This window comes from Gobio gobio, assembly GCF_949357685.1.
Source record: "Gobio gobio genome assembly, chromosome: 2".
Lineage (NCBI taxonomy): Eukaryota > Metazoa > Chordata > Actinopteri > Cypriniformes > Gobionidae > Gobio > Gobio gobio.
The window spans coordinates 32,013,773-32,085,861 of record NC_137098.1 but is presented as its reverse complement, the minus strand read 5'-3'; the positions used below and the strand labels follow the sequence as shown (position 1 = coordinate 32,085,861).

General features: G+C 38.8%; 1 protein-coding gene across 1 annotated transcript; it reads right to left on the bottom strand.

The window, feature by feature from the left end:
* Window positions 1-39,321: 39,321 nt before the first annotated feature.
* Window positions 39,322-70,494, bottom strand: hsd17b12b (hydroxysteroid (17-beta) dehydrogenase 12b). The gene is made up of 11 exons (XM_079810883.1): window positions 70,171-70,494; window positions 54,759-54,805; window positions 54,098-54,173; window positions 46,758-46,865; window positions 46,391-46,455; window positions 46,233-46,277; window positions 45,410-45,444; window positions 44,578-44,659; window positions 44,234-44,299; window positions 42,573-42,722; window positions 39,322-40,469 (listed from the first exon to the last, which is right to left on the bottom strand). The coding sequence occupies exons 1-11, from the start codon at window positions 70,322-70,324 to the stop codon at window positions 40,362-40,364; spliced, it is 936 nt and encodes a 311-aa protein (XP_079667009.1). The 5' UTR covers window positions 70,325-70,494; the 3' UTR covers window positions 39,322-40,361.
* Window positions 70,495-72,089: the final 1,595 nt, after the last annotated feature.

The window sequence follows — 72,089 nt, the reverse complement described above, 5'->3', positions numbered from 1 at the left end:
ATGAAAAACAGAGAATGGACATGTATCACTTACCAGCCCGATAGGACCCTATATCATTTTATGCCTGAATAATATGCATTGAGCTTATTTTCTTTTGCTTTTGTGTGAAATAAGCAAGAATTAATTCAATAGGACATGAATCCAATAGGGCAGACGTTGTATCCATTGTGCAGTGTTTATGTGTACAGATGTCCCTTTTCCATATTAGCTTAATAGAAGAAGGGAAAGGGTACTGTAACGTATTATCTGTGTTCAGTGGAGTGCAGGGTGGAATGAGTCTCTTACTCAGCAGAAAATCCAGGTCACAAATGATAAACAGCACCCAAGTCTTCCGTCATCAATAAGACTATGCAGTTTGGGAAGGAAGGAACAGTTCGCATTTATGACCTGTCAGCTGCTAGAATTGCTCTCATATACAAATTGGGTTCTTTGTGTTTTGAAAGATAGAGAATATGTAAAGACATGGTGAGGTGACAAAAAAAAGGTGACTGAAATGGCATGTGCCATACAGTACAGTATAAAAACAGAGACCAATGCTAGATGGAAATGAGGGGGCTGGCAATTATGCGGGGAATCAGTATGATAAAGCAATTATCTTGGAATTGTTTGGAACTGAATACAACCACTGGACTGTTTCCCTGCCTGTAATTAAATTCGTTTTCATGCTTTCCGTGCTAATCTGCATTAGAATAAATAACACATGCACTGTAGACATATTCAATTTCGGTTAGAACTGACTGGAATATTTGAGGGCCACTCCAATGCACAGACCAATATCTTTAGATGTCACACCCCAGAGCTATTTTGAAAGGCTGAGTAAAACGAGATATTCAGTGCTTATCCAATGGCTGCATGTCTGTGAGGAAGAGATGCGATTAGAAAATTGGTTATACTTTAAAATTCAAACTAGTAGCCTTGCCTTGAGTGCTGTTTTGAATGCGCATGTGTTTTATGGAATTAGTTAAATGTACTCGTATGACTTAAAAGTTACATACAGTTGCCCCCTACATGCAAAATGAGGATTTGAAAATTGTAGACATTGCTGTCTTATCTTATGTAATAATTTGGCACACTTTATCAAATGTATTGTCACACACACAAAAACTAAAGCAGGCCCTGTATAGTATGAATCTTGGAAGATTTCATGCTTTGAAAACCCAGCGACGCCAGATACAATCAGTATTTCAATGCCTCTACAGCAAATGTCAAAATCTTGAACAGCAGCAATCCTCAGGCAAACATATCGTCAGGCTCGGATGCCCAAATAAGCATTTCATCAACTCAATCTGTTTGCCATTGACTAAAGACAACTCATTTCATGACAAGAAAAACAATTTCACTTGATATTGACACTTAATTCATGCTCCACATGACATTATAGTACGTTTCCAAGACTCGTAGGATGGTAAATAACAGCTCTTGCTGTAACAACCAACTGTCACTACTACAAGGATTTGCGAAAGCTTTTGTTTGGCAGAAATGACCATAAAAGATTGTTCCTCTATTACACACAACATGTGAGGAAAATGTCTAACTGCTAGGTCATATTTTGAGGGACAGAATAATGGATTCCATCTGCTTCTTGTCACCTTGGCATCTGTCTGCTCAACATGATTTTAAATATTTAAATATGTTTAACAGCATCACATTAATTTAACACAGTTAATTTGACAACGTAACAGTTTCATTCTGTGATTTATACAGACTAGTTGAACTATTGTGACAGCAAACACACAAATCAATACAAAGTGAAACACAGCACCATAACATCCACAGTGGCTCCGCTTCTGGCGATTTCAAATCCTCAGGAGATCAGAAAGGATTTGTACATTTCTAAAGTTGACTTGTATAAAAGGGTTCAATATGTTGTAATCGAGTTGCATGTATACACCTCACATGAGCACCTTTGAATACGAATGAGATCACCATGGTCCACTACACACCCTGTAGATGCTCCCTCCCTCTTCGTTTTGTAAAAGCCCTATTTATACTGTGCTTCCACCCATTGCAGAATGATGCCCCTGAGTTTCTAATAACAGGCAGTAACAACGGTGACAGGTAAGATCACAACTGATGCAAAAACGGCAAATAAAGGAGCATATTCTGCATGTGCACTTAAACTTGCTTTGAAAACAAGAAAACTTAATTTTATTTTATCGTGATCGTGCTAATGGTAAACCTGAGCAACTGCTGTTTATTTGCTCTCCCGCAGTACTGTGCCAGTGAAGATGTGGGTCTTTTCCCTCGGACAGAGGAAAGTCATTCGGAAAGATGTGACAGTTTAATGGAATTGTGCACGGTTAGCGCTGGGAGAGACAGCAATAGTGCCCTGAGATGAGCAGAGAAACCCCAAGGGTATCACTGTAGCTGCCACTCTTCTGCCTGTTACCAGCCTGATGAAACCTCGAGCTGAGGACATACACAGATTTTGACCATGCAAAGAACTCTGAGCTGATCGCAAAGTAAGCTGACTGGCATTTTATGAAGGTTTGCAGAGGTTTGAGTCATTATTTTGCCATGTAATTTTGCCATGTAAAGCTACTATCACGACCCCAATCACACATGAGCATGCAGGTCTTTAGCATCTATACACTCTCACCGTCTTTCTCAGGTACGCTGGTCCAACACAGAATCCTTAAAGGTCCCAAGACATGAAAATTTCACTTTATGATGTTTTTTAACATTAATATGAGTTCCCCTAGCCTGTCTATGGTCCCCCAGTGGCTAGAAATGGAGATAGGTGTAAACCAAGCACTGGGTATCCTGCTCTGCCTTTGAGAAAATGAAAGCTCAGATGGGCCAATCTGGAATCTTCCCTATATGTCGTCATACAGGGAAAGCTTACCACCCCTTTCTCTGCTTTGCCCGCACTGAGAATTTGGAGAAAATGGATTTAATTTTTTTTTTACATTTAATTCAGTCGCAATGTCAGCACAGGCTTTACAAACAGACTTTTACCATATGGATTCGACATATTGTCAAATGTCAACTCAATGCTCATCACTGCAGCCTTTCATGTGATGGGAAAAGATCTAAAAATAATGCTATAAATCAACACTTTCACGATTCGTTCATCTCGACAGCTGTAATGGTTAAAAAAAAACGTAGTAAAAGTATTGGAAAGGGGTTCCACATGTAATACGCATTTCATATGCAAAGATGTCAGCCAATCCCAAAAGTAGGCGTTTACACTGAAGTCTCGCAGCAGACACACCCCTTCAAACAGAGCATTCAAGCCAGAGGGCTAAAATCGGAATACAACCCCAAATCAGAAAAAGTTGGGACAGTATGGAAAACGCAAATAAAAAAATAAATAAGTGATTTCTAAATTTACTTTGACTTGTATTTCATTGCAGACAATATGACCACAAAATATTTCATGTTTTGTCTGGTCAACTTCATGTCATTTGTAAATATGCATCCTTTCCTGTCATTCAGACCTGCAACACATTTAAAAAAAAGTTGGGACAGTAAAGCATTTACCACTTTGTAATGTTGCCATTCCTTTTCACAACACTTAAAAGACGTTTAGGGACTGAAGACACCAAGTGATGAAGTGTTTCAGGTGTAATTTTGTCCCATTCTTCCTGCAAACAAGTCTTAAGGTGGGCAACAGTACGGGGTCTTCGTTGTCGCATTTTGCGCTTCAAAATGCGCCACACATTCTCTATTGGAGACAGGTCGGGACTGCAGGCAGGCCAGTCAAGTACCCGTACCCTCTTCCTCCGCAGCCAGGACTTTGTAATGTGTGCAGAATGTGGTTTTGCATTGTCTTGTTGAAATATGCATGGACGTCCCTGGAAAAGATGTCTTCTTGAAGGCAGCATATTATGCTCCAAAATCTCTATGTACTTTTCAGCATTGATGGTGCCTTCACAGAAGTGCAAGTTACCTTTGCCAAGGGCACTGACACAACCCCATACCATGACAGACCCTGGATTTTGGAGTTGTTACTGGTAACAGTCTGGATGATCCTTTTCTTCTTTGGTCCGGAGCACACGGCGTCCATTCCTCCCAAAAAATACCTGAAATACTGATTCATCTGACCACAGTACACGTTTCCACTGTGTGATGGTCCATCCCAGATGCCTCCGAGCCCAGAGAAGTCGACGCCATCTTTGCTCCTAAAGGATCAGACCTTTCTTGGATGCTGCTTTTGTACCAAATCATAATTACAATCACCTGTTGACATCACCTGTTTCAAATCACATAATTATTTAACCATTTTACCTCATTACTAGCCCTAAATTGCTCCTGTCCCAACTTTTTTTGAAATGTGTTGCAGGTCTGAATGACAGGAAAGAATGCATATTTACAAATGACATGAAGTTGACCAGACAAAACATGAAATATTTTGTGTTCATATTGTCTGCAATGAAATACAAGTCAAAGTAAATTTAGAAATTACTTCTTTTTTTTAATTTGCATTTTCCATACTGTCCCAACTTTTTCTGATTTGGGGTTGTAGAAAAAGGCCTTTTATTTCTAAATTATGACATTTTATGATGTAAAAATTATACGAACAATATAAGTATATCTCAGGAAACATTATAAAAAATAATTAAAAAAATCCACGTCATGGGACCTTTAATACTAACTCAGAGTATTAAAGTCTCACCCCGAGGGTGGCTCTATAGTCTTCCAACACTATCACTGTCTCTGCTGTGGTCTTTTGAGCGTAGAATCTTTAGTACTTCTATTCCTCAGCTGTGCAACATATATACCTGACATGACTCCAAAGTTGCTCTTTGCAGAAACAGAAAAACAGAACAGAAAAATACATGTATATTTAAACTTTACAGATGAGATGAAAATCAATGTCACTCAAGTTTCCTTCACTGTGATTTGTTCTGGTGATTGGTTCGTAACGATCTAAGGTAAGTATACGACTGTTCTATTTGTGTTAAGCACCTACATTGTCTTTTACCTGGACATCCTTAGTCTGCGTATTTCTGTAGTTTCATGTTAAATATCCCTTTGACCACTTCTGAGGTCATTATATAAAATATTTCTATCACACTAACTTCACCTAACTACTATAGTTACTGTTATTGTTACTATAAAACTATTCAATTCACAACACAATAACTGCGTTAAAACAATGGTATTTTGGGCAGAAATTATGGTTGCCATTGTAAAATTCTGTTTAGGGTTTACAAAGAAACAGTTTTATTGCAAGTCAATCTGGTTCCAGTTTGATGGCCCATGAAAGAATAATGATTTCTTCAAGAATGTGTCTATATTGCAATTAATTTTTATCCTAAATATCCTAAAGAGCAAAGAAGTTAACTTACAGTATAGTGTAGCTTATTATACGGTTCTGTAATTGTGGCTCCCCGGTCAGAGTCCTGGACAGAGAAAGTTTAAAAACCCCTGGATTAGAGGATCCGAAACTAACTGTTCTGAAAAAGCAGTTTACAGCTAGCTAAGCAGCCTTATAGAGAATAACATGGACATTAACTGTTTCCTTTGTGTAATCCCCTGAAACGTCTGTCTTTAACTGTTCAATGCTATTTAATATGAGCAACAGAGGTAAAAGCTTATGATGCCTAATCCTGTAAAAGCTTGTAAGCCTTCATGCTTTTTTCTCTGCTTTTTACAACAAACAGGTGGCAGGACCTTGTGCTCCAATGAGATCAATTAGGTCCAACCTTTTCACCAAATAGGAGTACCATAATAAATACAGAAGCAGAATTGCAAAAAGGCATTGTTTAAAAGGCAACAAAAAGAGATTGGGGCCAATTACCAGGCGTCCCAATGATGTCCCTGGTAAATAAAAAAATATAAAAAAATTGACAGGGATTGGTTGTGTCGAGTAAATGATAATAAACTGGAATTACAGTTTGAAAACCTAACTCAGCATATTAGTCTCCTTTGAAACTTGGCTGAGGTACAGGTTTCAGTCCAATTAAAACTTTGACCGTTTGGTTTTTAATTACATCAGCAAATAGAGACTGACATTTGGGATCAGTCCTGGATTTGAAATCATTTTGGGGTAAATTAACAAAACCCTACTATACGCATAAACAAGAAGAACAGCAACGTTTTTCCTCTGTGATTAATTACGCCCCTATTTCATGAAGTATTTCCCATCACATCAGCTCATGCAAATTCTCCCTTAGTTCCATTCCCTATGTTGCAAAGACATTTCTTTTAAATTAAGTTCATATTCACTTCTTTTTGTTGGGTTTTAATAGCTCAGTGAGATCGGTCAACCACATTTAGGGCCCAAGGCAATGGCCTTGCTTGAACTGTGGGTGTTAAATTGTGCTGTCGAGAGAAATCACAAACATTACAGCCTTATGCTGAGAGGCAGAAGGGGTGATTTGGAAGACTAATGCTGGTGTCAAAAGAGCTTTTGTTATTGCCATTGCTCAGTATTGATATTGATGTACCCTGCACAGCCTCCATTGGGTTCTAGAAAAAGGGCGCCGGTGGGCACTCTAATGATTGCAGCTCTGCATGGACAGTAGTGCAGAAACAGACATATGTGTGATGGCAAGATACAGTATGGGGTGATTTCTTTGGCCCCGTATCAATCAACTACGACACGTGGTGACAGTTTAGTGAAACTATCACTTACAGGCTCATTGGCTACAATAAAACTACATTCCGGAATAGGAGAATAGGATTTTTTTCCGTATACATGGGTTTCATAACTTTTTGCAACTTTGACATAGTCATCGTACTGGATTGAATCAACATTGAACTTATTTGAGCTGAATAATGACACTATTGTCTTCTGTAGAGCTGCTTTACAGCAACATTTAAATCTTATAGCTGATGAAGTTTGCATCACTGAGTGTTTATTTCTGTGAAGCTGTTTTGAAAGTCTGTATTGTATAAAGCTCTATAGAAATAAAGGTGACTAGATTACTGCATAAATCTTATACATTTGTTCAAATGTAGAATGGATGAGAAAGCAAACCAATCAAATGAGAACAAAAAAAATTCAGGACTGGACTGTAGAGGCTGTAAACAGAATGTCATAGATAAACGGGTAGAAAATCTTTTACATTTGTTTTATTTGCCAGATGAATTTGAATTCATTTGAATAAGTAATCAAACATTTCATTATTAGGCATTAATAAGCGATGCTTGCTTTTTTGAAATTCTGTTTTTATGCCCTAATCTGTATCCTCCTTGTGTTTGTCTCTGACCTCCTAACAATACTGCACTTGTTGCCATAGAAACATAATTTTCATCTCACTCACGGGCCATGCAATATAACTTCACAAACTGCACCCACATCCACTCTCACAATGACACAGTATACGGACTGAGGCTCATTCTTACATAATGGCACTCACATATAACAGTGCTAGATGTAAAACATTACTATACAGTCTTGTTAAAATGATTGTATTTCTGACCGTTACTGGGCTTGGAGGGAAAGAGAGAGCGAGATTGTGTTGGGCTCAAAATGAAGTGCAGTGGGCTCAAAAGGGTAGAACAGAACAGTCGGAGATGTAGGCTAAAAGGCAGATGGATGGGTGACTAAGGAACTGCCAGATAAAGCATGTGTGTGTGTGTGTTGGGGGTTAGTTGTTTGCATAGGGCTCAGAATTTGGCATGTTAACAAACATTTTGAGAAAACAGTAAAATCTGCAGTTAGCTATCCTTCATTAGACAATCATCATAACTTGTTATATTTTAGACAATTGTGTCCTTAATATTTCATATTTAACATTTTATTTTATAAAAGCAATAAACACTGAACTGAAGTTTGTGCATCGTTTGTGCCTAACAATGTCCTTTAGCATGACTGTGTTGAAAATAGTACAAGCTCTCGTAACTTATTGCTTAATTGTGTTCATGTGAACATAATGTTGAATGAACTTTCATCTACGTATTTAAGAAGAAAAGCCATATTTGCTACAATTGTGAGAATGATCATATAGGTACCTTTTTTAATTAAAATGCTTCAATGGGTGGTGATGAGGAATGGCATAACAATAATTTTAAACAAGTAAATTTGATTAGCACAATCACTTCATTCACAAAGCGTTAAAAACATCTATGTGTCTATAACCCAACCCACCTACTGTTACAACCCACAAAGTGATTTGATATGCTGTTCAATTACTTTAAAACTCCTAAAAACATAATAATTTATTTCGTTTTATAAATGCAAGCTTCGTAAAGAACTGTATAGACGTATAAATATATTGAATATATTGTAGAAATCTTTGTATTTATCTATGCCCACATATAGTGCCCTCTAAAATTTTGGAAATGTCCTAGCTCCTACAGCAAGTTTTTAAAGTGAGGTTTGGGACAATATCTGTAATATGTATGTTGTTTTGGTTTAGTTTCTTTGGGTCTCATTCACTAATAATTGCGTGGATTCTTTCGTATTTGTACGCACAGGAGAACTTGCGTGCGTCTCAATCAGCTCCCTAGTTCAGTACCTAGTTCTCACCTTTAAGAACAAATTAATGTGCGTACAAACATTTTGTGAATCAGGCGGAGATTTTTCGTGAGAAGGGGCGCGTCTCAATCAGCTCCCTAGTTCAGTAGTCAGGGCACAGATCAGGGAGTCAGCATATTGACTTATGTCCTTATCAGTGCCCTGACTACTGAACTAGATGTGTTTCTGTCACTAAAGCTACTGAAATTAGCCGCAGTGAAACAGCCAATCAGAGCAGAACTCAACATTAATATTCATGACCCTTCCAAATAAGGTAAAAACAGACCATTTCATTCTAGGGACAATTTCTAGGGTTGTACATGGACCTGTAAAACCGGACAATTTTTGCCCTTAAATAAGTCACATACCCTCTAAGTAGATATCAGAGAACAATTTAAAATATTGTTTCAACTCATTCTAGGGCAGCTTTAACCTCGTTCTGATGTTAGTGAATTTGTAGTATTCTAAATGAGCGGCCGCGTGCACAAGGTTAGTCATATGCATAAAACACACCCAAACCATCTCCATATAAGGGCTTTCCGCAAATGCTTTCCTTACAGCCTTTCGTCACTCTCGTCAAACTTGCCGCTGTTTGCAGACGCGTTCTTGCCCGGATCCTCGAGCAATGCCAAGTGTGTCATTCTCACCAGTTCTCACAATAAACACTTTTTATAAAGACCCAGATTACAGAGCTGTCATTAGCCAGCTGTATATAAGCGTATATCTAAACTGCGTTATTCAGAGAAACCTCGCAGCTGAAGCTATAACGCAGCTTTTCTTACTCTTTAACTGTATTTGATCAAAGGTTTTTAAGATGAAATTAAATGTTATTATTTAATAGTTCTACCAGAAAGACTCGGGAGATAGAATGATGAATGAAGCATACATTTATTGACAGCCCAGCAAGCATAATAAGTTTTGGCATAGGCCCCGTCCATAGTTTATAATCTGAGGGTAGCGGATCAGCATATTCCTGCCTGAAGATGAAGGCAGGGGCGCAGCCGACCCCCCTTTTGAGGTATGGACGGAACCATCCTGGTGGTGGTGGGGAGGGTGGAGGTTGTTGTCGCATCGGCATCTGCGAACTCAAACGTGTGTAAGTACGACCTTTATACAGAAAATATGAAGACGTGATTGGATAGAGATGAAGTTAATAAGTGACGAAGTGATTAAGTCTTCCTGGCAGAACTTAAGCTGAAGCTTCCATTTTCATTATATAATTTTATATATGGATTATATAATACAATTAATGCAATATACTTTAATGTAATTATAGTCATGTTAGGATGAAATATAACTTCTTAACACGATTATAAAGCCATACGTAAGTTCTTTTTGCATATGTGTGGTTTCAGTTTTTCCTAGGCTATATTTTTTCATAAATTTAGAAAAAAAATTATTACGAAATCTTTGGTGAATTGCGATTTGTTTTTAAAATTGTTCGTACACATTTCACGTACAAATTTGTGTGTACGCATGCTTGAGACCCATTATGTTTTGGTTCCGTTTTCCCTGTTCTGGTTTGCCTGTGTTCACTAGTTAGTTTCCTTGCTTGTTGATTAAGTTTCCTTTTGTTCCTTTGTGATCACGCGCTTACTACAGCCAACACTGCGCCTGACAATATCATCATAAGTCTTTATAATTTATTGGCTTAAATGCATTAAATTAGGCCTACCTTGCAATTATAATTGAAGACTGGCAATAATGACATGACTCTTCCCTTACCCAACAAAAATATATGAGAATATACTGAAAAATATGTTGCAGTATATAAATACATTTTTAATTGCATAATTTGATACAAAATTTGATTGCTATCGCCCGTGACACCAGTATTTTCCTTATGTTCTGATTTATATATATCTTATACACTATATTGCCAAAAGTATTGGGACACCCCTCCAATCATTGAATACAGGTGTTCCAGTTAGATTAGCTTATGGAATGGCACTTCATGGAATATGTTTCCATGGTCGAGCAGCTCATCCAAGCCTTACATCACAAGTTCAATGCAAAGCGTCGGATGCAGTGGCGTAAAGCACGCCGCCACTGGACTCTAGAGCAGTGGAGACATGTTCTCTGGAGTGACGAATCACGCTTCTGTCTGGCAATCCGATGGACAAGTCTGGATTTGGCAGTTGTCAGGAGAACTGTACTTGCCTGACTTTATTGTGCCAAGTGTAATGTTTGGTGGAGGGGGATTATGGTGTGGGGTTGTTTTTCAGGGGTTGGGCTTGGCCCCTTAGTTCCAGTGAAAGGAACTCTTAATGCTTCAGCATACCAAGACATTTTGGACAATTTCATGCTCCTAACTTTGGGGGAATAGTTTGGGGATGGCCCCTTCCTGTTCCAACATGACTGCCCACCAGTGCACAAAGCAAGGTCCATAAAGACATGGATGAGCAAGTTTGGTGTGGAGGAACTTGACTGGCCTGACCTCAACCTGATAGAACACCTTTGGGATTAATTAAAGCGGAGACCCCAGCACACCTTCAGGGGTCTAGTGGACTAGACTGGTCAGCTGTTTTGGCAGCAAAAGGGGGACCAACACAATATTAGGAAGGTGGTCATAATGTTATACCTGATCAGTTTATGTTTTCATAGTTTGTGTTGCCCCTTGTCAATGCAAAGTCATAACCAAATAATAATGATTTATGCTGATGTTGTACAAAACTCTGCTTGGCCTAAGTGGTTTCTTATTTTGTTGTGTGTGTGGTTTAATTAATATAACATTCAAAGAATAATCGGATCTGTCATTGAAACTAAGTTAAAGCAAAAATCAAAGTGTGTTAGCTTACAGGTGTATAGCTCCATTAGCATTTACAGTGGCAATAAGCCAGAAATCTAAGTTTGAAACACAAATATGCAAGAGTGTCTCTTTGCATTTAAGACCAATGGCATTCATCATCCCATATTCTAAATAAATAATAAACTTGAGAGTGAGCTCAACAAAAGTGGTTGTAAGTGACCTGGACAGCACCATTATAGATGAAAGCACTTCATGAATATCAAACTCCTGGCAGAAGCTTGTTTGGGAACTCAGTTTAGAAGATGTTACATGTTATATGGTCTTGTTGCCCCCTACAAACGATAATGCAGTGAAGTGAAATTTGAAGCCCTGATAAGTTGTTTCCAGACAAAAGCAAATCTCTGACAGGCCTTTGTCTGGTGTGGGCCTCCTTCTCATGCATAATAATGGTTCTGAGCTCTGGTCCCTGGGCTTGATTTTCTTATCTGCCTTCCTAATTGTCAAATCATGAGAAAGGTCATTTTGCTGCTAAATTATCTGCTATGCATGCGATTACCTAGCCATCATAGTGCATGTAGAACTGGAGTAACCTTGGATTTTAGAAGTACTGACAACAATGCTTAGAACTGATACATTTAATTCACAATTTAACTTCAAAGAATATCTTGCTTATATCTAATTGCGTCCTCTAAAAATAGAATCTCATTGAGACTTTGAAAAATTATAAGTTGGTTCAGTCAGGATTGTTCAGTATAGGGTCTGTTGTAGGTTATTTCCTGCTATGTGTGATAGAGAGATCATATACTATAAACCTTGAAATCCTCCATTACTCATAAAAAGGTCTGTGAACTTCAATAAAAAGAAAAAGAACAAATACTTCAAAATTCTGCTCAAATAATTTGCACTAATAATTAGCTTGTCTCAGATGTTTTTTCCCCCCCTGCACCCAGCCTTTGTAATGAGGTGATAATGAAATAGGCCTATGCATGGCCAAACTCCAATGGACATTAAAGCACGTTTATGTAACAAAACATTTTTGCCTCTGCAAAGAATTTTCTCTTTAGAGGACTAATGAAAGATATGGCAACAGCAGACAGAAAACAACACTAGCCAAAATGCACAATCTTTGCCAAAAACATCTTCATAATCTATGCAAAAAGATCTTCTAATCAAACACACCTGAATCAGGTCATTAGCTCATTAGTAGAGACACCAAGACCTCAAATCAGACAAAGGAGACATTCAGGCCACGTCCACACGAAGCCAGAGCTTTCCCTATCCAATCTTTTTTTTTCCTCGTTTCAAGAAATATCTGCGTACACACGTGCATGAAAACGGCTCAAAACGATGTAGTATACATGCCAGGCCAGTATGTGCCACTGTAATTCTGCCACAGAAATACACTAAAAACGGAGAAGAAGAGTTGTGGCTAGAAGGGGTACAGCAACGGTCAGAGATGAGGCAAAATCTCACAATAAAATAACAATAAATAAATGTGCTACTTACCAGATGTGTTTTATTAACGCCTACACCCTAAACCTATCCTACCTACAATAATACAAATACAGTAATTATACGATGCAGTATTGATGTGCATTGTGCGCATGCCCAGTGCCCGTAGTTGTATCCTTTCTAGTCTTTCCCGCGTAGGACGTGGTGTGATGACATCACCGTTTCACAAAATATACGGATTGGCTGTACACACGAAAACACTAGGGTGTCTTTTTCAGATTTATCCACTCTGGGACCCGGTTTCAAAAAATATCGGTTTCATGCTCCCAAAACGCCGGATCCATGTGGACGAAACGCTGATACGGTACAAAAATTTTACGTATACAGCTAAACGCGTCTCCGTGTGGACGGGGTCTCAAAATGTGCTGTGTTGGGGGGCTTCAGGACACACTCGCTGCATCCAAAATGGAATACTTTCCTATTATATACGTAGTATGTGAAAAAACAGTACACCAACAGAGTAGTATGTCCGAATACATAGTATTAGAAAAACAGTAGGAGAAAAGCCCCTGGATGACCTGCTGCTACCTTTGCCGAGATTCGGAAGTGCGCATTCAATGGACACTTTACTATCCCATGAGGCCACGGGAGAGGATTTATGAATGGCGGTGAAGCGACGCTGGTAGGTCACATGATAATGACAACATGGCGGATATAGTAGCCTACGTACAAATTTCATTCATACTACCCATATTCATAACATACTTTTTTAGCGGCCGTGAAGTAAGTTCAAATTCAAATGTAGTTGGCATGCCTACTCAGACACCATGCGATTTCTACATCACAAAGCAGTTCAAACTAAAGATGCCCTTACTGCACACTTAGTTTAACTTATGGCCTAGAAACTGGGACTGTCAATTTACAATTCAAATCAACCAAATTGCTTGAATGTTTGGCAAGAGTTATCCCCACCTAAAGGGCAAGATTAGAGCTATCTGCATAGAGCAGACTAATCATGAATAATTTGACACCAAAAATGACTTTTACGTTGTTTGTTACCACACTGTCATATTTTTGCTCATGTCAGACATGCAAATGTTGCCCTGTCTTGGCTTAATTAGCTCCACAGTCACACAATTTTTATTTGATCACTCACTACTGGAGTTACTGAGGAGAAAACATAGCCCAAAGGGTCTTATCAGATAAAATGGGATGATATCACTGCAGACAATTTGCATCTATTTTACATCATTCCAAATTATGCGTAGGACCCAGTCCTTTCAATATTACATCAATATTACTACTGTTTTATTATTATTATTATTATTATTATTATTATTATTATTATTATTATTATTATTATTATTATTATTATTATATGGTTGTAGTATCCAAAGTTTTCATTGTTCGCATGTCCTAAAAACAATTTGTGAAAATGTTACCCTCACCCCTAATCCTAATCCTACCCATAATGTATCCCTAATATCAGAGGGAAATTATGTAAATGATGTAAAAGCACCTAACCCTGGTCGTAAACCTGGTCTCAAATCTGATTGGTTGATTGGAAATGCTGTTCCAGGATCAACAAAGATCCAGGAACATGTTGCACTTGGTGAAATCACGTTCTATTTAATTTCAGTCAACACGCCACAGTATGGGTCAGCCTCGGCTAAGGATGAGCTGTCAGGAGATGGTATATCAAATTAACCACGCCCCGCTTGTCAACACCTCCTATAAATACAGGTGTTAATCAGCCGGCCCTTTCTCTTTTTTGCCTCCTGGCTATCGATTGAGTTGGTTAAACCGGTAAGATTTGCTGGCTTTATTTAGTTAAAATAGCTGGCTGACTGGGGCCCCTTTGCCTGTGAAGGTGAAAGTTACCACTTTGCCGTGTGTTGTTTGTGAAGGAGCCTCTTAGCCCAAAAAGGCTAAAGCTACCTGGTTCATTTTTGCTTTTTGGCCTGTTTAAAGAAGGTGAGTATTATTAGTTAACACAGATTGTTTTGTAAGGGGCCTCTTCACCTGAAAAGGTGAAAGCTACCAAGTTCAGGTAAGCTGTTTTGAAAACACACAGCGGGAAGAGATCTTTTGTTGGTCTTTTTCAGCCAGAGAAACCTCTTTGTCTGTGAAGACAAAAGCTAGCTGGACTATTTTTCACTTCCCTATCATCATGCAAGAGGAAGACACTATGGGTTTTCCAGCAGAGATCCCTGCAGGACAAGGGCAACATCGGCCTGAGCAGGATCCTCAAGAGGAAGGTATCAGGCGTAAGCAATCTCGCAAACGCAAACATCTAGGAGGGGATGTGGATCATCTTCAGAGGCAAATGCAAGGAATGCAAGAGACTCTGAATAATTTGTTGCAGGCGCAACAGTGGCCAGTGGGGCCTCCAGGCCCTGGGGAACTGTGCCAAATCAGCCAGGTCGCCACCCAGATGAGGTATCCGTGATAGCATCTGGAGTGTTTGCAAGGGAAGGTAATTCTATGCCATCAGATCAGGAGGACATCTCTGATTCGGAGATGGGAGATTATTCTTCTCAGGCCTCAGATCCTGTGCCTTTGGATCCGTCGGATAAGGCTGTGATTTCTAGAGCAGCAGAGCGGGCAAACCTGACTTCGCAGCCTGCCTCAACATCAACTTCTGTGTTTGATAGAGGCTTGCAGCGCCGAAAAACAGAGGGGTTACCTATACTTCCAGACTTTGTGACGGAGTTGCATTCTTCATGGAAGGCCCCAAGCTCCACTGCCCTCCCTAAGACACAGCTGGGCAACCTGGCTGGGGCGGCAGCTTACGGGCTTGCTTCAGCCCCTCAGATTGGACCCACATTTGCTATGTTGGCAGGAGCAACCACCAGGGCTGGCAGGGATGCTACACACCCTAACAAGCATTGTCGGTTAGTTGACAGTCAGCTGAGGAAAACCTATCATGCCTCTGCCTTGTCTGCAAGACTGGCATGCACCAATTCCCTCCTGCTGGTTTATTTGGAGGGTATACTGCAGGATTTGTCCTCCACCATGGCGAGTGAAGACATTCCAGAAGCATTATGGGTGGTTGACATGCTGATCCGAGGAACAAGTGCGCATGCCCAAGCTCTGGGACAATCAATGGCCAGTGTGGTTCACGTCATCAGGTATGGCTGTCCCAGGCCAATCTTTTGGACCAAGACTGCATGGCAGTCGTAGCAGCTCCATTGATCCCTGGCGAGGTCTTTGGGGCTCCTTCAGAGGCAGCTTTGGAGCAGTCTCGTAGGACAAGGGAGTTGACACGCTCGGTGCGTCGACCAGTTGTTCATGGGCCTCGGACATCAACGGGGAGCAGTAGCTGGACTCACCCAGAATCGTTTATCCAGGCCTACCCAGGTCAGCGCAGAGCTGCTGGCCAAGGGGCTCTAGTAGGACCAGGCCAAGGAGCAATAGGGCAGGGGTTTTGTTCCACCTATTTCCTGATTCCGAAAAAGGATGGGGGTCTTCGTCCCATCCTCAATCTCAAGGGATTCAACCGTCATTTAAAACGACTGCCTTTCCATATGCTCAACATATCAACTCTCTTAACCTTCATCAGACAAGGGGACTGGTTCACAACAGTGGACCTCCAGGATGCTTATTTTCACATCCCAATTCACAAGAGCCACAGGAAGTACCTAAGGGTCTATTTTCAGGGCAATGCATACGAGTACAATGTTCTCCCCTTCGGTCTGTCATTGGCACCCCGCGCCTTTACAAAATGTATGGATGCGGCATTCATCCCCCTTCGTCGTCAGGGCATCCGAATAGCAAATTACCTGGACGATTGGGTAATTTGTTCCCCTACAGAACAGCAGGCCAAGAACAACACAAAGGTGGTCCTAACCCATTTCAGAACTTGGGGCTGAAGCTGAACAGTGGGAAGAGTTGTCTCACTCCCACCAGGGCAGTGACATACCTAGGGTTGACCTTGGATTCAACAACGATGAGAGCATCTCTGACTCCCCAGAGGCAATTGGGGGTGGAAGAATGTCTATCCCAGCTCCTTTGGAAGGAGCAGGTTACAGTGAAGTTTGGTCGGAGGCTGCTGGGCCTGTTGGCAGCAGCCAGTCAGGTTGTACCATTGGGATTGCTTCACATGCGCCCACTGCAGCTGTGGTTAGCAAAATACAAAGTGAGTCCATACGAGAATGGACAGCGACTGATTCCAGTAGACAGGGATTGTCTTCCAACAGTTCAATGGTGGCTCTCGACTCCAGGCCTAAAGGAAGGTGTCGCACTGGGCCCTTTATGTTCAAGGGAGGTGATAACAACAGATGCGTCACTGAAGGGCTGGGGTGCAGTCTGGCGAGGCAATCCAGCACGAGGACAATGGGGTGCCTCTTGGAGAGGAACACACATAAATCTGCTGGAACTGGAGGCAGTATTTCTGGCCCTGATCCATTTTCTGCCTCAGCTTCAGGAGAAGCATGTGATTGTTCGCTCAGACAATACCACAGTAGTGTCATACATAAACCACCAAGGCGGGTTACGTTCACTGTCCCTTTACAAGAGAGCTCGGGACCTTCTGTTATGGGCAGATGCTCAGGGGGTGTCCCTGAGGGCTTTACACCTCCCGGGAGAGGACAATGTGGCAGCCGACCTTTTGTCCAGGGGAGGTCCCAGGCCAGGGGAATGGCGACTACATCCAGCACTAGTGCAGGAACTCTGGTCTCGGTTCGGAATGGCTCAGGTAGATCTCTTTGCCTCACTGGAAACCACACATTGTCCCCTGTGGTATTCAATAGTGGGCCCCAAGGGTTCACTGGGAGTGGATGCTCTGGCAAACAAGTGGCCTCCAATGCTGCTGTACGCATTTCCTCCGTTCCCTCTTCTGCCGGCAGTCCTAGCCAAAGTAAGGATCTTGAAGGCCAAAGTCCTGCTGGTGGCACCAGATTGGCCCCAACAGTCATGGATGCCAGATTTGGTAGCGTTGCAGAGGGGACCACCATGGCGTCTCCCAGTCATGAAGAATATGTTGTCTCAGGCCCAGGGGAAACTCTGGCACCCGAATCCAGGGAAGTACAACCTGCACGTCTGGCCACTAGATGGGAGTCTTCCAGAGTGCTGGAAGAGGCGGTTCTAACGACATTGTGTGCGGCAAAAGCCCCATCTACAAGGAGACTGTACGCTGCTCGATGGGAAAAATTCTCTCAATGGTGTCAGTCCAAGGGAATGGACCCAGTCTCATGCGAGGTGAAGTTAGTTTTGTCATTTCTCCAGTCCCTGTTGGAGACGGGTCTGACGGAGTCAACCTTGAGGGGATATGTAGCGGCTATATCAGATCTCCATATGGACTACGGAGGCAGCACAGTTGGTGTCCATCCTCTTGTGAAATGTTTTCTAAAAGGAGCTTGTAGATTATGTCCATCCCAAGCTCGGTTAGTTCCCTCATGGGACTTGGGCCTTGTCCTGAAAGCTCTGACAGAACACCCCTTTGAGCCATTAGACAAGTTGGAGTTAGAACTTCTTACGTTGAAGACAGCCTTTCTCTTGGCTATTGCATCAGTTAGAAGGGTAAGTGAATTGCATGCATTGTCAGTACACCCGACATGCTTGAGATTGGGGGAAGAAGATTCATCTATTTCACTCCTTCCAAACCCATCATTCCTGCCAAAAGTTCTGCCTCGTTCTTATGTCCAAGCAGCGGCTCGCAAAATGGGTTGTCAGGCTGATAGAACTTGCCTACCACAGCATAGGAAGGCCTCCTTGCAAAGGGGTGGTAGCCCACTCTACCAGAGGAATGGGGGCCTCTTGGGCATTACTCAAAGGGGCCTCTCTGGAAGAAGTGTGTGCAGCAGCAGGTTGGTCATCCTCTTTGACATTTGCCAAATTCTATCGTCTGGACCTTGCAAACACAGTTTCATCTACTATTCTGCAAACAGCAGAACAGGAATAAACTGCTTTATGTTCAATTATGTCAAGGTATTATTACCTGGTGGTTTTGTTGTAAGTTATATGAAGAACTAATAAAAGGTTCTGTTGCATTAATCGTTTCTTGGTTATTGCCCCGCTTGATTTCTCCTCATGACCTTATCTGGTACACAGTTGACCCATACTGTGGCGTGTTGACTGAAATGAAATAGAACGAAGGGTTACACAGGTAACCTAATTTCTGTGAATGAAGTCAACACGCCACGAAGCGTGGTCACTCGGGGACTGCTTTGAGCCAGTCGGGAAAAAGAGAAAGGGCCGGCTGATTAACACCTGTAATTATAGGAGGTGTTGACAAGCGGGGCGTGGTTAATTTGATATACCATCTCCTGACAGCTCATCCTTAGCCGAGGCTGACCCATACTGTGGCGTGTTGACTTCATTCACAGAACCTAGGTTACCTGTGTAACCCTTCGTTCTGCTCATTGTTCAGCTGAAGTTAGTTTAGTGTTGATTCAGTTTCATTCAATAACTGTAAATATGAAATTTGATTCAGCTATAAAGCAGCTCTGTAGAAAAAGTGATGACATCATCCAGCTTAGTTCAGTTTTCAACCAATAGTGTCAGTACAGTCAAATCAATAATATTATGTCCCCAACAATAGTGATTTTGAATCATTTAAACGTAAACGAACATAGACGAATGTCAGTATACAAAATGCATTCAATGACAAGCATTAGGCCTATAGTCAACCCGTTCAGTATTTTTCAGGATTTCTCTCCATATTAAAATTTAAAAGGTCTAAAATGATTCACATTTTTTTCCATTCCTGTAGAAGACAACAGCCCGAAACTTGACACTGTACTATTCTGGTCCATAATATTTGGCTCAAGAACTGCACTAATTCACTGAAAAAGGTGCATTAGAGGTGTGTTCATGCTGAAACAAAAATGCTTTCTTCTGAGGTCCTCAAGGGCAGAAGTCAGCTACTTCATAATTAGAGAACTTTAACAGCTAAGAAAAATGGAGTAGCTGGCATTCAGACTTCCTTTCTTCTAGTAAAATGGATTTTTTTTATGGTGTTTTTTTTTTTCCATAACTATTTTTAGGTTATGTCTGAGCTGGGAACGCACTTCATACCACTCTTCAATTTAGTCTTGTGTTTCAGGTGGTTTGAGTGAGAGGTGGCTGTAAATTGCATTTGCATTCATTAGTTTCATCCCTTGTCTCTGCACTGCCATTAAGTTAATATGAGTGTGTGTATGTGTGTGTGAATCTCCTATTTAGGTGGAAATGGATTTGGGCTCCATTAGCTGATTAGCCGTAAAATGACATTATCTCTCACAATGTGAACTTAATGCCAGTAATTTAAAGATGGATTACCCTGTGCTGAGACCCTCTCCCCGTCAATCATTTCCATTTCATAAGTTTGTCATCTAACATATATAATAATTCTAATAAATAAGTAATATAGCCTATTATTTGTGCATTGAACAATTTGCAAACATAGCCAGAATGCCTTGTACAGGACACAAGACGTAAATATGAATTTTTTTGTTGTTGTTTGTTTGTTTGAAGAAATGTCAAACTATGGAAACTGACTTTCCCAAACTTTTGTTAGTTTATGTATGATAGGCTATAGTTTGTATCCTAATCTTAACTTATCCCATATGCCAAAAATTTGTTTTTCCTATCATTTAATTTAATATTTATTCAATTGAATCTAAATATTTATACCAAACTAAAATGGAGTGCATCACTAACTTCATCGATAGTGTTTCTGAAGTATAAGAAATTGATTCAGAACTTTCTCACTGTTATCACTTGAAACTGTGCATTCTCGGCCATGAAACACTCTTGTTTATTTTATTTTGGAAAAAAAAAAATGTAAAATACAAATTATAATTGTGTTATGTAAAATTCAAATAGCATTTATTCATACTTAAACTAAATGAATGAATGAATGAATGAATGAATGAATGAATGAATGAATGAATGAATGAATGAATGAATGAATGAATGAATGAATGAATGAATGAATGAATGAATGAAATACAATATCTGGATGACTGTGTATAAATTCCCAATGAGAAAATGCATAAGTGCAATTCCACCATACAGAGATGTCATATTAGATTAGATTAGATTAGGTTCAACTTTATTGTCATTACACAAGTACAAGTACAAGGCAACGAAATGCAGTTTAGGTCTAACCAGAAGTGCAATAGCAGCAAGTGCAGGACATGGATATGTACTGAATATATATAAATATATATAAATAGAGAGATGGTTATTACTATAAACAGAATTTACAGGTGAATATGTACTATGAATATAATATAATATACAGATGGCTATTACTATAAACAGAATTTACAGGTGAATATTGACTATGAATATAATATAATATACAGATGGCTATTACTATAAACAGAATTTTACAGATAGAGGTATACAATGATATGTTAGGCTAAGATGAGGAATATAGCAGTGGATTAAGGTAGTGCAATAAATTATGAACAGAAGCTATCCGAGAAAAAAAAAAAAAAGTGTAAAAGTGCAGTGGAAAGTGATTGCATATTACAGTTAGAAGTACGGTGCAAAATGCAAATGTAAACAGTAGGTACTGTAAATAACAGTCGGCAGTGCAAATGAACATAATCCAGTTAAGGTATGGTAGTGCAAAATGCATAAGTAAACAGTTTTACTGTAATAAACAGTCGGTAGTGCAAATAACAAAGTGAAGGCAGATGTGAGGTGAGTTAGCAGTATATGAGGGAAGTGGATCAACGGGGGTTTGAGTTCAGTAAAGAGACAGCTCTGGGGAAAAAACTGTTCTTTAGTCTGCTGGTCCTGGTCCGGAGGATCCTGAAACGCCTGCCGGAGGGCAGGAGAGAAAACAGTCTGTGGGCTGGGTGAGAGGAGTCCTTGAGAATGCTGTGAGCTCGATGCAGACAGCGTTTCCTCTGGATGTGTTCGATGGCAGGTAGTGGAGTCCCTGTGATGCGCTGGGCAGTTTTCACCACCTGCTGCAGTGCCTTGCGCTCCGCAAAAGAGCAGCTCCCATACCATACTGCGACAGAGTTGGTCAGGATGCTTTCTATTGCGCAGCGATAGAAGTTCACCAGGATAGCGCTGCTGAGCCTTCTTGACCAGGCTGGAAGTGTTGGTCGTCCACGACATGTCCGCCGAGATGTGGATCCCCAGGAACTTGAAACTGGAGACACGTTCAACAGCCATTCCATTGATGTGGATGGTGTTGTGTGTGCCTCTTGACTCCTTCCTGAAGTCCACGATGAGCTCCTTCGTTTTGGTGGTGTTGAGGAGCAGGTTATTTTCAGTGCACCATGTGGCCAGGTGCTGGATCTCCTCCCTATAGGCAGTCTCATCGTTGTTGCTGATGAGACCAATCACCGCAGTGTCGTCCGCAAACTTGACGATAGAATTAGATCCATACACAGGCTTGCAGTCGGAGGTGAAGAGGGAGTAGAGAAACGGGCTTAGCACACAGCCCTGTGGTACACCAGTGTTAAGAGTGATGGATGTGGAGCAGGTGAGTCCTGATTGAACATTCTGGGATCTGTCAGTTAGGAAGTCCAAAATCCAGTTACACATTGAAGTGTTGATGCCCAGGTCTCCAAGTTTGGCTATTAACTTGGTTGGGATGACAGTGTTGAATGCTGAGCTGAAGTCAACAAACAGCATGCGTGCATAAGTGTTCTTATTGTCCAGGTGAGTGAGCACAGAGTGCAGTGCCATGGAAACGGCATCCTCTGTGCTCCTATTGCTGCGGTAGGCAAACTGGTGTGAGTCCAATGTGGATGGTAGAGATTCTTTTAGGTGTTCCAGGACCAGCCGCTCAAAGCACTTCATAACGATGGGTGTGAGTGCTACAGGGCGGTAGTCATTAGTCATATATGGCAACATAACAATTTTTACACTGTGGTTGTGTTATATGTCATATGTTCTGTGAAACTACACTAGATAAAAATACATCAGTTAACAACATCTAAAAATCTAATAAAAGATTCAGCAAAAAATCACTGTTGAAACACTGAAATGTTTAATAGAGAAACTGTGAAGCACTTCAGCAGGTCATCTCTCGTCTTGAAAGAGAAGTCAAAGGTTGTGTGACTTAAAAAAGTGCACATTACGGTCACTTTAAAGAGTATCCTTTTATTTCCAACAATGCAGTATGTTGTAGTTTTTTCTCTGAAAGATGAGAAAGTGAAGAAAAATTGCTAGAATGTTGCCATACGGCTACACCATACCCTAAAAAGTGACATGTCATGAGCGCTGCATTTTACCCATACACTCTAAAAAAAAAAAGGTTCTATATGGCACCAAAAATGGTTCTTGGCTCGTAATCATATAGGGGAACCTTTTTAAGTGCTATATAGCACCAATTTTGGTGCTTCAGTGGTTCTTCAGAGGTTCTTCAGAGGTTCTTCAACAGTTCTATGACTAAGGTGCTATATAGCACCGCTAACGATGGTGCTATATAGCAGCACTACCATATAGAGAACATGTTAAGATATGGTGCTATATAGCACCAAAAGTGGTTCCTCTATGATTACGATGAAGAACCATTTTTGGTGCCATATAGAACCTTTTTTTTTAGAGTGTAGACTGTAAAAATATGGACGTAGTGTCCGTGACGTCAACCGGAGGTTTCTGAAGAGCATTTTTGAAGCCTAAAGTCGGCCGTTGCCATCTTGGCAGCGTGTCACCGCACATCACTCCCGGGTAACTGAAAATGGGTAAAGAGGCGGGACGTGGGTGGAGCTGAGGTGCCTGTTGGCCGAAACCAGCAATGGCAATCTACCTGTCACTCAGGTGGCCACGCCTTTAATTATGCAGAACTTTAAGGCTTAATATAATTTAAACGGATGAGTTGCAAAAAAAATCACTCCCCTCAAAAATTTTCTGTATAGACACTTTTTGTACCAGGCTGTAAACATATTTTTTTCTGCTGTAAAGTTGGGCATGGAGGAGACACAGAGGGTTGACTCCCTTTTGGAGCCTGTCTCCAGTGGCCAGTCAATGAATTGCAGTTTAAGTCACTTCCATATTGGCTTCAAGAGAGACCGAGTGAGGTTGCCACTTGGTTTTACCTAAAGTTGAACATTCTTCAATTCTCGGTGACCAGTAAAAAATGCCGAAGCGTTCAGCGTGAAATAGACACTCAGTGCCTCAGGGCTCATTCACACAGAATGTGTTTTTCCATTCCAATGCTCTACTTTTCCATTGTTTTTCTATGTAAACACACACTAGACGGACAAGTATAACTCTAATTGTGCTTGAGTCTCGTGTCTCACGCATGACACAGCATTTTCAAAATCCAATTGAAAACAATTGGACAAATACGCTATAGCCTCAGGAAAAAACGCTTTAGTGGACACGGCCTTAAGTGTCATTACAGGTCAATAGAATAAACCATCCAACCACAATTAAAGTCCATATTACTTTAGCTTGATACTTGTAGGCACATCATCAAAGTGTATTTAGATGAATGTTTTTACTGTGTAGCTCCTTCCTCAGGTTGGTGAAAAAAAACTAATCACACAGAGATGTTGTGATTTCATAATGAACAGTATAATGTGCTGGCTGGGAACCCTCAAGATAATCAGTGAAAACTTGATGAAAAAGACGTTGAGCTATTGTCGTGGAGAGGAGGGTCTTCAGGGAAAACAAAGCCAGAAAAAGGAAAATGGGTCTGCAAGGTGTTGTCATAATAGAGAATGTCACATTTACATTTCACATTAGTGAAGTAGCTGTTATGCTTTTCTCCAATTGTTTAGGCCCAAAGATTACAAAAGCAGAATAGAAAGAAACAATGGATCCGCCTCACTCAGACATTCACAGTCTCATAATAATATTATACTATAATATGTTTTATTATTGAGCGCCTTTCAGCTCAAGTTCACTTTACAACAAAGAATGAACTTTTAAGAGACAGATGCAACTGTCAGACATGAGTAACTTCACATCGAGAGAGAGAGAGAGAGAGAGAGAGAGAGAGAGAGAGAGAGAGAGAGAGAGAGAGAGAGAGAGAGAGAGAGAGAGAGAGAGAGAGAGAGAGAGAGAGAGAGAGAGAGAACACACATTCAGAGTCTGAGGTAGAGAAACAGTATTGTGAAACAAAAAAAATTATTTGGCATTTGCTAAAGATGCTGCAAAGACTCAATGGGAGTGAGATTCAGAGTTTTGGTGCCATGATACAGAAATAATTTCCACCCACAAAAGAAACTTGAAATCTGAGGAATAAAGCAGCTCACTGAGGTAGTGAGAGGTAAGGCTGTTGAGACATTTAAAGGTTAGGAGAAGTATCTTGTAATGGATACAAGGAAGACACAGGCAGCCAAAGTAATTTACAAAGGAAGGGAGTGATGTGGGTACATTGTTTGGTGTGGGTGACTTTTGCTGCAGAGGTTTGAACATATTGCAGGGATTTTAGCAGGTACTGTAGGGCAATCAAGTGAGAAGGGCTAGTGGTTCAAATAGCATAACATCAGTCTATGTTTAATTTTTTTAATTAAAGCAACCATGCTTTCAAATCACTGATGCAGGCCTCAAGAGAGCAGAGTGGGAGGACAGATCTGAAAAATATCAGCAGAGCAATGGAAGCTGAGACTATGACAGACAATGACTAAGGAAAAGCATTTAAAAATTGAAAAGCAAAATCTGTCACCGGGATAGTAACCATGAGAGAGCAAATTCTATTTCCATTTGAAGAAAGTCAAGAGATGAGTATGTTGTCACAGACACAGAGCTAAGATCGAGACACTCACATAATCAGCAGCTAAAGGAAGGTCATTGATAATCCACAAGAGACCAGTGTCTGCGCTGTGGAAAGTGTGAAAAATAGATTGAAAAGGGTCATAGAGACGAGAGTGAGTAAGCAGATGCGATTGTAGTTGTGAAGCAACAAGCGGGTTAGATAAGAAAGAAGATTTGAGATAGACCTGAAATTGTTCATTTCAGACAGATCCAAGCCACATCTCCTAATGATAGGAGAGACCGCATTAGTTTTCAGGTGTATTGGGACATGAGCAGAAAAGAGACAGCATTTTATCTCCTGTTAAATGGGAGCAGTTTTTTAAGAGGGGGTGACGGAAGGGTCTAGGTGGCAAGATTTTATAATTAACTCGCTGACAGAGGATGAGAGAATTTGTTTCAAGGCCTGAAGCCCAGGGGTAAACCACAGAGACTAAGAGGAGGGCACTAGCCTAGTTTTACTGGGAGCATGTCTCTATAAAACTTCAGATAGTTATACACTACTGTTTAAAAGTTTGCAGTCAGTAAGATGTGTTGAAGTCTCACCAATTACAACCCATAAAATTGTAAAATATTATTACATTTTAAAAGTTTTCTATTTGAATATATTTTAAAATGTAATTCATTCCTGTGATGGCAAAGCTGAATTGTCAGCATCATTACTCTAGTATCAGTGAAATCTTCCGTGTCACTTGATCCTTTCAGAAATCATTCTAATGATGATTTGCTGCTCAAGAAACATTTCTTATTATTATCAATGTTGAACAGTTGGGCTGCTTCATATTTTTTGTGCAAACAGTGATTCGTTTTTTCATGATTCTTTAATGAATAGACAGTTAAAAAAAAAAAAACATTTATTTGAAATAGAAATTGATCACATCAATTTAACACATCCTTGTTGAATAAAAGTATTTATTTCTTTTAAAAAAACATCTTACTAACCCCAAATTTTTGAGCGATGTAGGCTATAGACGTAAAGGATCACAAAATGTTTAAACAAAATAAACATGTACATCAGTTATACCATGTAGATCTACCATCTAGTTGCCATTTGGTTTTAAGGGATTAGTTCACCTCAAAATGAAAATGTCCTGATAATTTACTCACCCTAATGCCATCCAAGATGTTTGTGTCTTTCTTTCTTCAGTGGAAAAGAAATTAAGTTTTTAAGAAAAACATTTCTGGATTTTTTTCCACACAATGGACTTGAATTGCAACCAAAATGTTGAAGGTCCACATCACGGCAGTTTCAAAGGGCTTTGAAGTGCTATGGTACTGCGCGATCCCAGCTGAGGAATACGGGTCTTATCTAGTGAAACGATCTGTCATTTTCAACAACAAAAAAAATTCAAATACTTTTTAATCACAATTGATCGTCTTGTGCAGGTCTGCAACGAGCCAGGCGTTACCTAACATATGCATTAGTTGAAAAGTTCATGCAGAATGTGGGCGGAAGTTGTTTACAAAGCGAACGTTTGAAGACTAATGCCGCATTCCAGGCAACCCGTAACCCGTGTTTTACCAAACTTTTCCCTGTGAAAGTGGACTGGAACGGCAGCCAAACCCGTGACTTCCCACCCGTGAACTCGTACTAGATCTATGTACTCCCAGTTACGAGTTTTGACGTCACATAGCCCGCGAAGCAACAATGGCAGCCCCCTATGGATGCAGTGTTTATGAAACAAATATACAAATAACGTTAAATTAAAGGTATAACAGCTTTTCGTGCCGTCTGCGCTGTTTTTCTCCTCCATTTCCCTCAAATAAGCAAGGAGTAAGCACCTTTGGTGATAGAAATGATTGTAAATGAGCATACATCCCGTACGGTCCGCCATGCTTTGTTTACATCTAACTACCACACAATTCCTTGCGCTCAGGCAGTTTGGCGTGACTTTGCCTGGAACGCTACAAAGTCGTGAGTCGTGATTTGAAGTTGTAACTTACGGGCTCAAAAATAATAATTGAACGTACATTTTTATGGTCTTACGCCTTCCACAGACTATATATATTTATTTAAAAAAAGACATTTAGACTGCTTAACATAGTGATTGCTATCAGGATATGAGAGGAGACTTTCAACCTGCACAACAAAAAAATACAATTTTGTAGAGAATAACCGATTGCACCTTTAACTAATGTTAATAAATACAACTTTTGATTTTAATAATGTATAAATAAATGTTAAAATAATTAATATATTAATACTGTAGAAGTGCGGTTCATTATTAGTTAATGTTAACTAATGTAGTTAACTAATGAAACCTTTTTGTAAAGTGTTACCAAATAAATAAATAAAAATGGGCCAAGCCTAAAATGGATAAACACAAATTTGTAATTGTCTTAACCACAAATTATTGGTCAGGAAATTAGCAAAATGTAAGCTAATGCATTACTTAAATAGCTATTGCTGTCTCAGAAAATTATCAAAGACAGAAATAAGTTTTTGCCAGAATATGGGAAGTTGTGTGTGGAGTGATGAATCACAATGAAACACGAGTTTCATGGTGATGCTCCAGAGCGGGGTCTTCAAAAATCCATCTCTACTACAGTGAAGCATGTACAGTTTAGCTGCTGATATGGTGAGCTGCTTCACTGTGTAAAGTCATTTCATGCTTTGTACAGGAGAATATTACAGAATGTCTTGCCTCCCACAAATAAAAAGTTGTTATTTAAAGAGGAATGATCAGATGTTATTTTTCAACAAGAAAATGCTCTAAAGTCCATCAGGTTCATGGTTTGGCCTGGTCAGAGTCCAGAGTTGAAACCTATAGTGAGTATTTGGTCTCACATTATACTAAAAAAAAAGAACTTTCACTGTTTTTAGATGCACTCAAATCATCCTTGTTTACATTACTTAAAAAACTCATGTAAACTAAAGTAAAGTAAAGTAAAGTAAACTCAGCGCTGCTTTTGCTGGTTATGTATTGGTTTACTAAAGAGGTCATTAACAAAACGGCGGAAAAGAGACGAACACTGAAAATAAAGCGTATTCTGAAAGCTCGTAAAGCTAGATTGAAAATGAGACAACGTATGTTATTATCAGCTATTACAGACATTGACCGTGAGATGGCTGAGACAACGCGTGCCATCGGACAGAAAGAGCGAGACTCATATTTACTGAATGCAGAACAAACCTCACAAAAGACTTTTAAAAATGCCGGTTGAAATAAAATGCTGCGTGAGTTCAACCAATCAGCATGTTCAGCGCCCAAGTCCCACCCCCGAAAGTTCCTGAACTTTGAAAAAGTACTACCTCGCAAGCAGGGACTTTCGGAGGGGGAAATATTTACCTGGAACTTCATTTAGACCCTGGTTCCTGCGGTCGAAACACACCGAGTACCACCCCAAAGTTCCTTGTTCCTTGTTCCTGGGCAAAGTTCCTGCGGTGGAAAAGCGGCATTAGTGTTTGTTCGGTCAACTTAACATTGCTGAGTGAAAAGAACATATTGGACAGTGGATCTGTAGTTCCCAGCATGCTTTGCAAGGGACCGCATTAGGAGTGTAAATTTAGGGATTAAAGTGTTATTTTATGTGTTTTTCAGTAAAGGGAAATATGTTGTAAGTTTATGTTAGTGTTATGTTCAGTTATGTTGGACAATTAGAGGAGTTTCTGTAATTCTGTGGTTACCATTATGGATAATGCAGAAGAGTGGTGCCTGTGTTTAGGCTGTGCACTCATATACACACATTTATTGAATGGAATTCCTGCCCTCAATTAAATTAAGTTTGTCCAATTAGTTATTTTTGCATTTTGTTTCTAAAATATGCTTGTTGTTATTTAATAGTTTTCCACTACATTTGTAGAGCAAATAGTTAACCCTCTACTGCATAGCGTTGCTCTCAGGCAACGGAAAGTGTTTTTAAGTTTAATTTCCAGTACATGTTTCTTTAAATAATTGCAACCAATCAAAATGGTCAAATGATTGCTATAGAATGGTCCAATAAGGTGTGGGAGTCACTATCAAGCATCATTTGAAGGTGGGGCTTCCTTTTCTGACATGTGGTCACATGAGCACATGGTGTGAGAAGAAGGTAAGATTATTTGCTTCAGTAATCTTATTTACAATGACATGAACTGTAAATAAAAAATATATGTATGTGCATGAAGGTGTAGAGAAGTTGTTTGTCACGTTTTATTAACTTTTTTTTAATTTAGCATGTTTAGAAATTCAGTTTTTCTTCTTGTTGCCTCAGGGCAACGTTATGCGATAAGGGGTACTTTTTATGGAGGTCTTTGCTGACAATGTGTTTGGATGTTATCACACATCATTACATGTTATTTGTGCACAATATGGTAAAATAATAATAATAACTTCATAGCCACGCCCTAGCAACCAGTTACAGCACCCTAGCAACCATATATCAACATTAACGAGCCATATCTCAGTACCAGAGCATTGTAGAAATACAGAGTTGGGCTCTTTTGACTCAGACTGGCCAATAGTCTTTCAATATCACCCCATTAACTGTATAGCCACACCCTAGCAACCATTTAGAGCACCCTAGCAACCGTATTGCAAAATAAAGAAGCCATATCTCAGCCCCAGAACATCGTACAGTCATGAGGATGGGCTCTTTTGACTCAGATTGGCCAATAGTCTTTAAATATCACCCCAAGAACTGTATAGACACATCGTAGCAACCATGTACAGTACCCTAGCAACAGTACAAACACATTAATAAGCCATATCTCAGCCCCAGAACATCCTACAGACATGTTGCTTGGCTTTTTTGCATCCCAGTAGCATCCGAGAGGATTTTTTTTGCCACGGCAAGCACCACTCACATTTTCTTCAGGAAATGTACATTCTAGAGTGAGAAAGTGAACTGTTCAAACAGGTTCTACAGTGTTTGAAAAAAGAAAACTACCTCTGTTTGATGGATTGACAAATAAGTTTTAGTCAGATTAAATACTTTTTACTTGCTAAGACATATTTGAAGTGTTTTTAAAAGGAAAATTACCACTGTTTGATGTGTGTAAATGGACCAAATGCTACAATTAAATATTTGAAACCCATTATTAATTGAAAAGAGTGCCAGTTCCCTCTTGATTTTCCTAATAAACATTGAGACAATATTACATTTTTCTCTGTGATTTACTACCTATACTGCATAGCGTTGCCCTGAGGCAACAAAATAAAATCTGCTAAGGGGGTGGGTTTTAAAAAAAAAAAAATTTTGTTTGTTAATCTGTTATCTTAAATCTTCAAGAAAATAAGATTACATTTTTTTTTTTATGCAAAAACATAATTCATGCATTAGAGGGTTAAATAGCAAAAAGGTAAATTAAATTGATAAATGTGTTCACCTAACATAATAAACTTTTATCAATTTAACATAACATTATTAAGTAAACTGCACATATAAATATTATGTAACAGTGACAAATTCAAATGTACTCAAATACATTTTGTCAGCTTAACTTGAATTTCTTTTGTTCTTATAACTAAATAGTTATTTGTAAAAATTACTCAATATAGTTGAGTGGAACCATCAGCTTTTTTGAGTAAATTCAAAAAGTCATTTTTTTGTGTGTAAACTCAAACAAACTGGGAGACATTTTTCAACTATGAACTGTTTGAAGCCAGTTAAATCAAACTTAAATAAAAAGCTGTCTTTTCAGGTTTACCCACACAGCTTAAACACCTTTAAAGAAAGCAAAGAGGAAGGGTTACTTTTTCTACAAAATGTGTGCAGTTCTTGCTTAATCACCTGACCAGTTTGTGATTAATTGGTTAAGACCATTCAAAGATCACTAAATAGTTTGCCGTTTTTGGCTTGGCCCTTCTTTTTTATGTCAGTATGGGCTTTACCTCATTCTCTCCAATACCATGTCATCAGAGCCAATAAGCTGAAAACATTCATACTAACGCTTGTGAAGGGGGAACATTTTCTTTGAAACAATTTCATTAAACTTTGTTGTTAATATGAATCCTTTGTGATGTACTATAATTTGAAGTGATAGAAACAAATATCTGAATAGCCCTGTTCCCAATTTCCTGGTTCTTCTGATGTCTCTTATCAAAATGTCTCTTATCAGCACCGTACCGGCATTATCATAGATCCGTTTGTCTGCGGCTGTAAAATGAAAAGAACACAAAATATTCTGGGCCAAAAAAAAATGTAATATATAAATATGAGATTCATTGTCATTCTAGTAGCAACATGACTGAAGATTCTTATTCCGACTCTAATTCTGTTTTCTGGTTTCCAATGACTCTTTATGTTAATGGTGAAATTGTTTTTCCATTAATTCACATTGAAGGTTGGGACTAAACTGTAACCTGTGGTGTAACGGCTATGTTGAAGTCATTAAACCAGCACATATGCTATTTAAAAAATTGCCCTTGACTCAGTAATTTGGCTGATATGAAGAAAGACCTGAACACATCAGTAAGGGGTAAGTATATACCTTTGCTTGTTCTATAGAGTGTGAAATGTGATAAAAAGTGGTAGCGAAAGAACTTTAAAACACTTTTTATATTGGAAATTGTCCACTGGTCTTTTTACTGCACAAAGGGAATTGTGGCTTGGAGAAAGAAGAGTCTCTAGAGTAGGGAACATTAATTGACTTTGCTAAGTGAACCTTTAATGTACAAATCACCGTAGAAATACCATCCTCGCCACTATTTTGCTTCTTTTTCATGTGGCAGAAGCTTTCTGCTCATAGTCAAGTAGACATTAATTCCTTTCAATCTTCACACTCAATTTATTCTCAAATGTCCCTGCCGATATGCCTGGTCCTCTAAATTAGAGTCGGTGAATTATACGGTAAAGAAAGAAGAAAGAAAAAACGTAATCATACAGCATAGCTGCGTGTGTGGAGTCTTGTATTATGAAATATGTTCCTTCTTCCCTGAGGATATAAGTGGTCAATAGAGGGATGGAAGCCAATGGAATGAACCAATAAATAGCAAAGAGCTCAAATAATTAGGTCTTTTAGTTCCGCTTTGGGTATTTTGTTAAAGGCTATTTCTATGCCTGCATCCTACGAAGTGAAGGGTGAAATTCATGAATAACTTTAAAAAGTACAACACTGTCCAATTTCTAGCAAGTTTATCTTTTCTCACCAGTCACATGCCTTGAACACTGCTGATACTGTTCAATTGGTTTACGCTTCATTCCAAATATTCATAAATCAAGTGTATTTGAAAATATGTGTCCAATGTGATTGGAAAACATTAATTGTGTGGTTTATTAATGCGATCAACGCGCCAATGTTTTAGCATTAATTCCAGTGTGTGGGCAAATGAATGATGAGACTGGCATTCGAGGAGGAGAAGAAAAAAAACTGAACCATTATAATGAACAAATTAACCTCTCCACCACCCCCAAAAGACGCAGGCCTTGAATCTAAGCCATCCATCAAAATTACATGCAAATTAGGCACCAGGAGGCCATATGGGACTTTACTCTTAAGTCAAAGAGCTGGCACTGGTTTCACTGTCATTAAAGTCTATCATATGGTGCCCTTTTACAGACAGACAGACGGGGGCTTGCTGCTTTCAGCGGTTAATGTTTGGGGTTCACTGTATTACAGTGAATGTATTTCCATTTCTAAGGGCTTGGGGCAACCAGAGAGGTGCAGTGATGGCAAGGTCTGCAAGCCGCTGTCACATATTTCAGGCAGAGTCAAGCTCTGCTGGTGCTGAATGTCTACAAAAATATCTTTGTCTGTTTGAGGACTCAAAGAGGTGTGAGACAGGAATTTTGATGTAACAACAGAGACCCCTAATGGAGGAAAGAAATCCTCCATCCCTCAGCAGCAATGAGTTTAAAAAAAAAGAAAAACGTTTTGCTGCCATGATCAGTTACTGTAATGATTTACTTGATCTGGAAATAAAAAGACACAAGGTAAGATATATGACATCTTAGAGTATGACAATCTTTGGCAAATAAACAAACAAATAAAATAAATATTCTTAAAACGTGTTGATAAACCTATAGCTACTGACAATTAACTACTTCATAAGAACTAATAATGCATAATTTCTGAATGAACACCTTCAAAAAAACTGATTTCTTTCTGTTTTCCGCATTAACCTTTTATGATTTATTAGGTGTTTTTCAAATGTTATGACATGTTTTTATAGTTTAAGGTTTGTTCTTCTACATACTCAGGTTTTTTTTAGGGTTCTTTAAGTCATTTTAAAATAAGAACTCACAAAAAAAAGAACAGTGATATTTCCAGTGAATATTTCTCAGGTTTATTGTTGAATATTTTTTGTATGCAAGCACATTTCAGTTAAATGATTGTAATGGGTTTTTTTCTGTTTTTAAAGCTTCTTAACTTTATATATACATGAAGCTCAGCTAAAGAGTGTTTTGAATCGAGGAAGCAAAAATTAGAAACAGATAACACATAATAATCACAAAAGGTTAATGTGGAAAACAAATTAATAAAAATAAAAAAAATCCTTGAGAAATTATGCATTAGTTCTTATGAAGAAGAAAAAAAAGCTATTGAATATTTTCACCGTTATTGCCTAAAAAAAATAAGATGCCGTTAATTCACATTGACCTTTTGTGAAAACATAACCTAGTAATGCCAACCACTGCACCACTCGCTTAGAAAATATTTTCTATTTAACACAGGGCACTAAAAATGCTGTTAGACTCTTCTATTTATAAGACACTAAAGACAATTAACAACTAAGACGTTTTAACTACAGGCAGAGCAACATGGGGTTGCTTTGCTCAAGAGCACAACTGTATTAGTTCTCTCTAAACCCTTGGGCTACCAAAAGATAGAGGCTCATATGAAATGAACGTCAAGGTCTTTAACCATGGAGTCGTGCTGAGCCCTTTTTAGGAGGGAATTAGCATCTTACCAAACCGGTGTGTCCTCCCTCCCCGATGACGTGATTTTAAACCAAACAATTCATTAAAAGTCTCATGAAGAGAGCCGATAGAACCCCCCGTTTCTATCGATTTAAGTGTATAGTGGAAATTAGACCTTGACTTCATGCCAAGTCCATAATAAATCAGAGTGAAACTAAAGAAAATACAATGATTTCTAATTATTCTCTCAATATAACTTTGTTAGCCTTTCAATAAACAAACATGAACATCAATTATTTATATTAAGTAACTTAGCTTAAAGGAACATTGTACAAAATTAAAATCAATATTCACAAAAAGATTTGCCCTATGTCTGTTTAAATCATGATTGGAATAATCAATGAGTAAGGAAAGAAACTCTGCACAAACTGGTTTGTATGTGTCTCAATGTTGCCAGGACTGAACAGGGTGAATGAGATTGTATATGAAGGAGAGAAACATTTTCAGCAATTTCAAATTAACATGAAAAGTTCACAACCACTTTTCTTCAGTAATGTGACAAACGTCTGAGTGAAACAGGATATTGAATGAGTTAATGTAGAATGATGTTTATTGAGCATTACATTCCAGAATGGAGCCAAGTGAGTAGAGCTGAACAGCAAGACGGATTTATGACTTCAACTGAAAAGTCAATTTCACAGGGGCAGCAAGTTATTATATTTGGAAAAAAGGATTATAATTTTTTTTTAGCAAAAGCCTACCCATCAGATAGCTGTTAGTGAAATAAGAAAGTTGTTTCTGAGGAAGAGAAGGCATTACAATTGTTGAGACTGCATGTAACATGACTTTGCATGGAAACATTCTGCTTAATAAATCCTTTGTCTTCCATAGAAGAAATAAATCAATGTTCGGGGGCAAGCATTAAAGTCCGTAAACGGGGGCAGAACGCACTTCTAAAAACCAAAGCTTGAGAGAAGTCTCAGCTGAAGAGAAGCTCAATGTCCTGATCCCCCAAAACAGGTTAAATTAAGCTGGCTAAACGAAAAGCTGAATGCCAAGAATAACCCAGCCAAACAAACCTGCAAAAGATCTGTGGGCCACTTTGAAAATTGCATCGCACAAACATCATCCGACTAATTTACAACAAGAATCACAATGAACACTGAAAGGGTTCACCCAAATTGTCATTGTTTACTCGTGTTGATCCAAATCTATATGACTTGCTTTCTTCTGCTGAACACAAAAGATGATATGTTGAAGAATGATGGTGAGTGGTGACCAAACAATTTTGGTTTCCACTGACTTGCATAGTATGAATGAAAACACAAACACACACATAAAAACAACAGACATTTTTTCAAAAAGCCATTTAGCTTTGGAACAATGAATGATGGTGAGCAAATGATGACAGATTTTTCATTTTAGGTAAACTAACCCTTTAATATACTGCGATGTACAGAAAACCTTTGAGCATAAGCATAAAGCAAAAAACTCATGTGTGTAATTCTAAAGAATATAAAGAATATATTTTTTACATTCAAAACTTTATTGCACAGATCATATAAACCAAATTGAGACAAAATATAAAGCAGTTATTTTCAAATGCATCTGTGAGAAAACAGTCTTAAGAGAGATTTTGCCTTTGGCAAAACCGTAATAGTGCTAATGTGTGGCCCATTATCTCCACAGCTTTTCTTGGCAGATGGACAGGCATGCAGCACATTTCCAGTATTAACAGTAAGTAACATGCTACACATTAGCCATTTACTAGTGCAGGAAAAAATCAGAACAGAAACATATTACAGCTTAACCAGCAAATTACCCATCTTTGGTAGGTATAAACAGCTTGGGTCAGTCAGTCTGGCTTCATTGTGAAGCATCTACCCTGACTGCTCCCTTAAAATAGTCTCCATTCTACACTGAATCTCAGTCTCTCAGTCCATACAGGTTCAAGGTTCAAGCTGGCCTTCAGGCTCTTGAGTTACTGGCGTCCTTGCGTGCATCTGCGCAGACTCTCAAGAGACTGCAAGAAAGAGCGCCATGCTTTGTCTTCCTCCACTGCGAACGGCCCTTCCTCATCCACCTCTTCAGCAATCCTGCCGCAGCTGAACTTGCTCTTCCTCCGCAGGACGGACCGGGCCCTGTCGCAGTCGTGGGTCCTGGACGACCCCAGCAGCTGGGGGAATTCCTCCATAGCCAAAGACATCCGGTGAACAGCCAAAGCATTCAAGTGGCTCATCTCCGATGCATGTGTGGACATCCTGTGAGGTTGTAGGTTTGGATGAGCGAGGAAACGAAGTTCTTTACCAGGTGAGTCAGTCCTCCAAATCCACACTTTCTGCTGGTAGAAGTAGATGAAGAAAACGGAGAGAAGCTCTTCAGTCAGTTTGCTGCTCTTGTTCTGTATCCGTCTCGAGTGTTCGTGAACCAGAGCTGCTCTGAGGCTTTATATAGGCCTTCTCTTCCCACTCACTCCTCACGACTCCTCCTTCATCACAGGACTTGTCACGCTTCCGACTTCCATTCCTATCCTCCGGAATCACCCCCCACTACTGCCTGGAACAAACACGCATGCGATATGCAACTGGGAGGGGGCTGAGGGATGGCACTCGAGGATTTGGCACTCAGACACAACATGAGAAATCGTGCGCATCTATCAGAGGAGGTGGACGTGACACCAGGCAGATGGTCTTTTAAACACTGCTACAAAGCTACAACATAGAGAGGAATTCACTTGTACCAAGGCTCAAAGAATACAATTTGTGTAGCATTTGCAAAGGGCATGCACATGGGTTGGACACAGATGGTTCCTGCCTGCAGGGGAGAAACAGATAGAGGCGATAAAGGGCAAGGGGGAAACTCTGGTGTGAAGTCCAGTGAGGACAGGACTCATGAGTGTCTTCCTGACTGATTGGAACTAAGATAGCCTAAGTAGATGCCTAGTACAAAATGCACACTTCTCAATGCTATTTTATTCATAAGATGGGAAATCTTGGATTTTAAATCTCATTTAACCCTGTAAAAAACTAATTGTAATTGGTTTTGAAAAATGCTGAAAGCCAGACTGAAATGACTTGAAATGGATAGTATTGTACTATTTCTAGGTCGGTAATCAAAGTACACTACCATTCAAAAAAATTTGTCAGTGAGAAATTTATTTAAGAGAAATAAATACTTTTAGAAAGTAACGATGAATTACATTTATTTTCTATTTAAAAATGATTAAGCAGCACAGCCGTTTTCAACATGGATAATACATGTTGCTTGAGCAGCAAATCAGGATCACGTGACACTGAAGACTGGGCTGCTGAAAATACATCTTTGCCATCACATTAATAAATGACAATTTAAAATATACAGTGGGGAGAACAAGTATTTGATACACTGCCGATTTTGCTGGTTTGCCCACTTACAAAGCATGTAGAAGTCTGTATTTTTTATCATAGGTACTCTTCAACTGTGAGACGGAATCTAAATCTACAAAAATCCAGAAAATCACAATGTATGATTTTTTAAGTAATTCATTTGCATTTTATTGCATGACATAAGTATTTGATACATCAGAAAAGCAGAACTTTATATTTGGAACAGAAACCTTTGTTTGCCATTACAGAGATCATATGTTTCCTGTAGTTCTAAACCAGGTTTACAGGGATTTTGGCCCACTCCTTCGTACAGACCTTCTCCAGAACCTTCAGGTTTCGGGGCTGTCGCTGGGCAATACGGACTTTCAGCTCCCTCCAAAGATTCTCTATTGGGTTTAGGAATTTCAGAACCTTGAGATGCTTCTTACGGAGTCACTCCTTAGTTGCCCTGGCTGTGTGTTTTGGGTCGTTGTCATGCTGGAATACCCAACCACGACCCATCTTCAATGCTCTTACTGAGTGAAGGAGGTTGTTGGCCAAGATCTCGCGATACATGGCCTCATCCATCCTCCCCTCAATATGGTGCAGTCGTCCTGTCCCCTTTGCAGAAAAGCATCCCCAAAGAATGATGTTTCCACCTCCATGCTTCACGGTTGGGATGGTGTTCTTGGGGTTGTACTCATCCTTCTTCCTCCAAACGCGGCGAGTGGAGTTTAGACCATAAAGCTCTATTTTTGTCTCATCAGACCACATGACCTTCTCCCATTCCTCCTCTGGATCATCCATATGGTCATTGGCAAACTTCAGACGGGCCTGGACATGTGCTGGCTTGAGCAGGGGGACCTTGTGTGCGCTGCAGGATTTTAAACCATGACGGCGTAGTGTGTTACTAATGGTTTTCTTTGAGACTGTGGTCCCAGCTCTCTTCAGGTCATTGACCAGGTCCTGCCGTGTAGTTCTGGGCTGATCCCTCACCTTCCTCATGATCATTGATGCCCCAAGAGGTGTGATCTTGCATGGTGCCCCAGACCGTGGGAGATTGACCGTCATCTTAAACTTCTTCCAATTTCGAATAATTGCGCCAACAGTCGTTGCCTTCTCACCAAGCTGCTTTCCTATTGTCCTGTAGCCCATCCTAGCCTTGTGCAGGTCTACAATTAATCCCTGATGTCCTTACATAGCTCTCTGGTCTTGGCCATTGTGGAGAGGTTGGAGTCTGTTTGATCGAGTGTGTGGACAGGTGTCTTTTATACAGGTAATGCGTTCTAACAGGTGCAGTTAATACAGGTAATGAGTGGAGAACAGGAGGGCTTCTTAAAGAAAAACTAACTGGTCTGTGAGAGCCAGAATTCTTACAGGTTGGCAGGTGATCAAATACTTATGTCATGCAATAAAATGCAAATTAATTATTTAAAAATCATACAATGTGATTTTCGGAACTTTTGTTTTAGATTCCGTCTCTCACAGTTGAAGAGTACCTATGATAACAATTACAGACTTCTACATGCTTTGTAAGTGGGCAAACCTGCAAAATCGGCAGTGTATCAAATACATGTTCTCCCCACTGTATATATATATATATATATATAAATATAATAATAAAATGTTCACAGGATTACCGTTTTTACTGTATTTTGATCAAATAAATGCATAGCTGAGCATAAGATACTTTTTTTTTTTTTTTTAAATAAAATGCTCTAATAATTCTGAAATCGTGATATATTAGATTTATTAAGGGAATTAAGCCATGCATGCCAAAATCATGACAATATTTGTCTTACTATAGACCTTCCATCTTTATCAATCTACCACAAACACACTTATCTGATACATAATATATATATATATATATAGTAAGGTCAAACATTCCCTTTTTGTTTATGAAAAATCCATAAAACATACGAGTGAGAAATGGTATAAGAAAGAATTTTTTATTATTTGAAATGCAAGATTAATTCACAAGCAAGCATATGAATTTAATTTAGTATGCTACTGCTGCAGACTTTTTTTTGTAAAAATAATTCAAAATGAAACCTGAAAGTGCCAATCATCATATAGGAATTCTAAAAGTTATTTTGGAGAAAATACTGTATTATCATTGACCAGATAATAACGGAAACACAGCCTCAGCTTACAAATAAATTGTTGTCAGAGTTGAAATTTGCTTCCTCAAAACCCCAGCAGCACCAGTTACAAAGTGAACCATAGAGGACATACACACACTTTCCACAATGTTTGTGCAATATAACTGCATCTCCTTTCAAATAGATGTCCTAACGATAGAAAGCATAGTGCCATCTGTGATGGGCACAAATAGTTCATGTAGTGCACTTCGTTTGTAAACAACTGCTGAGTCAGACGGGGGGAAAAAGCAAATATGGACCACAAATAATGCACCATTTTGTAGATGTTCCAGGTGCAATTTTTAAATGGTTGTAGGCAACCTGCCTAATTTCAGTCATGTATCTTTTGATTATGGTAATGGACGTGCTGTTGTGCAAATAGACATTTCATTCAGGTTATTTTTCATTATTATGTTCATCAGATGACTATTACCAGAGAACCACTAATTTACTCTCTCTAAACATTAAAGAAAACGAAACAAACTGTACTGATCAATGTTGTTAGTGACTGTTAGGACGCAAAGTACATTACAGAGACTTCAGCTATTCTGGGGTTGTCCAATAGAGCTAATAAGCACTGTTGGTCAGGAAAGGCTGTTCAAGCAAATCATTTTTGGTTAGCAACGACTCAATACACCACTCTAATGTCTGGAAAATACATTGCTTGATTCGTACCATCTCAAACAGACTTATCAGGAGCAGTTTGGTGTGACTGCTCTTGGCCCCTGACAGCAAAAGGGAAGAGAGATTAAGGATATTTTTTTGTTGTTCGTCCCTCATTTCATCCCACCGTTCCTTCATCCCTCTGTCTGTCCATTTTTCTGTCTCTAGCCTTGCTTCTGTTTCTTCAGATAGCGTGCACGCTGGGACAGCCCCATGCTCATAACATATTTGTTGAGCAGTTTTGCAGGAAGCAGAGCAGTAGTCACCCAGCCCTGCAGCAATGACATAATAACAGACTTGTTAGACTGTCCGAATCCAGAAGACAAAAACAATCTGCTTTAGTACTATAGTCTATACATATACAAGCCTCCATCCTACTAAATGGTCCTTTTAGGGTGTTCACACTTGTAGTTCGGTTCTCTTGGTTCTTTTTAGCCTGGATGCCAGCCGAACTTAGCCCCGCCCACAACATTTGAGGTCGGGCAGTTCGGTCTGGACTCGATCAGTTGGGCAGCAACTATGCCCGAACAGAAGCTGTTCGGACCAATCAAATTGTCAGGGCGGGCTTTAGACGATGATGGACAGATGATAAACAGTAACGTAAGCATCCACGTCACCAAAGAACGCTTGGGTTGAATTTGTTCTAATCCTAAACGGAGAACTTGTTCGTATATGCATTCACCTTCACTATTTCTCTCAGAAATGATGATCGTGTTGGTAAGTACTCTGTGTATCCTTAAATTCTTTTTTACAACACTGGCAAACATTGTTTACACTTACTTCTTCCAGCGCACGTGCACAAGGTTGCCAAGTTTTCACAACAAAACCCGCCCAATTGCTACTCAAAACTAGCCCAAAACAAGCCCAATAGCTTTCCGGGGGGTTCTCCGGAAAAAAAGGCGTTTGGGGGGTAAAATATGTGCGGGTTTTTTGGCTGGGTTGCCTGGGTCTAAATATCACATAATTGGGGTCGCTTCAACCCGCGGACATGGAAAAACAGCCAGCGGCAAAACCACAGACTTGGCAACACTGTGTGTGCAGTTGAGTTCTGTTGACAACTAACGTTATGCGTCGCTCCATTGCTCTGATTGGTTGTAGGTCTATCCAATTGAGGTCTTCCTGGTTCGGTTGAAACACGCCCCATAATCACAGCCCAACGGAGCAGAATCAGACTCATATTCTGACTAGAATTGAGTATGACAACGTCAGGCTAGGTTCTTTTGGTCCAGACCAAAAAAAGAAAAAATAAATTTAGTCCTGGTGCGTTTACACAGTAATTTTTAACACCTAAAAATACAAAACAAAAAAAGGGCTTTTATGACTTTTATTTTGTGACGGAACTTGCCAAACATCCAAAACAATGCTGTGTGCTGGGATAAATGTGCTTGCTGTATGTCCGTACATATGGTGGTATATAATGCAGCTGATAACTCGAAAGGGCTGAAGTGTAAATGTGTAAAGGAGTCAAAGGAATCCCTCCGTCACACATACAAGCAAAGATCTGCTGCGAGGAGACACGGTTCTGATGCCTGTACCCAACTGTGATGGGCAACATCGCGACTATGACGAGAAAAAAAAAACAGGTATGCTTGAGCATTCTGTCCTTTTTAGGGTCACATCTTGTGACATCATGTCCTGTTTTTGGTTTGTTAACATGTCTTTGGTCCATGTTGCATTCATATTTCATTAAAATACCAATGTGAACACTTAGCGGACCAGGACTAAATAAATTTTTTTTGACCAGGACCAAACAAACCGATCTACAAGTGTGAACACACCCTTATTCAAATGAACCGCGCTAAGAGAGCAATCACACCTGAGTTCATTTAAACTGAACCAAACAAGCCAAGTGTGAACACACCCTTTAGCATAATTTGAAGGACTTGCACTATTGAATAAATGTTGGGGGTCAGTAGGATTTAAGAAAGTATTACTTTTATTTAGCAAGGATGCATTAAATTGATCAAAAGTGACAGTAAAGACATTTACAATGTCACAAAATATTTCTATTTCAAATAAATGCTGTTCTATTCATCAAAAAAATTCTACTAAAATATTACCGTTTTCGACATTGATAATAATCAGAAATGTTTTTTGAGCAGCAAATTAGCACATTAGAATGATTTCTGAAGGATCATGTGACAATAATGGAGTGATGATGCAGAAAATTCAGCTTTGCTAGATAAGTTACTTTAAATTGTTATAATATTTCGCAATATTAATGTTTTACTGTATTTTTGACCAAATGAATGCAGCCTTACGAAGCATAAGAGACTTCTTTCAAAAACAAAAACAAAATCTTACTGCCCCCTTGATTTCACTGTAGACCTGAACACTGAATTAAAGATGGTGAAGGCATTTTAAGAGGGTCTCACCATGACGGCATGAGGGAGGTAACCGTTAGACTGAGTCTGCAGGCCTACGGTACTCAGCTGGGCTTTTACGTAGCGTTCTGGAGTGGGGATGTCGAGAGACGCCCTCTTGATTTTGCTCAGCTTGGTTGTCACAAAAAACGGCAGCACGCTCTTCAAGAAAATACACAAGAGACTTTATCACTGGAAGCAGTTGAACTGGTCTAAGTCTGGGTGAGCAGAACACATCACATCACAAATAGAAAAAGCCAAACACTATCCATCTCAAATGGATTTATACTTAAAATCATCAGTCGCATATTTAAAGGGACAATATGTAACGTTTAAAAAATAAAACTGCATGCTTAGTGTAAGAACATTGTTTTGGTTGTGCTTCGGCTGTGAATATGACCCTTCACATTAGATAATGCTTTACAATGAACTATTTTAGACAGCTACATATGGCAATTTATCTGTTAAGTAAAATATCTTACTCACGCCATCTCCACATTTCTAATTCTTGCCAATGTTGATTCTCGTTTTATTACAAGCTCTGTCGAATTCTCTTTTTGCCAGCAAACTCTCCTCTGTTCAGCGTTTTTTTAAAAACAGGTAATTCCCCGAAGGTTTGAAATTTAGCTGCTCCATGTCCACCTTTCTTAAAAAACCTTTGCCACTACCACACCATACACGCATCAAAGTAGCCGGAGCTACTTTTCTCAATTTACGGATATGACGAGGCGCACACGAGCAAGTGACACCGTGTCCTAACTACACGCGACGCGACACCGCAATACGCGATAAAAGGTATATTTTCCATGTTAATTTGAGTTTTTGTCCTAACCAGCCACGACGGCGACACACGATGATTCTATTTTAGAAACAGTTTCTATTTCTGCGACGTCGTGGCTGGAACAACAACACAAAACATGGCAATGATAATCTCAAGTAATGTTTATGTGCTTTATTTAATGTTAAAAGCGTGTAATGTGACTTTGAATATCACTAAGTGCTCCCAGCTTTGTAATGTAGTCGTACTAAAAGCAACGATGGATAATTCACCTCAGATCTTGAAATTAAACAAATGGAAACAAGAACGTTCAAACTGTGAACAAACAAGTATATTCTATGACAAATATTGTTTTAGTAACTCGGTATGTATTTTAGTAATGTTTAAATGGTGTAATATTTGTGAATTTGATTATGTAGGTTACTTCCATTCCATTTCCTTGCGAGTGCCGTCAACATTAATCTCTGGTGCCGTGCACTTGCCACGAGAGCCCGCCCACACGCTGTTCTGATTGGCTGTGGTTTTTGATTGACTTGTCACATCTCAGTCACGTCGCGTCTGGTGTGGACAGACAATTTGCTTGTTTGTTGCTGGAATCTTATCACGTTGCGTGTAGTTAGGATACGGTGTGACGCATGTACACAATTTCCCGCGAAAACCATCCCGCTAGGACTAAATTATAAACAAGCTTAAAACAAGCTTACCATAGTGAATAAGACAAAACACGTTTTGGAGAAAGGATTGATGATGCATTTTTTGTTAATTTTTCAAAAGTTGTGTACACAGTGTTCCTTTAAATGCCATTCTTTTCATTCAACAATTATATAATATAGTAAGGCCTGAACTTTGAAAATAGCTCTTTGTTTTAACTACTCGATCATACATTTTCACTCACCTGTATAATAATTCCTTTGCTTTTGTATTCAGCATCAAGTCCACGGGAGAAGAAGTCCACAAAGGCCTGGAGGAGTGAGAATAATCATCTAATGTGTGTCTTTCAACATCATGAATGTCACTCATTAACCTTCACATAAGCCAAAGCATCAAGCTGCTGTGGTATTCTAAAATCAACAACTAATATGCTGAAAACAGTGCTGCTTAACACAATGAGATTTCCAATCAGGGAACTTTACATAAAATCTTCTGAGAACATTAGCAACAAAAGACAAGACAGACTTTTCTTAGAAAGATTTCCAAGACCTGATCCATGGTAGAGAGAATAAAAGAAAGATGACTTGCCTTCGAGGAAGAATAGAGGGTGAGGAGAGGAACTGGGTACATGCCACTCGCTGAGGCAACATTCAAGATCACTCCTTTCGACCTAGAAAGAGTCAGGTTTTTCATCCATTAATGTTCAAACTGTTGTACAACAGCACATAAGCATGTTTAATACAGACAACAGTGCTTATAATGTCCCTTATATTTGTTCCATTTTCACTTGACTATTTTGACAGCACAGAATTATCCCTTCTAACACACGGGTACCTGCTAATGGATTCTTGCAACCCTGTTGCTATGGCAACCGGTGCCCATGCCAGTGTACATACTGTTGCATTATGTACTAGTGCACACCAGACTCTAGGGCTCTAGATGGGAGGAGCTACAGATACTTTCGGTATGGCTTTTAATCTCCAAACTAAGGAAATATTTTCTAAAGACTTAAGCTTAGTACATTAATTGAAACAAACTTAAGTCTTCCCTTAATTCTGTGTTTCATTTTTGGTCGACAAAGCCAGCCTTTGCCACAAGAAATAATTAACAGCTTCTCATCAAGATGCATTTATAATTGCCAATGTGATAGTAATGTGTAAAATATAAAATAATATGTAAAGGTGGCATATTTGTTCATAATTTTTGGACTGAAATGTGCAAGAACTAAAGGCCAAAACCACCACGTAAGCATGAGGTGACAAACAGTACAAATATAGCCAAGTGAAGATTTGCATGACACCCTCCTGTGGGACATACTAGTCATATCGCCACAAGTATGAAAATCAGTCCATCTGCATGGAATGACCGTACACTACTTTAAATGTCAACAAAAACACATTTTAGTGACTTCTGAACGTACCTGTCAACCATCCTAGGCAGTACCAATCGCGTCATCTATAATAGTACATGGACAGTATATATGAATCAGATCTACGATGTTTTAGCTATTGCACAATGAATTAAAGAACATGATTATAAACTCTGATAACTTCCAATTATCTTTTCAGGAATATTTCATAAATGCAAGACAATGCACATGACAAACCCTGAAATTCTATCCTATAAAAATCTGTCTATAAATGCACATGTATTTTCGTCCACCACATACATTGACTTGCACTAACAGAGTAATATCTCTTGGATCCTGAGGGTGGCAGCACAGACTCAAAATTCAGGCTTTATTATACAGAACTGCACAACTTTTTGTGCACAAACAAAAAAAGGGCTATACATATTTTAAGTGTATTTATAGTGCTGTAAATATATTTAAAAAATTAGTCACACATCATAAGGAAGCAAATTTTCCTTGATATTTTGAGATAAAATAGTTTATTGTAGTATGAAAGCACTGCATCATTCAGGATGCAAAACTCTCTCCGGTCTTAAAAGGAGTTTGAACACAAAACAATGAACACATTAACACATGACCGGCCATATTAACACACCAACAGTAGTTTGTGTTGAGAAACTTGGCCCACCCAGACACAATACAGAGGAAGTGGGACAGTTACTCTTAGTAAAATGTAGGCAAGGAGTCTAAGACCAAAAACTAAATTATGACTATACCTCACAAATTACATAATGAATGTTTTTGTCCTTTATACATACACTTTGTTACCAGCCACAGTGGGCATGTAAAGGCCATTTCTAAGACTCTCAAGTGAAGAGCAAATGCCTCTTACCTGACAAACTGATGTAATGTTGATGTTGATCATATTGTTGATGAACTGCAATTACAACTGTCAATATGTTACCAACCAAAACCAAATTTAAAAACAACAGACAATTACACTTCTATTTAATCAAATGGAAGTTTTGCGTAATGGCAACACAAACTCACGCTGTCAACATTAGGAATGTTGAGGAAGAACTCTGGGTAGGTATAAGACACTCCAACATTGTTAACTGTAGGTGGAAAAAAGATGATTCAAAAATAATAAAAGGACTTTCAATGCGCTTGAGCAATATTAAAAAACATGTTAAGAAAGAGATGTGGAAAGATAGGTAGTTCCCGCCACTTTCCCATAGCTGGCAGCAAATACTAAAGCGTCGCTAAACAGACAACTGATTATTAAAAAAGAGAGAGAAATAAAAGTTGCTTTTTGAGCACAGAACATACTGTTCCAAAAAACAAAACAAAAAAGACAACCCAACCAAATAACCAAATAGCATCTCACTACAACCTAAGAAACAGATATCTAATATACCTAAAACTCCTATTTCCAGTCCAGCCAGTCCAGACTCGATCTTAGGGTAGATGTCCACAGATCCAAAGTCAGCAGAAATGGTTTTGGTCTCAACATTATATTTGTTTTCTGGAAGAAAAGGATAAGCAGAACATTAGGAATGCAGGTGCTTTAAGGAATGTCACAGAATGTTTAAGGGGCCATGAACTGAGAAATAAAATGTTCCTTGAGCTTTTGACATAAGAGGTCATCATACTATAAAAATATCCTGCAAGTTTCAGAACTGAAAACTTCCTTGTTAGTCCAAAAACAGCTTTTATTGTAACCAAGCCCACGATAACGACTCACTGTGGAACGTGCCTGTAGGCTGTAATAGATAGGTGAAAGACCGCCTTTGCAGAAGAAAATCAACGTCTACTTATTCATTGCAACTTTAGTCCCGCCCACTGACATGTTAGTGAGATGATGAGGAGAGAATACAGCATCACTGGACTAAAAATAACATTACCTTCCAAAGGATCCTAATGCTATATGTGGTTATTTATTTTCAACAATGTCAAAAATAATAATTTTCAAAGTAATCAACACTTTTCATGATTAGTTAACCTTGAGAGCTGTAATAGTAAAACATGCTAAAAGTTTTCGAGACAGTTCCACATGTAATAGTAGCTATTTCATATGCAAAGTCTCACCGCAGACACGTCCCTTAAAACTTTTATTTCTAAATTATGGCAATATTTGAAGTAAAAATCATACTGACATAAGTGCACCCCAGGAAACAAAACAATAAAACAATGCAGTTCATGACCCTTTAACAACATAATGAAAGTTGTCTTGCACTTGTTTGATTCGATGAAAGTGCAAAAGTGCGAACAAATCTACTAAAACAGAAAGAGAGGTCATAAGATCTTAAGTTGTAATGATGCATTTGGTGTTAGTATTTTTTATTACTATGGACCACAGATTCAATGAACAGCTCTGGAAGTAAAATGAATAGGGTACATTTGAGAAAGACCAATAGAGGAATTTTAAAAGCCTACTGACCATTTTCAGTACGCCTTGTCATTTTGAGTACTTAAAAGGTCCCATGACATGAAAATTTCACTTTATGAGTTTTTTTTAATGAGTTCCCCTAGCCAGTCTATGGTCCCCCAGTGGCTAGAAATGGAGATATGTGTAAACCAAGCCCTGGGTGTCCTGCTCTGCCTTTGAGAAAATCAAAGCTCAGATGGGCCAATCTGGAATCTTCCCTACATGTCGTCATACAGGGAAAAGTTACCACCCCTTTCTCTGCTTTGCCCGCCCAGAGAATTTGAAGAAAATGGATTCAGTTTATTTTTTACATTTAATTCAGTCGCAACGTCAGCACAGGCTTTACAAACAGACTTTTACAATATGGATTTGACAGCACCGCCACAAACAGTGAGTAACAGTGTTCATTAAAGGGTTAGTTCACCCAAAAATGAAAATTCTGTCATTAATTACTTACCCTCATGTCGTTCGACACCCGTAAGACCTCCGTTCATCTTCGGAACAGAAATGAAGATATTTTAGTTGAAATCTGATGGCTCTGAAAGGCCTCCATTGGCACAATGGCACGGTTCACTCTCAAGACCCTTAAAAGGTACTAAAGACGTCGTTACAAAGTCCATCTCACTACAGTGGTTCTAAAATAACTTTATGAATCGGCGAGAATAGTTTTTGTGCGCAAAAAAACCCTAAATAACGACTTACATAGTGATGACGATTTCAAAACAAGGCATCATAAAGCTTCGAAGCGTTATGAATCAGTGAGTCGAATCATGATTCGGATCGCGTGTCAAACCGCCAAACTGCTGAAATTTGGCGATTCAAACTCGCTGATTCATAACGCTTCGAAGCTTTATGATGCCTTGTTTTGTAAGAAGTCTTACGGGTGTCGAACGACATGAAGGTAAGTAATTAATGACAGAATTTTCATTTTTGGGTGAACTAACCCTTTAATGCCTGATCTGTGATCAGTGATTTCTGATGTGTAGCTAATTATTCAAGTTCACACAGACTTTCTTTCTAAATCGTTTAATACTGTTTATGCATCAGTGAATCAAGCCAGTGACTAAACGATCAACTTCAAATTGTTATTAAAATTGTGATTAAACTACAGAGAGTGATCAAAGAACACTCTTTATAATGTACGCTGTTATGCTGCTCAACTAAGTGCTTGCTGGTAGTTGTGGTGAAAGCATTTTGTGAGAGAAATAGCGTTCACTCGATCAACAGACTGTCTATCAACTCAATGCTCATCACTGCAGCCTTTCATGATGGGAAAAGATCTAAAAAATAATGCTATTATCAACACTTTCACAATTTGTTCATCTCAACAGCTGTAATAGTAAAAAAAAAAACGTAGTAAAAGTATTCAAAGGGGTTCCACATGTTCCACATTCAAACTGAGTTCACATTCTCGTCTCTCTGAAATGTGCATTCCGTGTCGGAATGTCTGATTTTGTTTTGGACTGTGCACCCAATAGTATTTCGACACCACAGGTTGCCAGTTGGAAAACACAGTGTATTGCAGCTGCCATGGAAGCCAGCAAACAAACTGGGTCAGAGACCACAGATTCTACCCGACCAAAAGCCTTGGCAACCATCTATAAAAGCACATTAAAAGGCAGATAAATCAACTCATCAACTTACAGTGTGTAAGTCTCCTCGCCTTTCATTGTCAATTGTGCTCGTTCCTGTTGCATGTTTTCAAACGGGCAACCCGCGTGAGGAGGAGGGGCAGGGTAAACAATATTTTTTATTTGGACTGCAGTACCTATTTCAACCACTAGCTGTCATTCTTACATACAGCACCTTTAAAGCACAATCATCAGTATAAACTACTGACATTTTGGCTAATATGTGTCATCAAAGCGACATCATTAGAATTAGTTGATGGCCACTTGGCTGAACTTCTTCTGGTAAAAATTGTTTGTGAATCAAAAAATGCTTTTTTTATTATTAAATTATTTTTTTAATTATTATTTATTAAAAAAAGCATTGTATTGTAATTTTCTATTGTAATATTTCACTGTAAAAAATTGTATTTAAGAAAAATATAATAATTTTGTTTTACAGTGCAACTCTTAATATTTGTTTTTATTCATTTTTAAAAGTTAAAACAAAGCTTTAATTTGGGCAGAAAACCACATGAAGACCATATAGCTTCTCTTTTGTTGGCAACAGCTGGTTTTTAAGCACTTCTCACTACAAGTTTAGGAAGATAGTTGGCGCCAAAATTACATTATAAGAGACCTAAGCTTATGAGATACTGAAAACTAATTTTGAGCTGCTCGTGTGTAAATGAGCACTGTGCCTCACTTCATATATTTATTTAATTAAAATCGCAGCCATTGCAATTTCGATAATCACGATCATATGATTGGTCAATCACCAGTATGCATCATACAGAAGTCCTGTCCATTTGGAGGACTACACCACACATATAAGACAAAAGTCATCATGTCCAACACTTTTGGCAAATGCTTCCAATTCCGTCTGATGAAAGGTGCGCATGACTATATTTGCCAGTGTTCAGTGGAGGTCACTGGGCTGATGTCCTCCATTCGATGCTTGCGCGCGCTCTCTCTCTCTCTCTCTCTCTCTCTCTCTCATCCCCGCCATGACATCTCCAGGATCCACCTCCATCTGTGAAGTCGCGCTCTGCTGCAGCAGCCAGGCAGCTCAATTGGCAGAGTGCCTGCCTTTCAACACAGAGCTAAAAATAACTCTGCTCATTAACATCCACATTCATTTAGCAGAGGGAGACACTTGCTGCCTCACAAACAGGAGCAGCACTTGCTCCTCACCACTCCACCACACACACACACACACACATATAGGTACCCCACACATGGCTGCACACACGTGCGTGCATGCTCTAAATCATGCCATCCTCCTCAGATCAGGAGTCAGCCAACCAAAGGACAAGAAAAAATGAATGGGGGGGCATCTGCGATTTAGCCACTGCCTCTCCATTCATTCAATGATGCCACACTAAGACCCTGTGCTTTGTTCTTGCGCTACCAGTGATATAAAGAGTGCATTCAACACAATCAACAGTGGATTAAACATATAAAATTGTAAATTATGAAAATAAATGTTTGAAATTTAAAGGTCACATTTTATACACTGCCCAGCCCCCCCAAAAAATGGATACCCCTCTTAAAGGAACACTCAGAGTGCTTGATTCTTGCATTATCAATACAAAGATCGTGACCAAAAATTAATTCACCTCTTGATGGAAATAATGCCACAAAATGAATTTCCATTAAAGGAACACTCCACTTTTTTTTGAAAATAGGCTCATTTTACAAGTCCCCTAGAGTTAAATAGTTGAGTTTTACCGTTTTTGAATCCATTCAGCCGATCTTTGTATCTGGCGGTAGCACTTTTAGCATAGCTTAGCATACATCATTGATTCTAAACAGTCCATTAGCATCTCATTCACAAAATGACCAAAGACACTTTCAATATTTTTCATATTTAAAACTTGACTCTTCTACAGTTACATCGTGTGCTAAGACAAACTGAAAATGAAAAGTTGCGATTTTCTACACCTATATGGCTAGGAACTACGTTCTCATTCCTGCGTAATAGTCGTGGATCTTCGTGGCCGTACCATGGCTGCAGCGGCGCAATGTATAGGCTACGTTACCATTGAAGTCCTACCGCTGTGGAATGCCAGGTCTACTTTGCAGTAGACACATTGCACCTTGTTCTCTTCTTTTTTAAGAATGTAATGATCCCAAATTTTAGACATTCTCTGCCGTTTATGGACATCTTTACTCTCCGACATCGCGCCAACTTAATTCAAACTGTATCACGCGCTATGGTGTGCTTCCTGAACATTGAACAACGGTCCGTGTGAATCAGATCCCTGCGCGTATAGTGCAATAGGAATTTAACGAGGCTTGGAGGCAAAGTTTTTGCCTTGAGGAATTTTTGTAATCAAGTTAATCGAGTAACTCGATGAATCGTTTCAGCCCTAAACAAAAGCTTCCAACTTTGTCAATAAATAGTACATCATTTTTGGTTTTCAATTTTTGGGTGAATTTTTAAACAATATAGCATAAAATAAGTTACGTAAAAAACAGTAAGTCATATCTTCATGCAGCTTCTTTGCAGAAATTAAATTGTAGGATGTGCACCTCTGCATTTATATCCATTGTTAAAATCGCTCTCTAGATATTAGTATGAGCTGCAAAATAAACATATCCACACATTGGGCCAAATGCTTCGTAAACCTCCGATTTGGTAGTTAAGCATGTATGCAGGGCCTAAAACTAACTTTTTGCCACACCTGCCAATGGCCGGTGACTTGAGAAAACAATACCCCGTCAACTATCCCAAGCGCTCACGTTCTCACAATTTTGCATTGTTAGAATTCATAAAAATGTTACCAGCCAACTTGCGATCGACACCATTTCATATACTCTCCAATGCCGATTTTTACACGCATTTGGCACTTGGCGAGTGTTAATTTTAGACCCATTGTGTATGTTAATGTATTCCAATCATTCATAAATAGGGCACATAATATGCATGCTCATTCATAATTAGAAAAAACCCCACCCATGAATTGTGTACAGGAATGTTGTGGGATCTTCTGGACTCCTTTATCAAGTTTGGCAGACTTATTGGCCATGTGCCTAATAACAATTAATTAAATAAAGTGTTAATCATGCTGACAAGCACTACACACACTATAGTAATCTATAATAAAAAGGGAAAATGGACTAGACGGCTATTTTCAATCATTTTTGTTTATCAGTGAAATTAATTTTCGCATTTAACTAAATTATTTTATTATATATGATTACCGGTATAGTAAATAGTGTTATCCAAATCCAGTCATTACCTACAGACCATTAAAGGAACACGCCGACTTTTTGGGACTTTATCTTATTCCCCATATCCCCCAAAGTTAGATAAGTCCATACATACCATTCTCATCTCCGTGCGTGCCATAACTCTGTCTAACGCATCCACCACTAGCCTAGCTTAGCACAAAGACTGGAGGTAAATGGCTCCAGCTAGCCTACTGCTCAATAATTGTCAAAATAACGCCAACATTTTCCTATTTACATGTTGTTATGTGTATAGTTACATTGTGTACTAAGACCGACGGAAAATTAAAAGTTGTGATTTTCTAGACCAATTTGATTAGGAACTATGCTCTCATTCCTGCGTAATGATCAAGGAATTTTACTTCCGTACCATGAGTGCAGCGGCGCAATGATATTATGCAGCACCTGAAAATAGGCTAACAATCAACATAACCAACGTGTAACAGACTTCATTGTGATTTATCTTATAATTAGTTTTTTGTGTAAATTTTTGACATTTCTGTGTGTTTAAATAGGTTTAAGGTCTGCATTATCTGTCTTAATAAGTAGGGACTTTTATTTTGGCGGATGTTGTAGTCTACGGAAAGATAGTGAGAGTTTGCGGTTCATCCGAGTGGTTAGGCAAATTTAAAGTTTGCCGTTTGTTAAGCACCCCCCAAAAAGGCATACGGTGTGTATGTTCTTGTTTACTGTCATCTTTAATGAGTATTTTTGTGTATTTCGCTGTATGTGAATGATAATGCTATGAAGAGAGAGAGTTTGTGTACGAGATGTTAATGCGCACTTCTTTGCTTTATTTGTTCAGCTCTTACAGTGTTTTTTGGAGATCAAACGGTTTCAATAAACTCCATGAAACATCAGTAAAGTCTGGCCATCCTTCGGACAGGGTCCGCTACAGAACGTGACAATCTGCTTGCACAGAGAGCGCTGTGGACTATTATCAGGGGCTGCATAATATCATTGCGATGCTGCACTCATGGTACAGCTCAAAGTTCCTTGATCATTACACAGGAATGAGAGTATAGTTCCTAGCCATATCAGTCTAGAAAATCGCAACATTTCATTTTCCATCGGTCTTAGTACACAATGTAACTATACACATCACAACATGTAAATAGGAAAATGTTGGTGTTATTTTGTCACTTATTGAGCAGTAGGCTAGCTGGAGCCATTTACCTCCAGTCTTTGTGCTAAGCTAGGCTAGTGGTGAGTGTGTCAGACAGAGTTATGGCATGCACGAAGATGAGAATGGTATGTATGGACTTATCTAACTCTGGGGGATATGGGGAATAAGCTAAAGTCACAAAAAGTTGGCGTGTTCCTTTAACGCGTGTTTGGAAGCAGGTGTATTTTAACTAACAATTTGCAAATACAAACACTCATGAAAATGTATGTCAGACGGCTTTATGAATGGTTTATGCAATCATTCTACTTGCGTTTCATAAATGCGGTCATATAGTGCTTTCACAGGTCGAAGCAGACACCTACCGATAGCTTTGGACACTTCATCCAGCTTCTCTTGAGTACGGCTGATGAGAACTACAGCAAAACCTTGTCGAGCAAGCTGCACAGAATCAGAAACATTAACAATATAACTATATTATATTATTCTAATATCATTATACATTATTTAAACTGAAATCACATATGATCAGATCATAATTGCGCTAGAATTCACAATCAACATACATTTCTATCCACATTATTATACAAAGGATCCTGCTCTAAAGGTCCCGATATACTTAAAGTAAAATCAAAGAAAGAACTTCTGTTCGTCAAGGACAGAAGTGAGTAAAAACATGAACACACTGAGTTGTAATTCTAATTGAAAGTGACACTGACACTTTTTATTCCATGTTCAATATTGTAGACCTGCTTGCTTTAATCAGATCAGAATTAGATGTATTGTGTTACATATAATCATTCAAAAAATAGCATATAATAAAAATTGCAATTTCATAAAGGCCATCAAACAGTAGAAAGAGAACCAGTAGGGTGGTAAATGCTTGCTGGTTTGTCGACTGTACGAGGAAAACCTTTGAGAGCGGAGTTCTCCCTGATCTCTGACTGAGACCTCTAGTTTGATGACTCATTGTGATTTCCGTGAAGGGGGGGGGGGGGGGGGCAAATAAAACCTGAGAAATCTTACCTCCTCCGCATAGGCTTTTCCGATTCCATCGGTGGCCCCAGTCACAACTATAGGGAAAAAGACAGAGTCAGAAGGAGGTTACTGAAGGGAGAATGCAAATTATCACACTAAACACACATCACCTCAACGACGCTTTGACAGCAGGTGTACTTATCTTATACATATCGATAGTGCTGATAGTGTTTAAAAACACAAGCTATTAATTTTGTGAGAAAATAACGATGATGCCAATAAATTCCCCCATAAAATCTAACCATATTATTTTTTAAATGCTTTTTGTCTGCTGTATGAGCTGATGAGAACATGGAAACAACAGCAAAACAGACTACATGTTCATTTACTGTTCTCTATTACACTCTTAAAAATATAAATGATCCAAAAAAGTGTATGTAATGATTCCATAGACAAATCATTATGGGTTCCCCAAACCTTTCAGTAAACAGTTCCTTTAAAAAAAGTATAATCTACACTCTTAAACCTAAAGGTTTTTTTGGCATCTGCACAAAAGGATCTTCAGATTACTACATGTTTTTCAACGACAAAAAATGATCTTTTAAGAACTATTCACTGGAAGGTTCTTTAGGAAACCCAAAATGGTTCTTCTGTGGCATCACTGTGAAAACCCCCTATTGGAACCTTTGTTTTTAAGAACCCTTTTCCAGCCAAGAGAACCTTTTGTGGAATGAATGATGTAAAAGGTTCTTCATGGAAACATTCACTCTGAAAAATAAAGGTAGTAGTAAAGGAAGTCTTGGCATTGATCGTTCCATGTAGAACCTTTAACATCCATAAAACCTTTACATTGAACACAAGGTTCTTTATAGTGGAAAAAGGTTCTTTAGAATATTAAAATGTTCTTCACAATATTTTTTATTTTTTTTTAACTGTAAGGTTCTTTGGGAGAACCAAAAATGGTTCCTCCAAACCCCTTTTGGAATTGGAACCTTTAATTTCAAGAGTCTAGATGCCAATAAGGAACCTTTATTTTTAAGGGTGTAGTTGTCCTGGCTTCACCTAGAGGAACAGGCCTTGTCACCCCACATTCGCGGTTCACCTCTGTAAAAAATAGCTTGAAGACAAGCAAAGAGGGAAACGGCTTCACATTTATAGAAAGGGCATAAAAGCTTGAATTCATGCATGGTTCACTCTTCACTGGGCATCAAGGACATGGGAAAAACATCCCCACCCTTTAGCCTGGCATCTTTGGTGTCAGAGATGCCAGCACTGATTAAAGATTTACATGGGCAGCCCGCATGCACCGGCTGGAGTAACACAAGAGAGTGTGGAGAGGGAGGGGTGGATGACGAACAATAAGGCAGCGCATGGGGAGGAGCGAATGAGGACTGATCCTGGGGGCAGTTAAAAATAGCAAGGAAAGAGTGAAAGGCAAGCGGCTAACGGAGAGTACAGTTGGGAGGGGGCGGCACACAGTTAGAGGCAAGGGAACCATTTTCCCAGTTATTTTTAAGCACATTTACAATACATTACTCCACATGAGCGGTTGGGACGAAACGCTCCGAGCGTGTACTGCTAGGTGAGGATACAGAGAGTGAAATGTTGTATGAATGCTGCTGTATGGCGAACTGCCTCCATCTCACCCTGAGCAATGTCCACAACACATGCAAAAAATGTGAATGAATGGGAGTCTTATTCAGAAAAACTGTGCTTAGTAAGAAGACCTCACGTGTTTAGTGCTGTTGTATCACACATTACATCTGTACTTTACAGTTTAACTAGACGCATCAGCTCACATCAGTTCTGCAGAAAAGGTGTAAACATATCTTGATTCGAGTACAATTAAGAACAACTACATTGGTTGTTTGATTGGTTGTCTTGCATTTCAAGGCGCTGACATGTTTAGAATTTCATAACATAGCAAAATAACCTTGCCCTTCATCTAAATGCATTACAGTTCATACACATTAACACAAATAGCTTAATATAAGATAACAGTCAAGGTCTTGCTTACTGCAGTTAAAGGGTCAGATCACCCAAAACAAATTTTTAGGTGAACTACTGATTTAAATAAAACTTAATTTAAAACCACACTATCATATTGATGAAAAAAAATACCACAATATGCAAGGGATCATGACTACAGTACAGACTCTGGCCAAAACGAGTTCCATTCTATTGGATTATTTAACTGACAATGACAAACAAATGGTACATGACAAATAAACAAAATACATGCTAAATGTTACATATTTAACACAGTTAAAAATGTTTTTATTAAAAAAAAAAGTTTAGATTAATACAGTAAAATATATAATTGTATTATATATTAATACAATTTAAAATAATTTTTCTATTTTAATAAATTTTATTATGTTATTTATTCCTGTGATGGCAAAGATGGATTTTCAGAATACATTACTCCAAGAAAACATTGTTATCGATGTTAAAAACAGTTGTGCTGCTTAATATTTTTTGTGGAAACAGTGGATTCTTTGAGGAATAGAAATGTTGTAATATTATAAATGCGTTTACTATCACTTTTGATCAATGTAATGCATCCTTGCTGAAAAAAGAAAAATCGATCTTAATGGTAGTGCTAGTGTATTTAATAGTGAGACTTTTTGTTTACGGAGAAATTAACATTTTCATCTCCTTTACATTTTGTAGAAAAGGGTTTGTAGAACCAACCAACCAAACTTCCTCCAATAAAAGGGTAGTAGCACTATCCGGTTTACTTTCTAAAAATCTAAGTCTGAGTGAAAACATTTACATAGGGCTGTGCGATATTGAAGAAAAATGCGATATCCTTGTTAAATAATGCGATATTCGATATACAATACAATATTGCTTTAAGTGTGTAAAATCTATTTCTTTCCCCAACTGATATCTTTCACTTAAAGCATGACCGACTTGTGTTGACATGAGTACTCATCAAGACAGCCATTTTGACATAACTGTGTGTGTATTTGACAGTTCGAGTGTGTAACAAGACACGGAAAAAAGAACGGCTTGTGCGCACGTTTCGGTGTGTGTGTGTGTCAGACAGCACGAGACTGCAAGGAGTTGTTTTTCGCAAGTTATTGCATTTAATAACTCTTTTTAATGTCAAGAAAGTCACATAAGTAACGGTCACGTGCTCAGTCTATTCTTTGTTATATGCATCAACCTAAAATGTACACTTTTCACAATGTTGAAATAGCCTATTAAAATCATTCAGATATTGCGTGCCCTTGCGATATGCATATTGCGATATGTACATTTGCGATATTTCGATATATTGCGCAGCCCTACATTCACAGAATGACTGTGAAGTGTGAATTTGAGCATCATCTGTTAGAAAATGTCAGAGAAAAAGTGATGCCAAACCTGGCGATGAGGAATTAGGGGCAGTGTAATTCAAATGATTTTTAAACAGCCCAGTGAATTATTTTAAAATCACACTAACTGTACATTAGTCAGACACGGCCTCTTCCCATCTGCCATATGAAAATAAACAAGAGAAAACCGCAAAATAAACCTGGAGAAGCATTTCAGTTTTGTGAACGTGTGAAGTGGCGACAGGGAAACACCCCTTGTTAATTTCACATACGTAACTGCCAGGTTATCACAAGCATGAAAAAAGTGCTTTTTGTCGACCTTCTCGAGCTACATATCAAAAGATGAAATGCTGGAGTCTGGTCAACTGAGAAATGATCTTATAAGAGTGAAGACGCCCCCTCACAGCGCACACTGATGCTGCTGCCGCTAAATATTCTGAAGGCTAAAAAAAGAACAGGAGATTAAAAATACCAGGCAGGCACTGCAGCCTCGTCTGGAACAGCTGCAGCACTTGAATACAAACGAGCCTCAGCTTCCCCCGGCATCACGTGCACTGCACTCCTAGCTCCTCCCCGGGCTCGCGGACCAGGCCGTACACATGCAGCTGCACATCCACACACAGAGCCCTGTGCATTTGATGCGCCATTTACTGCGGCTGCATGTTAACTGAAAGGCTACACGAGAAACCTGACTGCTAGTTGCCGTCAATAATGGATTTATGTTATTTATGTTTATGTTCCACGTATACTGCAGCAATCGTTGGAGCTTTAGATTAAACGCTTAACAATATCAGATGAGCGTGTTTACTTACAAGTCTACAGGTTTCTCTCTCTCAAACCTGGAAAACTTTGAGAAAAACAAAAGTGTCATCCCTCACTGCCCTTGGATGTTCCCATGTTTGCAGTGTTATGTAATAGCACACCCATCTCCGTCCGCAGACCGGGATCCTCCCTCCTCATTGGATGCCGCAGTAGAGGATTCAAAGTGTCTCCTGGGCCCCCACTCCCAGTAACATGCTTCTTTAAATAGCACGGGGTGCCACGTGCCTCTCTCGATGGCTTTATTTGCTTCACATCAGCAGCGCTGTTCAAAAGGACTGTTTTAAAATCGGCTGCTCTAAAAATAGAGCGAGATGCATTTATTTTTTCCCTGAGGCAAGATATTTTCAGAAAGGGGGAGAACTATGTGAACGTCTCCTGCGATCGAGTGTGCAGTACAGTAGAGTTACAGCAATTCATAAATATCTATTAATGAAGCATTCAGAACAATGTGCAAAAGAGTGGAAGAGCCTTCAATTAGGGGAGAGCAAAGAAATTGCAATCGATACCACATTTCTTGCTAAAATATCGCATAAATATTCATAATTATGTCACATCGTTGTGGTGAAATGCGTATGAGAAGCGCGCACGTTCAAGTATTTTTTATTCAAATTCTCAGTAGATGACACACAGTGTACCATGCAAATTCCTTGGAATAAAGATGAATCACAGACATTTATAGCGGGCATGGATGAACTGAGATACACTTCCTCACTTCATGTTCGGGCATTAAAGAATATTCCAGTCTTTATATTATTATATTAAGCATCATTTTTTTTAATAAAAGCATATATTGGTCTGTGTTTATCAATTAATAATAGAGTAGTGTAAGAGCACCAGAGGAGTTGAGAGAGAAAAAAGGAGGCAGGGGAAGCACTGTGCACATTGTTCCATGAGAAAGAGGAGGGAGTGACAATAAAAAAGACAGCTAAACGGAGGGAGATAATATGCAAAACAAGGAGACGAGGCACGTGTTACTGAGGGTGCTCTTCATGAGAGATGTAAATACACACCAGAACTCAAATGTCCAACTGCAGCTCTCATTCAGTCAACCAATTACATCCAACCACACCTTGAGCCAACAAAACTGCATTCATTCACAAAAGTAGCTACCCACAGACATGCATAATAATTGCTGAATTGTAATTATTAACAGGACAATACCTGGTATGAAGATTTTCTAGGCATATTTGTATATTTCTTATGTTATATAAGATTGTTTCTTAAATGCCTTCAAGGGATTATTTTGAAGAAATTACTTTTACTTTTTTTAATCCATGCAACTACTAATTAATAACTAATAGGGCCTGGAGCTTTCAAGCCTCAAAGAGGATATTAGAGTTCACAAGATTCCTGTACTATATTCCAAGTCTTCTGAATTCACACTACAGCTTTATATTAGGAACAAGCCAAAACTTAAGTTGTTATTCACTGATAATCTTCATCTTCAGTGAGATATTAAATGCTGCAACTGGATCATTGTTAGGGCTGGGCAAATTTTTTTTCTTTCCACAGACATTGAACATTAAGGGCCCTGTTTGAACACATGGTCTGAAGCGCATGGCGCAGATGCACTTAGGGCTAGTTTAAAGATGGAAAAACGGTCTGCGCGCCAGGCGCATGGTCCAAAAGGGTTGTACCTCTTAAAGAGTCATGGGTGTGTTTTGAGCGTAACGTGCAATAAACCAATCAAAGTCTTATCTCCCATTCCCTTTAAAAGGCATTTGTGCTTGCACCATGGCGGTTTCACTATTTACATGGCGAAATTTGCGAGCAGAGAGACACTCCGCTTCTCCAGAGAGGCAATCCTTTTATTTTTAATAGAGCTGGGTATTGACACAAATTTCACGATTCGATTCTATTTCCATTCACAAGCTTTCATTTCGATTCGATTCAATATCAATTATTGTGGATATATTAGATACAGTACATGGCAAATTTTCTTGAGGAAAACATTTCTTAAAGGGGGGGGGGGTGAAATGCCGTTTCATGCATACTGAGTTTTTTACACCGTTAAAGACCTGGATTCCCATGCTAAAAAAAAGTTTACGTTTTAAGGAGTATTTCTGTGCCAAAAATACTCCTTCCGGTTTCTCACAAGTTTGGGACAGTTTTTTTCGAGTATGGGTCTATCTGACGTCAACAAGTGCAGAATGTCCTTGTACGGGCCGTACGGGCTCTTCTCCCGGAAGGGCGCGCGCGCGACCAGAGCGAGAGAGCAAATGCACGCCCATTAACGCGCTGTGCTCGGCTTTAGGGAAGCCAGCTGCGCTGCAGTCACAGGACTTCACGAAATCAACAATGTCACCAAAGAAGTGTGTTTTTGTTTGTCAGGGCCAGACAACCCTGTACAGCTTTCCAAAGAACCCAGCGTTAATGGGACAGTGGAGGGAGTGTGTTTTTCTGGAGCAGCAACGGAGTTGTGCAAGTGTTTTTGTTTGTTCCCTGCATCTCGGCGACAAACGTTTTATAAACAAGGCCCAGTTCGACGCCGGATTTGTAGCTCGTCAAATGCCGAAAGATGAGCGGTGAGTAAAACTGCTTCAAATATCTTTGATTTGTTAGCTATCGCTGTGTAAGTGCACCTCAAGTAAACAACATGACGTGCAAAACCGTTCCGCTTGCTACTGCTAACTTTAAGTCTTTATAAACCTGGTTTATGTCCTCATAAACCGTAAGTAAACATACAAACTTGCGTATGACAAGCCGCTAAGCAAATATATAACGTTACAGTTAATGTTACAGTAGGGCTGTAACAATTTGACCAAAAATAAAAACCTTGAATAGTTGAACATTTTACCTCAATTACGGTTAATGAACGATTATTTTGCTTTTTTTTGCCCTCGTAAGGTTCTTGAGTAAGTTCCTGATAAGGTTTGTACTGTAAATATTTTCTACTAAAGGTGGAATTTTTTTTTTTTCTAATGAAAAAGTGCATTTCTTTGTGATTTTAAAACACTTGAAGGAAACAGTTCTCTTTCAGCAGTTATTGTCTATGGGGCAGATTTCTTTTTGTTGTACATCAGATACAGATAAATTGACACAGTAGGCCTACATTACATTTATTTGAATGCATTAATGAGAGTGATGGTGTGTGTGAATTACTCATACCGTCTCTATTCATTATGAAGCTGTGGTTTGTACTTACTTCAAAGGTATTAAAATATATGCTATAACGGTTGAGTTTCAAAGCTACTTTAGTGACTTGACTTTAGTCACAGGACAGCGTTGACACTGCGTTTCTGCGCTGCTCTCTGCACGCGATCTTCACGTGATGTGCGAGCTTCTGTCTGAGTGTTCGTTTGTCACAATATATCAGGCATTAGTTCAACATAATACACATCTGATGGTCTAAACTCGCTTTAATGTTCAAACTGGCAGGGCTTAAAACACATAAAAATGACAAAGTTTTGTGAGGACGCAGGTGAAAGAGGTCTGCCTTCAGGGCACGCGCGTGTTGTCAGAGACGCGACACGGCTCGGCTCTCTGTGTCACAGAAAGAAGCTGAGCACTGAACGGATACGTATTGTTGTTTTTGAATAGTGCACAATCGCTTTAAATGTTGAAACTGGCAAGCCTTTAAACGCATTTACTTGACAAACTTTATGAGCACGAAAGTGAAAGCGATCTGGCTTCGCAGCTTGCACGCGCCGTTTGTGTGTGTGCGCGTGTGTCGGTGGCAGCGCGTATAGGCTATAAGAACGGCGATTAACTGACCTGTATACTATAAACTGTGTAAAAAATGCAGTTACTATAGTGATTCTGGGCATCTATAAACACAGATAACTGCTCTTGCATCTCTCTGTGTGCCTGCAAACTGCACTTGATGTGACTGACGGGGGCGGAGTCACGTGAAAACCGAAATAACCGACATGGGAAAAATACTTCGGTTAGAGGTTCTGAATGTCGATTTCGGTTATTTTTCGATTAATCGTACAGCCCTACGTTACAGTACATACCACCTAGAGACACCCTGCTGTAGTAGTTGCTGCTGCTGCTGCTCCTGTTCAATTTCAGCCCCGGATCAGATTTTGGATCATTTTTGTGTGGTTGAATCTGATTGATAGTCATGGTTTATTTAAGATAACGTTTTCTTTTCCACGTTTAAGGATGTCACAGCTTTCAGACGATCTCAACGCAACAGCTGCGCGCACTCGTGGCTGTTTAGCTCCAACTGCTTTTTTTTTTTTTTTTTAAAGGTCCCATGGCATGGCATTTTTCTATTATTTTATAATGTTTCCTGAGCTGTACTTATATTGTTAGTATGACTTTTACATCATAAAATGTCATAATTTAGAAATAAAAGGCATTTTTTCTATACTGCTGTTTGCCCTGTGGCTGAATGCCCTGCTTCAAGAGGCGTGTCTGCTGTGAGACTTCAGTAAAAACGCCCACTGTTGTGATTGGCTGACATCTTTGCATTTTATATGAGCGGAGGGGGCGTGGTTTATCGAAGCACGAGCAGGCACGAGTCTGCCAGGGAGACGGATGGACCGGAGTTCACTTCACATCAGTTCTCAGCATGTCTGAACTGTTTTAGTTACAGCATATACTTTAGGTTATTAGTCTATTTCTAGTCGGAGGGACTGTCACTCATGTCAGAAAGTTAGTAACTTTAGTAAATTATGGATCAGCGCTGACTGGAGACGCGAACCGTTTAGAACGATTCAGTCCGATTTGGTGAACTGATTCGGTTCACTAAAAAGAACTGGTTCAAAAGAAAGATCGTTCGCGAACCGGACATCACTAATGTATCAGAGACTGAGCTCAGCGATTGCTAACAAAGTTATTTATAGTAACTACTGAGTTATGAGAGCGCTGTCAGTCAGCGCGAGTTTATTGTGTTTGTATCTGAGAGTTCTGAATAAACACGAGTCCCAGTCACACCGAGTCCTCTTCATCATTATTCTACCAACTTTGTAACACATGCAAAGTACCATTACAGCTGTCGAGATGAACGAGTTAAAAGTAAGTGTTGATAATAGCATTATTTTTAAAATAAAATAAAAGCGTCAGTGACGCGCGTTGAGTACACAGCGCAAACAAAGACACAACAGCAGTAATCGGATGTAATCCAGTTTATTGTGGGGCTAGGCTGGCTAGCCCGGATATGCTCAAGCTTACCCCCCTTCTGCTTAATCTCACGCCGCGTTTGGTGCCTCCGCTGTGGGCCAGATGCAGTACTGTGGGTCGGGGATGTTGAAGGCCGAGCTTCGGCGTGTGTGAGGTTTATCTCTGCTGATGTTGAGCAGAAACTCATGACTGTATGCACATTTTAGAACCGATAGACGCGACGAGGACGTACAAAAACACTGACTCACAAGATATAAAACACGAAAACACCGTTCTGTCTGGAGAGAGAGAAGCCGCATTGTGTGCACGAATAATAAATAATTAGCTACACATCAGAAATCACAGATCAGAAGGAACTGAAAAAAGACTTCTGTTTTCATTTGTACATCCAAACACTGAGAAACTGCCAGCGTTCACTCGTTCACAAGCAATGATGCAATGATCTCTCGAGCGTTTGCATGGGCGTGCCAGATTCTCTGGGCGGAGGAAAGGGAGGAAACCGTGCCTGCTTGGACGTCAAACCAGGCGACTTCAGGATTGGCTAGTCTGGCCTGTCATTTTCTCAAAGGCAGAGAAAGACAGCCACAACTCGGTTTTACACCGATCAACATTTCTATCCACTTGGGGACAATATTCAGGCTAGGGGAACTCATATTAATGTTGAAAAACCTCATAAAATGAAAATTTCATGCCATGGGACCTTTAAGACTCGGTACAGCGTATCTTTCTTTTATAAATATGATCAAACTAAAGACTTTTCGGAGATATGAAGGATGCAATACTACTCTATAGGTACTCTTTGTTCTATTACATTTATTATTTGTGCTATTACTTGTAGTTGGATTATTTGTTATATTTTTATTTATTAATGACTGTTTACTTGTCTTTAATAACCTTTGAAATTTATATTAGTTAGATAGTAGTTTTAGCTGTGATAGAGAAATTGGAATCGAGAATTTCGGTTTTATCATTTTTTTGTTCAATTTTGGTGTTATAACCTTATTTATTACAACAAACAAACAACAAAAACAATAACTATTTTATTCATTTATTACTTTTTTTATGGTGGGGCCAGTGAAAATTGAATCATTGAATTCATTTAATCAAAAATCGAGAATCGAAAGCGAATAGAATCAGGACATCTGTATCGATACCCAGCCCTAATCATTGAATCAGTGAGTTGAATGGATCGAGCAGTTCTTTGAAAAAATATGACTTGAAAAACGAATGACACAAAGCTATGGCTTCAGAAGTGAGGTGTGAAGAACAGAACAGATTTAAGCTGTTATTCACTGAAACTATTCACATTGTCCCTAGCTCTCCTTGGTGAAAGGAAAGTACTATTAAGTACTAAAGGAATTTTTTGAAGCATCGAAAATACATTTTGGTCGAAAAATAACAAAAACTACGACTTTATTCAGCATTGTCTTCTCTTCCGTGTCTGTTGTCAATCCGAGTTCACGACTCGTTATCTGGTGCGCCCAAGCTTCGTTTACAGTCTGAGGGATGCTCGGACGCACCAGAGGGTTTATAGTCTGAGGGTGCGTTCCATTCGACAGGGTCCTTACACACTGTTCACTGCACCCTACTCCCTGAGCATGGTATATCAGTTGAAGTGGACTTCGCTGACAATAATCGCTCACGCATGTTCTGCGTCTCTGTGTGAATGACGGCGCAGATGTGGGCGCGCACACGCGTGACACTCGCTCGCTGTCTTTGTAGTCTTTGCCGTGTGTCACTATATGAGGACACAAACACATAAACGGTCACTTCATGAGAATTTACCGTTTCATTTGAGAAAACTGTCATATCATGAAATTAACACAGAAACTCAAAGGTCTTCACGGCAACCCGTCAAAATAAAAGTTTGGTTTAAGAAATTGACAGAATATATTAGGCTACTGTTGTACAGTAGATACGTCTCTAAGTAATAATAATAATACGTCTCTACTAATAATAATAATTAATTATGCCTAGATATTTTTCACTTCTTTCACTTTTATTTTTTATAAACAATGTTTACTTTTAAACATCATACAGCCTTTAAATATTTACGTATTATTCACTTATAATGATTATCATCATAAATAATAAACTAATTGAATTTAATAAAAAAAAATGAAAATAGTTAAATTAAATAAAACTAAATATTTTTTGCTGTGGTACCGAAATTGGTACAGAGTAGGGCTGCAACGACGCGTGAAATGCGTCGACGCGTCGGCGGCACATTATTTACGTTCTAGAATGGAACAGAAGATCTAGAATAATGGCAGCTTCTGCTCCCGGGCATAGTGAAAATGATCATTTATCATATAAAGCCAGACCGCGACATTCAAAAGTGTGGGAGTACTTTAAACAGAAGCCGAATAAAACTGCTTTGTTCGCTCTGTAACGCCGGTTTCACACTGCGCGCGGTGGCAGAGCAGGAGCTGTGTGTGTGTGTGGAGAGCGGGAGCTTTCACACTGCCAATCAGTGTTGCCAAGTCCGCTTTTTTCCGCGGAATTGGGCTACTTCTACACTGTTGCCGCGGGCTGTGTCTCATGTCCGCGGGTTGAAGCAAAAAAAAACACACATATTTAACCCCCCGAACACGATGTTTACCAGAGAACCTCCCCGAAACGCGATTGGGCTTGTTTTGGGCTAGTTTTGAGTAACGAATGGGTGGGTTTTGTTGTGTAAACCTGGCAACCCTGCTGCCAGTGTTCTCTCGCGCAGCTGAACCGTGGCGCGTGTATTGCAACAGACGGTCACATTTTCCGGGGTTCTTCTCCGACCCCAGTACTTTTATTTATTATGGGCTGCATATATCTGCTGTAAATGCGACCCGGTTCCCCTCTGTCCCAAACACATATGCATAATAACTTGCTGTATATAGGTAGTTTACAGGATTAAAGTAACATTAAAGTTAAGATATGCCTCTAGCTTTAATCATTTAAATGTGTCTTTGAAGTTTGGGCAAAAACTTCTGGCAGCTTTAGTCGTTGTTTATGCACATGTATCTTCAAAATAGACGACTAGTTATACATTAACACTATGCTGGAAGCTCCTGTATGTGAACCTTTTGCAGATAAATACAAGTGCATTTTCTTTACTATTGACACAAATCAATAAGTAAATCATACTCAACTACTATAGTAAACAACTTTTCCTAATTAGGCCTACTCTGTATACATTTTATGATGAATAGTATCATTATATATTATGTTTAAAAAGCTTCTTGTGTTCATATATTTCATTATAAAATGGCATACTATGTACACTACCCTTCCTGAAATACAATTAATATTGTCATCATTCATTGATTTCATGTTAAAATAATATACAAATTCACTACCCTCTTTGAAATACAATAATCAGTAAAAAAGAATAATAAGATTAATCTGGAAAAACAATCGTTAGATTAGTCGACTAATCGAAAAAATAATCGTTAGATTAGTCGACAGAAAAAATAATCGTTAGTTGCAGCTCTAGTACAGAGTACCGTAAATGTTATGGTATTTGTACCGACTACTGGAATTTTGGTATCGTGACATCCCTATAATATACATAACGATGTTTTCAGTGGTGTCTAAAGCAGGGCTTAAAAACGGAAAAAAATATAAATCGGTTCACTCAGAGCAGAATCGATATTTTAGCGTTTCCGTTTTTGAGTTCCACATTAAACATTACTGTTCTGAAAACGGTTTGATTTGAAAAAATACCAGTTAATAACGTTATTTTAATTTAGCCTATACTTTAAACAAATATGTATAAATAAAGACTTTCACTCAAAAATAAGATAACACGTGATACTTACACTTTAACATTTATTTCATAACATTGTTAAAACCACAACAGAAATACCTGCATTACTTACAAAGCATAAACAGCTGGAAAAATATTGACCTGTTTTAATGGACCGTTAGACAATCGAAAGTGGCTCTTATGCCCAATTCTTTTCAGAAGAGTGATAACATTATTTGTACATAACTTTTTTTTTCAACACGACTTGTTTTAAAAATTGCATGAATAAAAAAATTAATAAACTGGATAACCATTGCTCTTTTAATGCACCGTCAACTGCTAATTTCAAAGCAAACACTGCGCAACACAGCATCACATAATCAAATTCAGTCGGCTAATAAAGCTCGATCATTTAATGCAATATAACATTGTAAAACTACAATAAAATTTATACCATTTAATACGAAGCATCAACAGTCCATTTGCTACATTTGACTAGAAAAATGTGCGATAATTGCTAGTAACGTTACTTGGCTTAAACGGAATCCATAAACTAGCCTAAATCAGTCTATTTGAGCTTAAAGTCTGTACTACTTGTTTAAACGTACGAAAATAATACCAATACCTGCGCATTCATTGGGGAAAGAATGTACTTGAGGCATGAAAATGCGTGCTCTACAATGACTTGCGTTACCGGTAGATTCATAGATGACTGGTGCGCGGGCATTTCACTCAAGCTTGATCCGTCAACGTCACATGCCGTACTACTTAATTCATGATTGGTCACTGCCAAATTAAAATATTAAAGAGAATGATAAAATAACGTTATTAACCGGTTAATGGTCATTTCAAATAAACGTTTCTGTTCAGAACGATTAAAATGTGTTTTTGTTTCGTTTTTATTCGTGTTAAAATGTCATTCGTTTCTGGTTTTCGTTTTCGTTCCTTGAACCGGTTCAGAGCCCTGGTCTAAAGACCTTACATAATAAACCGCTATGTTTTTATTACCTAAGAATTAAGGCTGCGATTATGACAAAAATCATAATTGTCGATTATTCCCTTGAAATTGTAATTGCGATTATTAATTACGATTATTCTATAGCATTATGCCTCAATGGATTTCATAGGGCCCTACTAATAAATAAATAATTAATAACTAAAAATGAATACGTTTTGTTTTAATTGAAGAACGAACAGCTCTTGAAACTTCTGGAATCACTTGGTTCATTAAATTAATAATCAATAGCCTACTATCCGTTTCTGTTAATACAAAAAAGTATGAAAACAAGCAGCTAATGTCATAATTCCAAAACTTTGAGAACCACTTATTGATATTGGTCTAAAAAGGCAAAAGTAAATGCATTTAAGAAGACAAGAGGAGTTCACGGACGACTTTTAATCTATGACACGTTCAGTGCTTGTCATTGGAGGATCGACATCTGCCATTTAAACATGGTTTACCAATTAATGACAGACAAAAGAAGCCACTTGATTAGGTATGAGCTTAGGTCAAAATCAGAGCAAAGCGTGTTGGTGGTGACTGGTCTAAACTGGTCTAAGGATGATGGACTTTTGGAACTCCACGTACGATAAGCACATGGTCAAAAGTCAGATCTACCAATAAGGTAAAAAGACTACAGTCAGTGTGAGGATCCTCCTATGCTGAAAAGTCAAAGGCATTATCCATTGGTTAACTCCAGATCCCACCCACAGTGGTGGTCACCATCACCTTCATCCCTTTGTCACAGAGTACATGTCAGTTAAGAAACAAAGCCATGGACTAATGTATGACCATGCGCTTATATGAGCTTCAGCGACTTTAATTTTGTAAATTTATGTGCCCTCATAGTTTATCAAAATAACTTCCCCTCCCTCTTGCAGTGACATATCATCTCTGAGGACGTGTTTACTGGCATGAGGGGGGACAACCTGTCACTAAAAAGAGTTGAAATAATGCAAACTAATGCCTTCAACAAAAGCATTTCCAAATTGCTTAACAAACTCGTGTTTGTCTGTCTTTATAGTTAGTTATTGTTACAAAATCAATTTTTCTATGGAGAAAATAAATTGTTTTTTTTTCTTTCGGAGCCCATCTGTTGCACTCTACTAGGAGAAGGGACGTTTCTATACTGCAATCAATCAATCAATCTATAAGAGATAAGTGGTTCCTGGAGGGCAAATCAAATACCTTAATACTTAGATGTGGTGCTTTCATTCAAGATCTGTTCAGATAATAAGGGACACAGTGACAGAACTGTAGCATTGACGCAACGAGTCTCAGCCCAAGACCCGGAAACGTCAAGCTGATTAGATCAGTGGAAGTCAGTAAAAGTTAGTAAAAGAAAAAATGTTAGGCTCCAGCCCCCATCTTAATAGACATTCATCTTGATAGACAAAAATAAATGATGTATAAAGTGCTTCACAATGAATCATCACATGTTTCCATCATGACACACACATAACTGATGGCTGATTGTTGACTGTTAATAATGTCAGTGCAGTGTGTGTACGGAGTACCAACCTGCCCATTTCCCGAGTTTGGATGCCCTCATCAAATTTCCATTCCCCACAATCCACACGCGAATCCCGTTAAGCAGAGAGCACAAAGTGCTCACCGACACCCAGGCCACAGTGACAGCACCGATCCAAAACAGTGCATCTGTCAGCAGCTCCATGATAACAGAACCAACGTGCCTCGGTGTCTCACACACGTAAAATCACAAGTTTTCACAAATTCTGGAACAAATTACAAATAGCCGAGATGTTACACGCTGTCGGCTCGTTAGTGTGCAGGATTAAAACACACATCCGCTTCCGCGTTGCCTACGTGTTGTTACGTTAATCTGCAGACTGCTTTCTGATTGGATGGAAGTTCTGTTCGTCCACTCCTCGGCACATCACCGACCACCACCTCATGCCTATCCGGACTCGGAGAGAAAGGCTGAAGATTCAAGGTGTGAATAAAACATTGTTCAAAAAATATGGACGAGAGGAATCATACGTTGTCGCGGGAACGAATACATACATTTCAACATGTACTGTCTGTGAGTCACAGAGTCACTTGTTTTTGGCGGGAAAGTTAAAACGACAGACACAAATAAAACTGTAGGCTAGTAACTTACATTATGAAAACAGGCCTAACAAAGGGTTTTAAGTTGAAATACTGTTTCGTATTTAATCAATACTTTTTATTCCATTTTATTATGCAAAACATGATATCTAAAACAGAAAATATACCAGTGCCCTTTTATGAATTGTATTCAATATATGAGTGAATATCTTGGTCCTGCAAGGAATTCAGACTTTATATTATGTGCTAAAGCTGCAATTTTTAAATTATATATCTTAAATTATAACAACATTTATATTTAATATTTAATTCAAGTTTTTTCCTGAACTTGCACCTCAAAAAGGTGTGTGTCTGCTTTCCCTTAACTTACTTGTGCTAAAGCTGCAATATATCACATATAGCAAGTTCTTGTGAATTTGAAGATAACAACAGTCAAAGTTACATGTTTAATGGGGTTAGCTATTAAAATAATAGGGAATATATTTTTCCGGTGGTATTTAACACAAAATACTTATTTACACAAAATAACGTATTTCATGGAAATATTATAAACATAGCTATAGACGATATCCTACGTGCTCATTTATTCTCTCTTATTTTTAATATGCCTATATTTGCTTATAAATGTAACATATATGCTTTACCTACTATACACATATGTCTGTTTCCAATTGTTCTTGTCTTGGTTTTTATTTTTCATTGCCTAAAATAAACTATTTTTTTTACAGAATGCTTCATGCGAAACATACATGAGTTCAGGGTATGTACATGTTTCTTTTTTTTACAGTGTAAAATGTATCAAATAGGCTAAAGTACAAACAATAAAATACAAATCTGATTAAGAAATTGTAATTAGTGTGCAGGTTAAAGCACGGGAGAACCAGAGAGTTATAACAAAAAACATGGATAAAAGTCTGACTTTGTATACATAGAAGGAAAGATAATAGAACATTAATGTCAGATCCAGAAGTGGGTGCACACACCTAAAACACACATTTCAATCAGAATACACTATAGACTTTTTATATATAAGTAGACGAGTATTATTACTTCAGACTAAGGTTAACCCAAGCACTAAAATATTTTTTTTTAAATAAAAGAGTCATTGCTTTATTTTTTAACCTGTAATTCTTTTAGGGTATTCACAACATGTTTTGTCTATAGTTCAGGGATTATCAGCAATTTTGTCCTTATAGGGTTTGGGTATAAAATACACACACACAGAGACTGTGCAGATGTTTTATAATGCTTCTGGGAAACGCAGGCCAAATCAGTGTGAAGTTTGGATATTTTGATAATCAGTAATCAGCATTTACAAAATTGGACAAAATGTTTCTCATGTGTCTGATGTTTAGCAGTGATTGCTCATA

Excerpts from the sequence above, each read along its gene's own strand:
- hsd17b12b (XM_079810883.1), bottom strand. The coding sequence starts at position 70,324 with ATGGAGCTGCTGACAGATGCACTGTTTTGGATCGGTGCTGTCACTGTG. Across the intron at positions 54,174-54,758 it reads GAAAAGCCTATGCGGAGGAG|CTTGCTCGACAAGGTTTTGC; the intron begins GTAAGATTTCTC and ends GATTCTGTGCAG. Across the intron at positions 40,470-42,572 it reads ACCTCCCTCATGCCGTCATG|GGCTGGGTGACTACTGCTCT; the intron begins GTGAGACCCTCT and ends TCATTGCTGCAG.